Genomic DNA, 72,089 nt, shown 5'->3' with positions numbered 1-72,089 from the left:
CTTTTGCCTTTTTTGTCGTTAGGTAGCAAAGAAGCCCAGAATTCCCAATTTTTCACCCAAAATTAAGGCTTTGTGCACACGCTGTGCCAGGGAGGGGTGTCAGCCCTGTCCAGCAGCAGCATGGGGTGGCCTGGCTCCCCTCTCCAATGTGGAGCAGCCAGGACAGTCACCTCCTTCCATGGTGTCACCAAAGCTCTCACCTTCTGCCCCTCAAATCGATGCTTTTGAGCACCAGCTTGGAATGGCCTCATCCTGTGCCTTGCAAAAGTGTTGAGGGTTCCTGTAAACCCATAACAGGGGCTCTGCTTCTCTAGCTGGGGTTACCCTACAGTAGCAGTTCCAATCTAAATCTTTTCCATCACTGCTCTCCTTTTTTTATTTTGTGTTTTTGAAACCCAGCACTTTATTCTGCTGTTCCAGAAATACCTAAAATAGCTTAGCCAAGAGAGCCCTTTCCAGCCGGGAGGGGAAGGAGTTAACAATGCCCTTTCAAGCAAAACCACAAACAACTGGGGGGAAAGAGAGAAAGGGGGAAAAAAAAAAAAAAAAAAAAAAAGAGAGTTTTTTAACTGAGAAATGGAAAGGATCCAACTTCTAACCGAGAGTAAAAGCACAGAGAGAGTATGAAACACACAAATCATCCTGGGGTTCGGAGTTGATAAAGTTATTAAAAAAGAAAAAAGGAGAAGGGTGTGGGGCGGGGGGGAGAGAGAAAAAAAAATCCCTTTGTTTCTGCCCTATACCTTGAGGCTGTGGGAGCAGAGGGAGAGAGTGCAGAACGAGTCCGACCGGAGCCCAGCGCTGAGCCCCATCCATCCCAGCCGGGCATCCCAGCTCCCCTCTGCTCTGCTCCTGCCAGGACCCGGGGAGGGTTTGCTTGCATAAACCTCGCACTTTTTTTTTTTTTTTTTTTTTTTTTTTTTTTTTTTTTTGAGTTATTATTATTAGCAAGTGGGAGAAAAGAAGAAGTTTTTTAATCCCGGCGGGCTGGAGCCTGGATGCGGCCGGAGCACGGGTGGGGTGTGGATGGAGAGCCCTGCCGGCTATTGGGCCATCGGCTTAGCAACAGCGTGGAAAGGGCCAACCCCAGCGTTTGTACAGCTGGGCCACCTTCCAAGGATGGGTGCCAAACGCTCCGCTCCTCTGCCAAGAAAACAAACAAGGGCACTTTTAAAAACTCCAGAGTTAAAGAGCGATTTTTTTTTTGTGTTGCCTTTTTTTTTTTTTTTTTTTTTTTTTTTTTTTTTTTTTCCTCTCTTCTCTCCTCCACAAACTCTCCTCGCTCACAGTTAATGATCTCTTTCCCTTTGTCGCCGAAGTTGAAGCTGCGGGGAATTGTCACTCGAGCAGGTTTCAGGAGTCGTTTCCCCGTTTCCTGAGTGTGGCAGGCTCCTGTCCCTGCAGGCTGGAGCTGGCGCTGGAGCCACTCACCGAGCCCATTTCTCCTCAGATGCTGCAGGTTCTCTCCTTTCTTCCCTAAACGCCAGAGATCTCTGCTATTTCAATGCTGCAATACCATTGAAACCTGCTTGCCGTTGCCACACATTTATGGAACTTACATAATTTACTGCCTGTGTCACTCTCTTGTCTGCTACCTCTTCATTCATTTCAAGCCTGTTAAAGAAGTGGAATAAGAAGCACAGAGGCTTAAATAAGCAAAAAGTGGCTTGTAGCCACAAATCTTTTTTTTTTTTTTTTTTTTTTTTTTCTTTTTTTTTTCTTTTTTTTTTCTTTTTTTTTCTGCAGAGGAAGAAGAAAGAATTTGGGAATTCTGGTCTCATTTTATTAAAGATATATTTTTACATTATATTTTTAGCGCAGGCTTTTTTTATGTATTAGTCTTCATGATTGCTGAGGTTGGGGTAGAGCCAAACTTTTGCTGAGAAGAAATATGGACTATGCTTTTTTTACCAGCTGAGAAAAGTGCAGGTCCATATTGCATCCCAAAATCCCTTCTTTCCCTGTGAAGGAGAAAAGCAGAGAAGCCAAAGCCCATTTCCAAGAAACACCAGCTCTCCTCAGGTCCCCGTGGCTTAGCGCCTGCCCAGAGAGAGCGCTCGCCTTGGATCCTCATCCTGAGCACTAGAGGAAGAAAATGGAGCTGACTTTTCTGTTGCTGTTGTTGTTGTTGTTGCTATAAGACACTCCGTAGGAGGTGAAGCCAAACATCCCTCTGGGGAAATATTAAACACTTCACAGAGAAAGGCCTAAAGAGGCAAATATTGCAGCCCTTTTCTCACGCCAGACATCCCATTAACTTCAGAGACGCCGCTCGTACGAGCGAGGCTGGTGGGGTCAGGCCTTTGCACACAGTAGCACCTCCAAAGGTTAAAGGATGTCATTTGCAGTCATGATCTTGTTTCACTTCCTACCTCTACCTCTGATTTACTGAGAAACCTCAAATAAATCACTTAACCTCTCTAAGAACGAGTTTACTTAAGTGCAAGAACATTCTGAGCCTCCAACAATGTTTGCGAAGTGCTTTCAGGTCCTTGGAGGAAAGATGTACTTGCAAATTATCAGGGTAGCTGCTTACATGGAAATAAATCTCAATTTCTGTGTCTAAGCATGTGTCCCAGCTGCATCCCAATCTCATGTCTGCATAACAGTGGTTATGCACCATAATCTACTTGGATTTCATAGGGAAAATATGCAGGAAAGCAGCTTGAATGGGCATCTCACTCATTCACAAGCAAGTTCTTGGTTCCAGAGAGCTGGGCTTTGGGCCTGCTGCATGGTGCATTTCATCCTCAAAAACTTGCATCTGATGCATTGAGGAGTGTGTTTCTGCATTCTTAAACTGAACTGCAGTTCAGTGATGTGGTACCCATGGTCCATGCACTATTTGCTTTCTCAAACTGTTCAAACATCTGTTATTGAGGAAAAAAAATGGACTGGGGAAGGTTTTTTCTAAATAGCAAAGGAACATGATGATGGGAACTTGTGTGGTTGTGACTGTGCTCCCTGTCCTAGGCAGAACTAGGAAATATCTGAACAACAACAGGAACCATACGAAAAAATAGATTTTGGGTAAAGGTTCAGTGCCAGAAGAAAAGGGAAGGGGCTTCCTTTTTATCTGTTCTGGTTCTGCTTATCTTTTACTAGAGGCTGTTTTTAGTGATGAGGAAGTAGAAGAAGAAATCCATTTGTTTTTCTCATGACACAGCAAAATACACAACCTAATAACTCAGAATAACATCCCTTCTGCCCTAAAGAAATAATCTCACAAAATTAAACCAAGACTTTATCCAGAGATTGCCCAATTCAACAGTAAATTTCCATTCAACTGAAAAGGCTTCGAATAAAGCCTTCATGTGGGAATCCAGCAAATTGAAGCAGCTTCATAAACGCTTGGCAATAATTCAGGACTACGGTCCCAATTATTTCTCATTCATTACTTAGGTGAGCAAAGAGCTGCACGTTTTGATGGGAATTTGGGACTACAAGCCAGGACAAAATATCGTGGCACACAAGGGCAGCTGGACCGACCTGTAGGCCTTGAGCCTAGAGTCAGCCAATGGACATTGAAGCACCATTTATCACCATGCTTTCCCCAAGAATGGCTTCCCCTCCTGCTCTGCTGGCTCCAGCATGTCCAAAATAACTTCACCACCCTCTACAGCATCTTTTACAGATACCTGAAATTGTATTTTATTTAAAGGGTACACAGTTTGTGCCAGTAATTCCCACAGACCCATAATTGTTTTTATAACACCTGGTTATAGCAGGTAGTATAATTCGCCAAGAAGTTGATATGAATGCATTTCATAACATGCTTTATATAATGCATTATTAGAGGACATTGCTGCATCTGTAATTATGTTTGCAAATGCATTTTATTGAGTTCTGTGTAAAGTATGCAGGACTGAAACCAGCTCTGAGGCTGCAGAAGTACAAATACAATTTGCTTCCTTCTAAGTATTTTTTTTCTGTATAGGCAACACTAGAAAGGGGAAAGAACAAAATTTAACCTCGATTTCCTAGCCCTTAATCTAAAAATCCTTGAACCTGGGACAGTTCAGGCCTTCACTGGAATTCTGTCATTTTTATCAGCTTTAGTTTCTACATGGCAAAAGTGATTATGTGAGTTCTGGCTTCAGGCTGATCAAATCTTGCAGTGTCTTTTCTGCTGCTGAAGCCATTTTGAGAGGACAAATTACATTTGATACTGGCATACATTTACCTGCAGAATCCACACTTCTCCTACAACTGGTGCTAGAAATAGTAAATTTAAATTCAACTGATTTCCCAACCTCCTTTTGGAGAAGTATGAGCCAGAGAGAGCCTGGGTTGATTGTCACATCCCAGATCAACTTTGAGTGACCAGCAGAGCTGCCTTCACTGCTCCTGAAGCCCATTTGGCTCAGTGCAAGCAGTGCAACTTAGCTCCTTCCTACAGATTTCCAAGAAAACCTCTCCTTTAGGCTGTTAATTTGCAGGAGTCAGGCAGTTCAGACAGCAGCAGCCTGTTTTTTTCATATTGCCTTTCCAATAAATGCCCTTTCAGTCTGTGTTGATTATTTCATCTGAAGCAGAAGTCTATCACAAGGTTTTCCATACTCTGGGCAAAAAAATACAGGCAAATTAATCTGTTGTGAGGCAGTTATCTCTTGTGTACTTAAAAAATAATGAACAAGTGAGTTTTGGTGCATTTTTTTCACATGCATGGAAATGTGGTAAAAAGCCCAGACAAGGTAAATTAATTATAGTTCAAGCCTTTTTCCATTTATGGTGAACTTTCTCCTTCCTTCCCAGCCCCCCAAGGAACCACACTGTAAAACACTCTCTCAAAGAGGTTTTATCTCATTCTGCCTTGCCTCCATTTCTCCAGCTCCTCTAGTGAATATTTGTCTTTTCTACCTGCTGCCCAGTTAAATCAGCCTCAGAGGCAGTGACATATGCCAGATCACAGGGGCTGTCACTTTAATTCCCTGTGCTCATATTTTTCTCCTCTAGTGGGGTGCTGGGGGCAGATGTTTGGAGAAGGGACCCCTTTGCTGCCTGGCACACCAAAGTCCTGACGTTGGCTGCTAATTCTGGGAGGCAAATCCTGGCCCTGCTGACAGTGCCCAGAGTTGAACAGGCAGCTTCTCCTGGAAAGTGCAGCTGAGTAAAAGTTCTAGATGTTGGAAATGAAACCTCACACCCTACCACAGAGTGCTGCAGGAGCAATTTCTCCCAGTTTCAACTGAACTATCTTGTCTGGTTCCTGTCTGAAGGCACAGACCTCCATAGGTTGTGCATTTGGGTGCTGCTCTGCTCCCATCCTCAGCCTCTAAAGAGCTGTTTTCCCACCTGGCAGAAGCAAGACTGGGACTCAAAGTGCTGTGGCCTCCACCCTTGCACTGAATGAACTGTGATGAGCTCCAAAGCCCTGGTGACTCCAGGGTACTCCACTGCTCACACCTTGCTCAGGGTGAGCCCTCCTGGGGACAAATGGCTGGGCAGGTCCCTCACAGATCTCTGCAATGGGGGGTCCCTGCCCTGTGGCCACACCAAGCTGTAGATAAACCAACAGCTGCGCACTCTGCACCTTCCCTTCCCCTCAGAGGGAAAGGGAATCATGTCTCCTTCCTCTTTAGCAGAGATCTGTGGTTCAAATCCATCTAAGAAAGGTTGTGAAGAACCTGTGATGACTTTCACCAGAATCTTGATGTTAAACTCCTCACTGGGTCAAAACTGCAGTCCCTACCTGGTTTCTTAGGGGTGTCAGTAATTTTCTACCAGTGTGACTCTGAGAACCTGTTCTTCTGCCATCAACTTTTCTTATGAGCAAAGTGAAACCCTAAAGCTTCTGATGGTTTGCTAAAAACCTCCAGCTGTATAAACCTTCCATCTCTGGTACCATATGGAGCCCTAATCAAAGTCTTCCTCAGGGCAGTAGAAATTTAAGGCTTAACCAGATGAAAGCATGATAGGACAAAATATCCATGATTTATTAATGGGCTATTTGGGGTTTTAAACTGATGTTTATCAGTAAAATACTGGAAGGAGGAAAAATCAAATCATGTTAATGCAGGCTCAATGCAGAAGTAGCCAAATTGTAGTTCCTGCCTGGTGGTAAAGAGTAAAATGGGCCATGGCCTCTCTTTATCCTGATGTCCCCCTTCACCCATATCAGGAGAGACCCTTACACACTTCTGTCCCCAAAAAAACCTACTTTACTTTGATGTCCTCTCAGGAAAGATACAGTTCCCAACACCACACCTTTCTTTTCAAGCTAGAACTTAACACCCTCTCTAAGCAGACAATGATATAACACACATTTCTAAGTGTGAGTATCCAGGGAGTAATAAATTGAAGGTTTGGGTTTTAGTTACATTAATAATGCATATAGAAAAGCTATTTGAAAATGAGAAAGTGATGCATTTTATGCTGTGCAGTTTGTGGGGCAGAAATGGAAAGAAGAAATTCAGTTTTACATTTCCTTTGTAGGTCTGGGTCAAGGTGACTCCCAGCACAAGCTGGAACAACCCCAGTGGCAACCTCCTACACATCTACCTCATGTTGCTCCAGCTCCTCTCCCCAGCTTAGTCACTTCTCCCAGCATATTGTAGGGGAAGACCTGGGAGAGATAAGGCTCAGGACTGCTTGTTCTCCCCCCAGGATGGCCTGGGGCATGACATGGGGGCTCTTTCCACTCTTGTCATCCTGTCTCCTGATGTGAATAAAGGAATTCAGTGGGAAAACTATGCCTAAGGATGTGGCTGTAAATCGTGGAAGAAACGGCTGGAGCAAAGCCTTCAACTTGTTATTACTCAAAAGAAAGCAAGGAAACTGTTTCTACTGACCACACAAACCTGACATAAAAACACTCTGCAAACGTTGGTGTTGCTGCACAAATTTGGTCCAGCTATCCTGGTACATGATAGAAGACCAAGGGCATTTGGATCCTGCAAGGATGGGGAATGCCTGTCCAGCTCTTCTCCCTGCTCTCTCTCATTGTATGAGTGCTTGGTCCACCCAGGGAATGAAGAATCCCAGCACAAGACAGCTGGGAATGCTGCATCTTTCACAAGAAGGGCTGCTCACACACAGGGTTGCTTTTACTGGGGGCTGTCAGGACAGAAAACTGCACTTGGGGATACTTTCCAGGAGATGGGAAAGGGGCATTGCTTAACAAAGCAAGGCTACGGGCTTCCCAGCATACCACTGCACTGGCAATTAAATAAGCCTCTGAGCCACATGTGATTGTGCCTTAAGAAATTAGTGTGATTCAGAATGATTTGGGTAGAGGAAAATATTCCTTTAAAGGATCCTGCCTGGGCTTCTCAGTGCGTGAGGGTGGGAGAGGAGAGTTTCCCAGTCCTTGTGCAAAGGTGAACTCTGCCCAGAAAGAAGAAACTCGAGCCCACTGCAGCCACCTAAGGGCATTCCACCAACCAAAATGGAAAATTAATTAACGAGTGAATCATTTTCTGAGACTTACTCAGTTTTGTACTGCTTTAGCATTGGTCTCTTCTGTCAGTAGAGCAGCTCTTGATCCAACAGGGTGTTTATAGTCACGTTTCCATAGAGCCCTGGTGTGCAGAGCCAGCTGGTGGGAATGACCTGCAAGACCTGTTTATAGACCTCCATTACAGAGCCTCTCATTTTCTTGGATGATTATGGTAGGTGTCAAATAAAGCTAGATTACCTGTTTTATGTCTTAGAATGATAAGCAAGCCAAAGCAAGTCATTTGGCTCATGCAGTTATACAGGTATACCTAGATATACTCATACATACATTATTTCAAGCACTCAAGGCAATCTTACAGCCTTTCTCATTGGGATTTCGAAACCTTTTCGTTTCACCAAAACATCCCTCTTGGTAAGGGGATGCTGGAATTTTGGCTTCTCTAGCTGGGCTGCAGAGCTCAGCTGCAAGAGTTAACAGAGCATGGCAAGGGCACAGCACAGTTTCATAGAGGGAGGAATCTCCTGTCCCAGAAGTCTGGTGTGGAAGGGGTGTCCCAGTCACAGCACAGCTTGGCTCAACAGCAGTGCCTGCAATGGCAACAAGCAGGTGAAGCATGTGCTGACAGAGCTCATTGCTGGGGAAGCTCATAAATGACTCCTGGCACTACACTTGGCAGTGGCCAGTGTTACCAGTCCTACCATTGCACAACATCTGCACTTTACCACAATCACCAAAACAATCAAGGAGCGAAGCAAGCTAACGCTTGTTGGGGAATAAACTCAGCAGTCACTCTAATATCACACATTTTTCCAGCCTGCAGCTCCACCTCCTTCTCTCTCTGCGCCTGGGACGAGTGGGTTCCTGGCTGGTCCCACCTTCCTGGGCGTGGTGGGGAGCAGCCCTGCTTCCCCTGGGCAGAGCTGTGCTCAGGCTCTGGGATGAGCTGACTCAGTGATGCGGGGCTGATTGCGAGCCGCAGTTTCTGCCAGCCCCAGCCAGCCCCAGCCCGTGCATCTCATATGCATTTACCAACACACAGACACAGCCACCAGCCTGGATAAATGGATCCCAGAGCCCAGCCAGCAGCGAGCTAGCTTGGGCTGGAGTCTCACACAGTGCAAATGAGGGGACGTGGGAGGGCTGAGCAGCAATGGCCTTTGAGCTCCCACAGCTTGGGTCAGCTGAATTCTCAGTGCAGCCCCATTCCTCAGCATAATCAAGAGATGCTCAGAGACAGCTCTAATTAAAACAGATTGTCACGCCCTGGGGAGAATGTTACATGAAATGGAGTTTAGTGGGACCTAGGGAAGCTCTAGGAAACCCCCCTTTCTCTTCCACCTATTCCAATATATTAATTTCTGCCCTCAAAGGATCTGCTTCTCAAAGGTATGTCCTAAAAGCCAACAGATTCCAGTTCCTGCAGAGGCCAAAGTAACGCTTGCAAGAGTCTCAACTCCTTGTTTGAGAACAGCTCAACTCCTTTCCCAAAAGGAGCTGTTCTAGCTGACATGCTGCTCCTCTCAAACCATGAGGCAACATCCCCAGAGAAAGAGAGGGTGTCTCTCACACAAACTATTCCAAGGCTGCTGGGCCTGATCCAAAATCAATTGAAGTACATGGAGAGTCCTTTCACTGATTCCAAAAAGATTTGAATTAGACCCAAACGTCAAAGCCAACACCATAAACTCTGCCTGGAAGCCAGTACACAGCCAAGTACCAACCCCTCAGCAGAAGTGTCATGTGCTTACAGTGAGATACCCAAATTACTCAGCAGGATGCTGCCTTCAGCACCAGCTCCTCATTTCCCAGGGGATTTAGCTCCCATTACTGCATTGCAGTGGATAACAGCACCAAGATCCACAGCCACAAGGGAAGGTCACAACCCTCACTTGCCAGGCAGAGATAGGGAAGGAAAAAAGGACAAAAATCAACAAACCAACAAAGTTTCTATACATAGGGAATGGGGGCTCCGAGCTCTGTGCTAAATAGTGGAAAAATCTTTATTCCCCCACAACCAAATGGAGCAAAATGATGACACAATGGCCTCAGTGCTTTAATCAGCAGGACAAGTCAAGCCTTTTATTCCTTTGTATATTCCAGTCAATGGAAAGTTATTGCTTAATTAACCCCCTTGAATGAATACCTGATAATTAATAAACCCATATACTGTACCCCAAGGCTTTGAGTTTAAGAAATCTCTTCTGTTCAAGTATGAAAAAAGAAAACATGCTGAACTAATGGGAAATAATTCTGGTAGAAGGCAAACCAATTAGGATTAGTGAATTCCATTTCATTTAAAGTTCCAAGATAGAGAAGTAATTTATCTAGTAAATTAATAGTGTTAGTGACTTTCCTAATATATTAGCAAGTCTTTCGTATCATATTAGTGAAAACCAAGCTGGCTAATACAATAAAAGACTTATTATAAAGGTATGAAGGTTACTAATGTGATAAGATTTTTGCATCCAATTAGTATTAAAAGAAGGCTGCTCTAAAATGGACTTTTACATTTATTTATATGATTACCCAACCTACTGTAGAAACCACAACTTTTATCTTAACAAATTATTAATCCTCCTCCCAAATTTGGAGCTACTGTGTGTTATGTTCCTCATGCAAAACTGCATGTGTGCCTCTATCTGCAGATCTGCATGGGTAACTGGCTCAGATTATTTGGTCTGGCTGCATTGTGTTTAGCACAACACTACAGTGGTTTTGCATTCTCCTAACCTTGGATCAGCAAGAGACTGGTCTAATCAGATACAGCAGCCTGAAGGCAAAACAATTATACTGAAATTATCATATGGAATCAAGCCAAAGCTCTGTCTTGTCTGCTATCCTGTCTTCATCAGTTGCTAGATCCTCCCACCCTTCTCTGGAGCAAGGTGAAAAATACCTGCTGCAGCGACCTGATGGAGTAACCTACTTGCACAGGCATTTCTTCAGAGCATACCCAGATGATGATTTCCTGAATGAAACAGCAAGGTTTATGTCCTTTATAAAATCCTGAATTATAAACTTTAGTGCAATAATACATTCCTGTGTAACTGCCCAATGGAAGTTATGCAAAGGTGCCAGTGAGTTCAGTGACTCTTCAATGGCATGAGAAGGGAAATGCTTTGGTTAATCCTAAAACATGCTGAGTTTTACACTGTAGTATTAGATACTGTATTAATACAGGGTGGTTTTTTTTTGTTTTGGTTTTTTTTTTTTTTTTTTTTTTTTTTTTTGTTCTGTTAGAGATCTCAGCTGCCTTCCAATGCCTTTGCTGTGGGCTCGCTAGCAGAAGTGCAGATTTGCCTTCAGTGCCAACTGCAGTGAAGGTTGCACATGGAAGCACACAAAAATGGAAAAGACAAGAACCAAAAAGAAGGTTTGCTACATTTATCTGACCCACTGTTGTAAAAATGGGTAAAATTTTGGATCTGAAGACAGTTAATCTTATTTATTCCGTTGTGAAGCATTTGCCTTTGTACATAGCTTTGCAGTTTGCTCATACACAGGAAAGAAAGTTTTCAGGCTGTCATAAAATCCCATCTCACTGAGCTGGCAGTAGAATTGTACAGAATCAGAACCATACACACGGGTACTAAGAAATCAATTGTATTAGAGAATATAATTGGTGCTATTTTTCATCTTTAGAGTTCCTGCAAGAGTGGTTTCCTTAGGTAGATCAAATTAGTAAAGTAGAAACAGCTGCAGTCGATTGTCCATTGTTGAGGTCGAGGTTTGGGTGATAAAGACTGATCACAGTCAGGGGATGTTAATGTGGGAAGATATACTCCTGCACATTCCTCTGAAACCAGAGCTGTGACTGATCTGATTCATTTCGTACCCTTAAATCACTGGAAATTGTCATAGCCTGGATTTCAGACTTATGTCCTATCATTTCACCCCCATAAAAAACCCAGCATCTTACACATCAGCTTGGAATTTTGCCTAACTTTGCAATTCTCACACCTCTGTACCTCCAAGGCAGAGCTAATACAGAGCAAGCACAGGTGTGTGCAGGTGAGCTATATGCCAGGGTTTCTACTGATTCAGGAGTATAAGGAGTGGAAAAGCTTAGGATAAATTCCACCCAAGAGGACATCATGCACTTATTTTTTTCAGCCCTGTCCCATAAATTTAGACCAAGGGAGTTCCCAGTGAAATGTAAGGTCAGTCTTTTAAGAACACCAAAAACTTCATGTTTTGCTGCAATAGTCAGCCTGAGACATCCTTGAGACAATTGTTACAGTTAAATTTAATGCAGAACCTCTACCTCTCAGAGTGTAGGAAGAATAATTATGTAAGTGTAGTAACAGGTATATTTAACTTCATAACTCATTTATTGCCCTTGTGGGAGTGAGAAAGGATCCCACATCATTAAACCAGACTCTAAGCACAGAGGAAGCCAAATTTCTGTGCCTCTTTTAGAAGCACCAGATCATGGCTGCATCTGGATAAAGACCACAGAAAAAAAAATAAAATTGAGTGATTGAAATTATTTCAAGGGTGGAGACAAAAAGGAGGCAGCAGGGATGGAGGAGGAGGAGAGTGAGGAAGAGAGAAAAACAGGAATGGAGAAGTAAGGAGAAGCAGAGAGACAAGTAGGAATGTGGACATAAGGGGACACCTACAAGGAGCAGAGACATAAACAGGGAGATGGTACAAGGGAGGGATGAAGGCTTGGGCCATGGTCACTGAGCTGAGCCCCAGAGCAGACACAGAGGGAACCTGGAACCTGTGGCCACAGGAGACACCAGCAGAAATGCTGGAAGAACAAGTGGAGAAGGAGGAAGATTTCTGTAGTGAAGGAAGAAAAAAATTAATGTGTCAAGCCACCACAAAAAAAGAGACAGCTGAAGAGAGAGGTCATGGGAACAACGAATACCAGGGTGGCTGTGGGGGCCAGGGAAATCAAGATGATTTGATAAGGGAAATCCAGATTCAGAGGTCAAAGGGGAAAAAGTTATTGGTGAAAAGTAGGTCAAGGGAGCACTCTGACTTCATTATTTTACTTTTCAAACCTTTAATTTAACAGTTGCTAATGACAGACAGTGCACAAAATGACAGTTGTATTACCCTCCAACACTGATGTAAAAATAGGCATAATCCTGTTTTTGTGATGATTAATGCAGTGTGAAAAAGATAATTAAACGAGGCCTGGTGTACTTTTGCTTTCCATGCCTCACTGCTACCTTCCGTGGCTCCTGCTCAATCTCCTTGAAAATCTATTAGGCTCTGCTACCAGCATTTTATCACTTTCCCTGTGTTGAGTTAGACATGCCCTCCCTGAGCTTCAGACAGGAAGCAATTCCTGGGAGGAGGCAGAGCAGGAGTAGGAGGCACAGTGTGCCAGCACCCTGCCTGCCACCTCCTACCCCTGGGATTGCCTGGATCCTAGAGAAATTCCAGCACAGAAAGGTTTTACTGGTGATGCTCACTCCTAATTAGACACTTCGTGTAATAATAGCAGCTTTTACCCCTTCATCTGGTTGGAAAAACCTTTGGCAGTTGAGTTCACTCTTCAAACTCCCTGTTTGAAGCCTCATTTCTGAGAAGCATGGGAGGGCAATGGTGTTCTGAAAATATTAAAAATACCCTGTAGAAAATATTTGTAGAAAGGACAGGGTTTTTTTAAAAAAGTTCTGCTTTGGAATTTTATCCCTATATTTTTTCAAATAAAAAAAATGTTAAAAGGAAATGGCACGAAACCCCTGAAAAAAGATTTTCATAGTTATTTTCTTTGCTGATGGCCTAGAAATTTGCTGGATTTGATCCGAAATAAACTGCAGGCAAATGTCATCTTACCCCTGACATTGTCAAAAATGGATTTTCTTGCTTTATGCCACCCTATAGGCAATCAAATACACATTCAAAATACATAATGGTCTGCTAGTTTAAAATTATTGCTTGCTCCTATGGCTGTGGAAAAGCAGTGGAGTCAGCCAGTGTTTCTTTGAGGTGCATCAGCGACAGAGGCAGGACTAGAACTGAAGACACTGCAATACCTCCCTCTTCTCCTTCCAGCTCCCAAAGCAATAAAACCTCTCTATGCTAAATTAGACTATTGATCAGTGGCTACCATTCCTAATGGACATCCTGTCTCTCATGTCTGGGATTAGGATGTTCTTTCTACTGCTGGATAATCTTAGTACTGTACAATTGCTCTTTCTCTGCTAATGACTGAATACAGGAAGAAATGTTTCCCTGTTGAGTTTGGGTTTTGAAAATCTCATTGCACAGGCTCACACGAGATGAGCCAGAAAGGTCAATTTTTGACCTAGTGCTATCTGATCACATTAAATCTAAGTACCAGGTATTTGGGTTACTTTTTGTGAAGGGGTGTTACATCATTAAACTCCTATCTGCAGTGCACTGTATGATCTCCTGATAATTCAAGATATCATGTCACAGTATTCATTAGAAAGAATAAGAAAAAAGGCAACAACAATAGCTACAACAAAAAAAAGCCAAATCTTTCTTCCTGTTCTGATGATGGTCAAATGATAAGGATGAACTGAATGTCACGCACACCAAACTTCTGAAAAAGTTTGAGCAGCCTGAACATCTGCAGTACATGCAGCCCGTGTGGGCAACATTTCAGCTGAGGTAGCCACAACACAATGAATCTCAAGTTCTCTGTGATTGCATGAGAAACAGGACAAAAGACTCCCTTCTCTGTGACCCAAAAACCCACACTTGCTCTCAGACAGCTACAGGAACATTTCCCACATGCTCAGCAGATGCTGTGCTCTGGCCCAGTGCGGGTGATGGACAGGAGAGCCCAGGCAGAAACTGCTCCAGCTCCTGGCCAAGGCTGAGGGCTGCTGGGCAAGGAACACAACAGCAGGGGCAGACAACAGCACTTCTGTCAGGGCTTCTCCAGACAACATCATTTTAACTCAGTCCTTCCAGATCCTTTACCTTTTGGACAGGGAAATCACACATCAATCAACATTTTGTTGTCTCAGCTGTTACCTGAATGTATCCCTACAGCCAAAACTGGGGGCAGTTTTTATCCTCTTCATTGAAATCTCCAAAATTTGCACACAGCTTTTGTGTGGGCATGCACCTATTCTATTTTCACCCATCCTTTTCCCAGTCAAAAACATGACTTAGAAGTAGTTAGCAAGTCAGGCTGCCAGGCTGCATGGCACAGGACAGACAAGGAGAGAGAGGAACCTGTTTCTGCTTTATGTACCCTAAACTCTATCACACTAAATGTCAAGCCCTGCTGGTGAATTGGCAGCCACAAAGCTGGAACAATGGACGTATCTGAGAGAGTTCAAAGCACTTTCCCTGCCTTTTTTAATATCCACAACCAGCATCCAAATGGATGTCAAGGTTTGTTGGGGTTATTTTTATTATTTTTTTTTCTTTAAGTGTGAGCTGTTTTCTATCGCACTGTGGCCTGCAACTCGGTATCCAAGATGTACTATGGCATTATGAGATAGTGACAGCTGCTGAAGAAATGCTGTGTTATAAACATGCAATGATGCAGTGAACTGGCAAACCCATATGGCTGGAAAAATGACGAGGAGCAAGAGGAAAAAAATTATTCCGGAGTTCTTGAACAAAATAGATAGTCAGTAGTTTGCTTCAGCTTGCATGCCCTAATCACAGCTTTTTCTTTAATGGAAAAAAGTTTATATTCACTTATATACACACATAAATATAGCTCTCTATAAATAAATATATATAAGTAGTGTTATCCTCAGGATGATCTACATGTGGCTGGAGAAGCAGAGGTGATATTTTCATATACTGCCATATTTCTGCTTCTTATTTCTTTGAGCTCTTTGGCTGAACAACCAATGTCTTGAATCATCCCAGTAAGAACTCTTTCAGGTACCCCCCACTAAAATCTATGTGCATTTTCCCTCTCTCTGTGTGCAGATGGGTAATCTCTGCACGTATCCACCAGGGAAAGTTCAATCACTCACTTCTGAAGTGTCATCAGTCATGGTGGATTCTCTGTGTGTCAGAATAAATGAGCATGGACAGGATGGACACAGGACATCACTGAGGGAGACCCCAAAACCACATGGAAATGTTTAAACAGCTTATATGTGACCTCATAATTGATGGATCCCAGCAAGCAGACACATCCATTGCTTTTAAAAACGCTGATAAATCCAAGTCTGTGACACATGTTTCTTAGGAAAGCAAGTATTATGGCTTTTTAAAAAACTGAATGAGGAGATGGAAACTTGCAGTCACATCAATCCCCGTTTTCAAACCTGGCTGCTGCAGTTTGCTTCCCATTTCTGAATGAAGTTCATAATGAAGGGGGAAGAGCTTCAGGAGCATCATGAGCTAATGGTGACAAACACAGCCCTTCCTCAGCCCAGCCACTTTTGCTTGGGCCCTAAACACAAGATTAAAAATCCCAATTTTGTTACAGGGATTTGCACTTACAGCCCCAAAGCAGATGGAAACAGGCAAAGCTGAAGCTCGTGAGTCTGCTCTTTTGTATGGCACTTTTCCATCCACCTTTAATCAATGATGTCTGAGAAATGAAGGCTCAATGAGTATTCAGTCCAGCACTGGCAACATTTCCCAATGCTCCATAATAATCCTCAGACTTTTATGGAGAGTTTTCTCCCTGGTGATTTTTTTTTCCTTGTCATTTAGTGCCACTATTTCAGATTTCCTGTTGCTGAACTGCTGGAGTGTCATCAGCGCATCTATATAGAGTATGAGAATATATTTGGAAAGCTTATATCCAAGGGCCATTGGAGATGACTAACATTTTTACACTGCACAAAAGAAGAGAAAATAAATTTAGGAATAGCAAATAGAGCCACTGTGTTATTTCCTTCCCTGTAAATAAATAACTAACACTCCTACTCCAGTCATGGATCTGGGTATCCAGCATCTTTGTGGGGAAGGAACATTTCAGACAGCCATAAATGTTCACCCAAGACATTGACAATGAAGCCTTAAGACAGCACAAATTATAGGGAACATGAAAGAAGGCCTGCTTCCCTTGAAGACACCACCTGTTTAAGCACCTGGGAAAAATTATTCATAGCACTTTACCACTACACAGACAATAAAGATCCTATGAAAATGTCTTTGTTTAAAATCAACATTTATGGCCCCGATTTCATAGAAGGCGATGTAATTCCTAACTGATGCAACAAATGCAAAATGACATCCTTAAAAACATGGGCCCCTCACACCAGGTTCCAGCACAAGGCAAACCATTTCAGCTTTAGAATGTCATACTTTAGGACCTGAGAACCAGAATTTCTTTCCTTCTAATCTTCATTCGGGTTTGCTTCACCTCAGTACATATCTATATAATGAATTTTTCCCTGCACAAAACTGGCCTCCTCAGCTGAATACCTATTAACTGAAAAATGGGAGCAGAATCCATTGGCATTCATCCTAATGCTGTCACTCGGTTCTGTGTTCTTGTCCAAGTCACTAGAGACCTGATCCCATAAGAGCAACCAAAAAAGGGAGGAGTTGGCCCCCTCCCTTTGCTGTGCAGATGGATAATCTCTATATTCAGCAGGAAAAGGGAGGCAGGAGACAAACCTCAATCAGATGAGAACCCAAGTGATGTGTGTACCTATACCCATCCCCAGGAAACACATCCAAGCCTTCGTTCCTCTGCATTGTGCCTGATTTACTTGTCTGCAGAACGGGAGCCAGAGATTTCACGTCATGCCTTGATCACAGCTATAATTTAGAAGCCCTGTGATGCTTCCACAGAAGTTTAAAATATTATGTTTAACAAGTATCCCATAATTTAATTTTGAACAATAAATTTTACAGTTACCTTGCATGGCTTTGATTTGTTTCTGAGCCCTGCTTGAAGATCTCCTGAAACCAATTAACATGTGTTCTCCAGCCATCTCATTTGACTCTTTTGTTGCTGGCACTTTTTGGGAATAACCATTTTACCAAGGTGGATAAAGGGTTTGGGTGTGTTTGTGCCACCACACAGCAGATGTGGCTCAGATCTGTCCAGAAGGTGCAGAGCACACACCAGAGTGAAGGATTCACAGAGCACTGAGCATGAATGGAGTCAAGGAGCTCCCAACCCTTCCCTGAATCACTCTAGCATTCAAGTAGACCTTTTTTCCTTACATTCAGGGAATTACGTTCAGCACTGTGGGGTGAAATATGAGTAAAGATTTCTAGTCCTGACAGCCCTGACTGGGGCACCCGACCTGCACCGTGCGGAGTTCACACTTTCCGTAACACTTCTCCTCGGTCACGTAGGAAGCCTGGTGACTTTTGTCTGCTTTCTAAGCTGAGGAAAATACCAGGAACTGTCCTCTCTCCCCACCCCCCACTTCCTTTAGAGAAACCCCAAGAGATTTTACAGAAATAGGAAATGACTGTTACCTTCTGACTGGGTTTTTGGGTTATAGCCTTCTTTCTCCTCTGCCTCAAAAATTGATTCTTCCTTCCATTTCTCTGTGCCTGAGTCTTTCAACCTTATTTGAATTGAATCTCCTCTTTCTTTTTGAGCCCACTTGTAACTCAAGAGTGCTTCAGTCACCACAGAAGGGATGCCAGCAGCTAAGACAAGTAAAAGAGACAAATAAATGAGTACAGCTAGATGTTGTTATTTTTATTACAAGATAAATCCCCCCTCTCAAATATTGGGTCTTCAAAAGGAGAAAAGCTGGTGAAGGGACAGAGAAAATCTGGCTAGAACAAAACTCTGGCCTTTGAGAACTGGGTGAGTGGGTTTATAGTGGGATGAGGAGTTTGTCCCTGGTTTGCTGGAGCACAAGCATGGACACATCAGGCTCTCAGAGCTCTTGCCACGTTATAAAGGAGGAGCATGTGGCTTCACCAGAGCAGTACTCACAGGGTTAGGCTGCTTATCAAGGAGAAACCTACCATTCTCTTTGGCTGCTGCCATAATTTTAGAATAGAGGAAGGGACTAAAAAAGAGTAATGAAGACATAAGAAGTTGCAGCATTTTGATTTTTTAAAATTACATTTTCACTGAGTAAAAAAAAGTCCTTAAAAATACTATCTAAGAAATCATGCAATGTTTAATATTGCAATGGAAGATTTTCACACTGTTTGGTTGCGGATACAATCTGCCCTGGCAACAGTTGTGGCTGGTTATTTTTCCAAATGGATGAAAACACAGATACAGGCAGGGGTTACTTCTGCAACTGCTGCTGCCTCATTTATCTCTGCAGTCAGGTTGCTACTGGTACAAGTGCTCAGTTTTATACAGGAAACACAATTGCAGGTGCAGAACTCCAAGCTCCTGTTTACACCCACCAGCGGGAGGCTCACCTTCTTAAATGCATCTGTCTATGTGCAAAGCACTGGAGAAATTGCCATAATAATGATACCTTCCCCAGAGCATACATAAATATTACAATGTCCCTTCTGCAGAGAAGAAAGTTAGTGCAGGAGTAAAAATGCATCACTTCAGGTCACAACAATGGAACAAAACAGACAGAGGAATTCAGGAGCTCCTGCTCTTTAAGACAACGTCTGCTTCTCCATTTTTAACTTGCTTAAAAAATAATTAAAAATTGAAAAACTTTATAAAAACCCACAAAAAGTGCTAGTGAATCTATTACATATTTGTTTATTCTGCAGTTGCCAGAAGGTCTTTCGGTCTCCTTGTCATTTTGCACTATATGACCTAAGTAACACTGATATTTATTGCTCATTTTCATTTAGCTCTTTGAAGACCAATCCACTTAATGATCAGAAACCTCACACAATTTAGCAGATAACATCACTGCAGAGACTTGTTGGGAAGCTTTAATAAGTAAAATGAATACTAAGAGGTGGGCTGGGGTGATTGCTGTGTTTTAATCCTCGATGATAAGAATCAGAGTCATACCTGCCCATTCTTGCTCTGTGATTACACAGACAGAGCAGTTCAAGTGGACACAAATTCTAGGGGATGTTGTTGCAGTGCACTTGTAAGACACACATCATGATTATAATGCCTGCCCTTAGTGTCACTTGCATTTACCCCCACCCAGCTTCTCATGCAGGAGGTGATTCCTGTTACCTCTGATCTGCAGATGGGAAAACCACAGAGATCCCAGGCCCAACCAGCTCCAGGCAGCCCCTGGCAGGCAGAGCAGAGTGCTGGGGCAGCTGAGCACTGAACCCTCCCTCCATCCTCCCCCAGCACCAGCTCAGGGATGAGACCACTTTGGAGCTATATATCCCTCAGTCAGTAGATCCAGAAGCTACAGGAAACCCAAACTAGAGTCACATTTCTGGATTTAAAATACTTAAAAGGGAGTATCACAGATTATAAAAGGAAGAATAACAGGGTACTGCCTGTACGCACTGGCAGTGAAACTCAGTAACTTGTTCAAGGTCATACAGGAAATGGGAAGGGGAGCAAAGAGGAGAATCTGGTTCCTCCTGGCCCTCAGTTCATGTCCCAACAGCTGGACGTGGCTCTGTGACACATGGAAACACGCCTTTAGTCCCACAGCAAAATGCTTCAAATTACAAACTTCCTACTGTCCGCCAAGAGTGTTTCATTTGTGGAAACTTAAAAAGCCCCCTGTCTCTATATAATGGCAAACATGGAAAGCTTTTTCTTGCAAAATTGTAAATAAAGTGGGTATTTATACTATTCCTATAATCTTTCTGGTCCTCAGTGACAGGGTGACCCCCGTTGGTGCACGGAAATGGAGCAATTAATGAGTAATGGACCATTTCCTGATATGCAGATGCTGCAGCCCATCTTTTGTTCTCAGATCTTCAGGGACTATCTCTTATCACAGGGCTTTTCCCCTGTGGAGAAACACTTGGAGGTTGCTTTAGGTAACGCAGCAATGGGTAATTTTCAAAGCCAACTTAAATTAAAAAGTCTTTTCAGCAGTTTTGAGTGTGCCATTAGTGAATGACTGCATGGGTAAATGATTTGACTCACTCTCAAAGAGATTTAAGGTTAGAAATTTTATGGGTTTCTGACCTTTTGTCGGGAAGGCAGAGGAACCACCAGCTCCTTGTCATAAGTACCTTGAAGTCTCATTTGAAACCACTGGGTTCCTCTCCATTACCTGCAATCTTTGCAGGAAATTTCACTTTGGGGGCTGAATTGCAATTCATTGCATATCAGAAAAGGCCAAATCCTGGGGTTGTTTGTTTGTTTGTTTCTGGGGATGCTCACCTTTTATACACAAACAGATGGCATTGGAACAACAGGTCTCTGTGCATAAGGCAGGATTTTGTGGATGTGCAGCTCTCCAGCGAGCATAAAACAAAGTAAAACCAGATTGAAAACTTTCATTACCCAGCAATGCAAGTCACAACAGCAGGGTTAAATCTGTTTCTATTTAGACAATATCTGGAACAGAGTTTTATTATACAGCCTGTAAAGCACTGCCTGTGCATGGGTGGAAAGTACATTGTCTCCTGAAATAAAGAACTGGGGCAGGATTGTTTGGAACTTTTTTTTTTTTTCTTATTTTTCTTTAACCATAAATACAAAGTAACCATTTCTCCATAACATTGAACTCTTTGTGGCCTTCCTATAAACAATAAAACTATCCAAAAATAAACATCTACTTAGAATAAATATTAATTCAGAGGCCTTTAAAATATGAAGCAAATAGTCTCTGCAATATCATCTCTTGCCTGATAATGCGAAAGCCACCCTATGGGGTTTAAAAGTGAGGGATTTCAAGGCTTCAGGGTGTCTTATGATGCTCACTCTGAGCAGGCTGAATGCCAGGCTTTGTGAAAGGTTCTGTCTTAAAAGACAGAGTCCTAATCGCTCTCAACTTTTCTAATTCTTCACATTCCTTCCTAGCAAAATAACTGCCTGCCTCATAATGGCAGAAACATTTGGAGACTAAAAGAAACAAACAAAAAAATAATCAATTTTCAAGGTCCACTTGCAGGCGGAGGAACTGTTTATGAAGCACTTACTGTTCAGTTGCAGGAGAAAATCTTGTCTTAATGGCCAAAAGGGAAGCATGGAAATGCTGGGGAGAGTTTTTTCGGAGGATGGGTGTGGGCAGAGAAACTCTCCTGCCCTACAGCTCAGAGGATTGATTTTTGCAGAAAATAGATCCCACCTTGTGCCTTATCCAAGGAAACAGGAGTTTTCAGCTGTGTGGTGCAAGGAGTGGGTGCTACCACCTCTCACACAACACAGACCATGTTTGCTGCCCTCAGAGGGGTCAGTTTAGCTTGTAAAAACATCCCCATTTTCAATGTGGCCAAATCCTGATGGAGTGAGCAGAGGTCACCCAGTGTCTGAGTGCTTTTCCTAGGCCAGTTTTGGTTTCTGAACCAAAAATCTCCTGCTGTGTTTTGGCTCACCATATTTTACACATTTCCCACTGACAGGGAGAAGAAGCTGACATTCCAGTTTCAATCTTTCAACATGAGGCCCGTTCTCAGCTTTTTCTCCATGTTTTTGCACAAAACTTGGCGTGGTTCTTGCAGCAGGAGCTCACTCACATGGCCTTGCACCCCTCCCAGCCCTGCACACCCTGTTCTCCCTGCCACAAAACACTGACCCCACGTGGAAATGCTTCTGATTAAAACCTCACGGATCCACCAGACTCCCCAGACCATGCCTCGGATCATAGCCCGTCACTCTTTGAAATAATCCATCTCCTGCCATGAGGTTAGAGGTTGGGTATTTTGTTAGTCTTATCTCCTCTCAGGTCTGATTTTGATCATATCTTCCATAGCAATATTCCAAAAAATAAAAAAATACAACTGCTTTTATCACCTTAATTTAAAAGTAAGCCCTGCTTTTCAATTCCAGTTAAGTAATTCATTTAGATCTTGCCAGAGATGTTGAAAAGCAAATATGCACAGATGAGAAGCAACCTTTCTAAAAATATGAATGGAAAACATCCAGTCTTTCCTGTTATGTTTATAGTTTTCCCCTTACAGCATAACATTAAAATTACCAGCTCTCATGTGGTATAATTTGGTTACATTCCCTAAAGACACATGAAAGTAGTCCCAAAGGAACTTCTTGCTTCAGTGAGAATAGAAGGTGCTGAGCACATCACTCAAGAACTATTTTTTTGGTTATTAGTGGGTGGGAATATTGGTTTATTGCCTAAATCTCCCCAGATTGTCCTTCCATAGAGTCAAGAAGGAGTCAGCTGGGATGGTCCAGCTCTCATGGCACTGTTACACAGAGGTTTCATGTCTCTAGGCCTTGGGGACTGTCACCTTTGCATGCACAGAGAAGAGGAGCTGGGATGGCAGAACACAGTCATCCCCAGGCCAGTGATGCAGTGAGAGGACTTGCACAAATGTAGAACATCCACAAGTGAACAAAGACCAGAGCTCAGCTCTTCTCTCTGCCACAGCCTCAGGGAAACCACAATGTTCCTCTTACTATTCCCAGCCCAACGAGCAAAAAACTTCCAAAACCTTCAGCAGTGGCCTAACTCTGCTGCCCTGGAGGTTAAAGCCAGAACTAGTCACATTTGCTTGAGGGCTCTGGAGAACCTGATGTGCTGCTGGAGCTGCTGCAGACCTGCTTTGTGCATTTCCCTTCCCATATCCATCTCCATCCCATGGCTCTGTCCCTGCCTGAGGAAGAGCTGGGCTGCACTGTTCTGGAGGCCTGGACTACCCTGCTTGGTTGAGGGCAACAATTCCTGATGCACAACAACAGGAAGAGTCCAGAATAAACACATTAAGTATCTTAAATTTGCAAATAAGTGCACAAGCCATTAGGCACTGATATAGTACAACAGATAAGTTCAGTGGTTAACTTTGAACATACAAATAATACCACTGACTTCACTCCAACAACATTATGTTCTATGCTTAACATTAGGCTTATGCTTAAGTGCCTGGCTGATTAATCCTCTCCCTGTGTACTCCAGCTCAAGTTTGTTTAGGGTCACTTGATGCCATCTTACACAGATAGACAAGAGCACAGACAATAAAGCAATATGCTGGAACCAGTTTTCATACACTGGAAAGCAAACAGGTAAGTGTCCTAGGAATTGTTTTCCCATTAAATATGGCCCTTAATACCTAACACTATATCACCTGGCATCTGAACCTGCAGTTCTCAAGGTATCACAGGTTCTGGATGCCATTTCAGTTCTGCCAGGGTATGGCCATGGTGCTAGTCCTTAATAGACTATGTATTTCTGAAAATTTATTTGCACTCTTGCTACAGTCACTAAACCAGAGCTAAAAGAGTCATTTTGGTTAGATTGGTATTACACATTACACTTTTGTGGTCTTCACACTCTACAAGCAAGTTTTGTCAGCTTTGTAAATTGGTCTGTGATGAGTAGACAGGAGAACTTGCACAAAGAAGAGACTCTTTGATATTGGCTTTAGTTTTCTGCTTAGAAATAGCTCCTCTACAATTGCATAGATTTCAAATGTGACATGGGAGGGGAGAAGTGTGAGCAGATTGTTCTTTACAGATTCATTCTCCATTGAGGAGTCAAGGAGTTGAGTCTCAGTGCAATGATGTGGGTTTCAGTGGTTTGCACGGGTTGACAAAGAAGAACCTATTCCTAGAGATCCTTTCCTATCTAACCTACACCACTTTCCCAGTAATTTGCTTTAAGGCCACTTCACATTTGTGACTGTAACAAGAAGTGGTTTCTAACCTGAACCCACTGTTCAAACCACCACCACTGGGGAATTTCCACAAGTATCACCCAGGATGGTTTTTGACTTGCATTGCCCATGCAAAGGAGAATCTTACCTACAGCCAGGTATAAACTCCTTATTTCTGGCCTAATAAACAACTGCCCCATGTAAAGGAATAAATTCCAGCTCTGTCATTCACCCTGCTGCTGTGGGTGAACTGAAATAGATGAGCTGCAAATCTTTTCCCCTTGTGAAGTGAAGAAACTGGGACCTGTGCAGCAACTCTCCTCTTGCTGTGTGGAAACCCTTATCCAGAGCTCAGCACAAAGGCTCAACCAAATCCTTGTAGCTGTTCCTGAAGAGTCAGAAAATTATTATAAAATTGGATTATAAAATCCAATAATTAGCTGCAGAAGCTAATTGCTAATATTATGTTTTTAAAAAAGCAAAATCTTTTAATGATCTGTATAGCACAGTGTTTTAAATGTATATTCAAATAAGGCATGTATCTTATTGAACACATCCCATACTGGACCTTTCAGATTATGCATAAATAATTAGATTTTTGTCTGTTTAGAAAAATTATCACTAAGGAAAGCTTTAAAAATATTTTCTTGTGAAATACAGTGCTATTCCTTTAAATAAAGGGCTTTGGCAGTTCTGTGAGGCAGTTAGCTTAGCATCATTAATACAGAATACAGTCTATCAGCATTTAGTGAACTCTCAATGACCCTGGTGGAAAATAACTCCTTTAGCTTATACTTATGAAAAATATTATTAAAAAATGCTGTTGAAATGTAAGCATCATTTACAGTCAGTGTTAAACTGGAGTGCTGTTGCCAGCTCCATCAAGCATTTCACCAAAGATGGGGAGCACTCCTTTTCTTAAGGATGTAGAGGAACTCTGAGAGACGGAAATGGGAGCTTCCCAAAACATCTCACTTGTCTCCTGCCATGTGCACTCATGCATTTCTCTTCTCTTTGCTATTTCACCTTTCAGCAGAAATCTCTTAAAATTGGCCTATGTGATAAGTTTTTTTACTTCACCTGTTTTGCACCAGAACCAGGAACGTGTGCTATGGACATGAGCATGTCCTGATGTGCCAGGACACAGCCTTGAGAGGTCAGGGCCCCTCCCTTGGAGCAGGGCATCTTGGTCAGGAAGGATCTGGGGCAGGAAGTCCAGGGCTGTGTCTGCTCTTCCTGCTTTGTGGAGGAGGAAATTTTAATACTTCTATGCCAACAAAAGACAGTAAATGATTTCTCTTTGTCATTCAGATGGAGCTCTTTGGACTGCTGGACTCACATCTGCACTACCATCCACAGGATTATGTCTGCATGTAATATCCACTGAGCAGCACACAAGGCTGTATGAGAATCTAAGCCCTTTGAAGAAGCAGCTTGAGGTAGTTTTTGACATGGTGTGTAGCTATCCAGCACTACATGTGCCCAGCCAAGATCCGCGTGTTGGGATATTTGTTACCTCAGGCTCCCTGTAAAGTGGACATGCACACACAAGGGACAAATGTACTTCCCCAGGGTATCCTGGGAGTGCCTGTCTCTCCCAACTGGATGTATAAGAGGATTTAAATGTCTAACTTAGGCTCCTAACTAAGGCATTTCATTTAATCCAGGCCTTAGTTCAGGCTTTGGCAGTTGTGAACTGAACTGAAGAAGCTCTTGCAAGCTCCTTTTTGTGCAACATTCAGGAAACACATCTGGAAACAGGAGCTGAGCCCTCAGCCCACAGCATCAGCACTCTTGTGGACCAGGCACACAAGGATTGTCTGAACTCTTCAAGGCAGAAAAAGGGGTTTTCCACGTCTGGAAGAAGTCCACCACTGGAAGCTGAATCTGGCCAGACCAGTTAGCAACATTTTCGAGATAAATAAAGTAGTGCATTTCTTGGGCCACTGGCTGATTATAATAGCTATGAAATTACCCAAGTTAGTTCACCACGTCAATAAAATTCATAGGAAAATACCACCAGAATCTTGGCTAGCATATGGATAACTGTATGAAAGCAACCCAAGCCAATGTGACAACCATTTAAGAGGACTAACCTCTGTCATACGGTTTTCATTTTATGTGTATGCTATACAAACACAACCACCACAAATATGCATTACAGGCTGCCTGGGACTCACTGCTGAGGTGAATTAGCACTGTAGTCTGACCTGTTGAAAAGCTTAACCTTTGACCTGCCAGGCAATGTTGGTTGCAATTTGCAAGCCATTCTTGTGTTGAGTGGCTGAAAACATACTTATTTACTTGTGTAAAGCCATAAATGAGATGGGTTGGGTGAGCTCAGCCTACTTCCCACTCCACAGACCATGTCACAAAACACTACCACATGTTCAGCAAGTTATTCAGCATGAGGACTGTGCTACTACATCGTGACCCAAATTCACTCCTCAGATAAAGAGTTTTTTCAAATCTGGAGTGAAGAGAATTCAAAGTGACTTCCTTTCTAAGTAACTTCTTACTATGCTTCCAGGAAAAAAGAAATTCAAATTGTGTGAAAAGAAGTCATTTACCCCATGAAAAATCTGTGTAATCTCATATCTTGGGAACTAAATCCTCTGCACAACCACACTGCTGTAGCTGTCATCAGCACCACGTTCCCTCTTGCTACCCACTGGAGACTCTCAGCTCTGTAGGGTGAGGCAATAATCTGCTCACTTTTCCATCTCATCTGCAAGGGTTGCCAGTGCTGCTGTTTAGGATTAACTATAGAGACAACTGGGAGGTGGACAGAAACGTCATTTCCTGCTGGTTTTGCAAGGTTTATCACTTATCAGTTTTGTGAAAGGTGCATCGTTTGGGGATGTGAAGCTCTCCCATGCTAGACCTGCTCTCTCCTATCAAATGAAGCCAAATCAGTAGATAACCCAGGTTTAGCAAACTGGATGTTTTGTAATGGAGATAGCTGGATAATAACCATTTCTAGATCAAAGTCAGTGCCTAGGCGTTGCTCTTGGCTGTTGGCTTTTCTGTCTGACTGTATAACCACAGGAAGGCTTGAGTTGCAAAATTCATATTAGGATGCAAACTCCTTAATTTGGGAAGTGTTTAGTTGCAGAGACCTGGAATGGTTCATGGAGAAGTGAGGCAGGAATCAGGATGCTCAGAGACAAGTCTGCATAGGACTTATGGCCAGCCTGACCACATGTTGCATTTCTGGTCCATCTTCAATCCCAGTGCCCAAGAAATTGCATCTCTGAGGAGTTTTCTGAGCAGCCTAAAATCACTTTTGGGGGTTTATTCCCCCTCCATTCCCTGTATGAACAGCTACAAGTTTGCACAAACAATAATGCATACACATTACAATATGCTTTTATTAAAGCAGATATTCTGATTTTTTGCTTTCCCTTTAGATCTTGTCTGATTCTTCCCTGTTGTTTCATATCCTACAATAACAAAAGAAAAAAAAAAAAAGGACTTACATGATACATTTACAATGCTTTAATAAAGACATAGATAAAAAGCATTATTTTTCTCTTACTTTAGGAGTTTTATATTACCCATAAAAATCTCAAAAGCCCCAGTTGAGCCAGGGAAGGTTGGGGAGGGATGTAAGGGAACAGCAGACTATGTATACTGCCGGTCTTCACTGCTGTCATATACAAACCATGGGCAGCTGCAGCCCTACAAGTTTTAGGTTAAAATGGAACACAAATCCTGGACTATATCAAAGAATGTAAAAAGATGACACAGCAAGCAGAGAGAGTAGAGGATGGAGCAGAACGTGGATGTACAGGCTTGGCTTGCTACAGCTGTAAGCAAATTGAAACATCCACAGCCCACGCTGGTACTGAAATGCTGCTGTCATTTTTCTTTTTTCTGAATTATGGTAAACAATAATAGTAGTAGCAATAATAATAATAATGATGACACTAATAAAAATAGCCCCACCATTCCAGGCTGTGTAACAACCTCCTTTCTGGATACTGTTGATAAGTGCAAGACTTGCTTTTAGAATAAAATTTAATGAAAAGTGTTGGGTCTAAAACTGCACTTTGCTGGAAAACTAATCTTGGATGGAACCCATGTCACATTCTTCTTTCATATTTCAAAGTTAGTTTCCGTGGTGCATATCAGTATTTGAAACAATACTGCTGTTAATGATAGGGCCAGACTCGTTCATTATGAATAAGGAAGCAGATTTCCTTCGAAGAGAGGAACCAGTATTCCCCACTGGTTGAGTGCTGGCTATGATAGCTCTGCAGTCAGAGCCTGGCAATAATTACACCTTGGGTTTTGTGGTCATTTTGGATTGGTGTGAACATGATAAATGACACGTTTTAATTTGAACTATTGCTCAGCAGGCCTGTTCAGGTAGGCAATAATTCACTTGAGCAGGCAATAAACCTGAACAGGTAATAGCCCACACTTTGAAGTATGCCAGCAAACTCTTTAGCAACAAAATAAATATGTACATGAGCTTCCGCCATAAATTGTCTTTGGTGAGGCAGACCTAGGAAGAGTTTCAGAGCTGGCTTTTCAGGTACTCAGGAGCAGCAGGATGAATCAGTGGGCAGATCCTACTGCTGCATTAATTCTTTGAAGCTGGACTAACGAACTGGTCCAACATCCACTGAAGGCAGCAGGAGCCCTCTGTTCAGTGGAGGGTGACTAAGCTGGGAGGGCACTTTGGTCCTTTTACTAACGTAGGTAAATTGCCTTCCCATGAACCACAGACTCACAAATGAGCTTCTTCCTATGCAGCAGATCAAACTGCTAAAAGGCAGCATCCATGTGCAGAGTAGCTTTGCTACTGCTTGGAAGAGATAGAAGGAAATCCAAGAAACTCTGATTCTCAATTCTCAGGAAATCTAATGGCAAAACTTTCTTTGCCCATCAGTTTTGTTAGCTGCATTCCTTTAACCACTTTTGAACAAGGAGGTTTGTCAGACACTGAATTACTTTTATATTATGAATATAATATTTTAACCTTTGGGCAAACATGCATTGCTTTATTTACCCAAACCAGCATGTTTTGTGCAAATTCCTCCAGACTTGCTGGTAATGTTTCCATCACTGTGTGATTCTGTTGTAAAGAAAAGCAGAGATGCCTTAGTTATCTTTTCTTTTTTGGCTGTCAGTTGGTCTTATTTTTATTATAGGTCCAAATCAGTGTTATCATTGATTACCCAATGCATGTTAACTTGTGATAGGAGGGCAAAAATAATTCAGAGTAATATGACTCAAGTCAACTTGTTTAAGGTTGTTGTATGTGAAATTCTTGTGCTTTCTCCTTTACAATAAACAAGGGAAAGAGTTCAAAGTCAGAAGGAAAAACAGCAACAGATTGAATGGAAAGAGGCAGTTTATCATCAACTGATGACGGCTGTGAGTCCAGATTGTTCAGCTGCCCAACCATGCTTTCCCAGCAGACACCCAGGGCAGAGCTAATCTGAGAAACTTCAGTCCCTGAGACAGTCCCTAGTGCAGGATGATACCCCACCTGTTCACACAAATATCTCTGTCAAATCATACTGGAGGACAGGGCAGAATGTGCCACCAGTCCCTGGCTGCTGAAGGAGCCTTCCTGTGGCGATTCACTATGCAGGACAAATCTTTGTTTCCTCAGTGAAGACCATTTACCTTCAAAAAAACACAGAAAATTAATTTCTGGGCTGGGCATTGAATCCAGATTTGCATTCTTTCCTCACCTGAAGTTGCCTAGCTCTGTCATTCTGGTTTGATCCATCCCAGGAATAAGATGCAGCAACTTCCTTCAGATGCAAACCTGGATCTGAAAGCCTTCCTTTCCCCTTCCCACACCATCTGGGAGATGGGATTTTCCATCTTTTGTTAAAATAGTTACTTACAAAAGGAGGAAAGGGCTGAGGGTAGTTCACCACGTTTATTTCACTTGGTATGTGTTTGCCCTTGCTTTAACACAGGCTGTTTTCATGCCAAATTACAGTTCTATTTGTTCCCTCACCCCCATTTTTTTGTGCAGCTTATGTAGAACATCTGGTTTTAAAAGTGTCGCAATTTCTAAACATATTCTAATGCTCTTGGGATCAGAATATCAACAACTGTCTATTGCGGTAAACCGCATGTCTGGAAAACATTCCTGCAAACTGAGTTCTTAAATAAACATAAAGCATCTATAACACATAATGCAAAGCAACATTCACTCGTAAACTCAATATTTAGACCAGATGAGGTGCAAAATATGTTTTCTCTGGACCGAGACATGGTGATTTACAATAACATTGAGGGGCTTTTCATTGTATACAAGAGAGGGTAGAGGTGTGGTGCGCAGATCGGAGCCTTTCCTTAAGTGCTCACTCTGCAGTGAGGTCCCATCTCGTGAGATTTTCTGCCTCAGTTGCAGTTGGGAGACCAGGACTACATCGAAAAATTTTTGTTCTTATTAGAAAGTGGAAATTTAAAAAGAAACTACAAATTGCTGACGGATTAGACAAGCCTGTATCTGATAAGCCTGGCCATCTTGCGCAATATCTGCATCCATGCTAATTATCTGCATACATGTGTCTGAAATCCAGAGGCAAGTCAGAGATAGTGTAAAGATTAAATAAACTGAATAATACCGTGAAGAGAAAATTGAAGTAAATTGGTCTGAGGGGGAAGCTTTTGTTATGTTCAATCATTATTATTATTATTTATAGGGTGTGGAAAGTAGAACCATAAGCAACATTATAGAAATATGCAGCCTTAAAAAAAAAAAAAAAGTTTCTCTTTGAAAATCCCCTCCACATTGATTTCAGAGGCATTTGCTCTATTCTTAATAGCACCAAAGCAAATAATCACTTCAAATCACTTTTTAGGAGTATTGGTGGCTGATGAAGTTGGTTGACAGGAAATGGAAAAACTGAAAACTCATTAAATTGTTGCTAAATGCTATGAATATACTTCGATTATTCATCCAGACTACTATTTCTTAAAAACATTACCTTCTTCCTCCAAAATAGAGCACCAAATGCTTTCTTCCAATTAATTCTTTAAAAATTTCCACTCTAAATTTAATGCAAAGGTACTTTACAAGGAGAAAAGATGAATATATAGGCTTAGGCTGATGTAATTACCTTTGAAGGTTAGCAAGAAGTCTAGTGGATCCACCTCCTGCAGCATCTCGAAGTTAAGGTTTATCAAAGGAAATTTGAAAAATTAAGTCAAACCTTATCATTTCACTCCCTAATATTAAAAGGGTTGGATTTTTTTTTTTTTTATGATTAACATCTGGAGTTATGTAAGGTAAGATAAGGGTGTTAGAACATCTCACTTCCTGGTATGAAGATCATCTCCTCTCTTCAACTGTATGGAAATGAAGGCCTCCACCCAAATATCCCATTAAGCAACAGAAGACCCAATTTTGGCCCAAAACCTACACATATCAGGATGGAAACACCTCCCTTGCATGCTCACCACTGGAAACAAGCAGCTGGACTGAAGTGATTAGTGCAGAACAGATCCTGCTCTCTTTGAAGTCTGAAGACCTTTTCTAAGGTTGGTGGATTTTTAGGTCTCTCACAAAGAGAAATGTTTAGGTTCTATTCCTCTGCCCCTGCCTGCTGTAAGAAATTCAAAGTTTTGCATTGCCATGGGCTGACCTGGTGTAGCTGAAGCTCTAACAAATGGCCCCCAAAAAGCAGAGCCATTTTCAGCTTGCTGGTAGCGAGCAGAATTTTAACAAATCAGAGTGAAAAGAGCCGAGCATTCAGGTGAACGTGTATCAAGGCTGAAACAACCGTGCTGTAATAATGCAAAGTAGATTTGTGCCAGCCTGCATGGACTCCTCAGTCATGGCACTCCCCAGGGATTCACCAGTGGAGCGTGCTTTGGGACATCCAAGTGGCTCAGCCTCTTGCATCTGCGAGTGACGCCGGAGGAGCCACGTGCTGAGCATCGACAATTACCTGGCTGCTGTCATTCCCACACAACAACTGCTTTTTGCCAAGTCTAATCACTCTACTATGCACCTCACCTTCTTGAATGAGAGGTCCTCATTCAAGCATGTAGTTTATTCCAAAACACATGCTGCATTCATTAGAGCTGAATATTAACGAACACCTTGAATTCTTGGAGCGTTATTGGTATCAGGTCTCTTGGCTGCTGCTAGGACAGGATGCCCTTATGGGAAGCTTGATGCCCAGCCAGGACTCAGATTACAAAGCATACACGTCTTTTTCTTTCAATATATTGAAGAAGTCACTCAACTTTACAGATCATCCAAGTACTTCCTAAACACATGTGTTTTTCCAAAATGTTAGAGCAGGGCTTGCAACAACTCTGGAAAACTCTGGTTTTCCTTTTCAGAAACTGGAAAACAGAGATTAATCCATTGAAAGTTTTAAAGCTGTTAGTTATTTATTAATTTTTTTTCTCACACTGTTAGCAATTGTGATAGAATCCCACAAGAAAATATAAAGAATAGGATCTCATGAGGACGTGAGATTTACATTTAGAGCTCAGATTTTTCTGTGCCCTCCTGCTTATGGCAAGTTTTAGGTAATGACTAATGTCCTGAAACCAACTCAGAACTAGTAGCATTTTCCAGGAATCTGAACCATACGTTTGCATGACCTCCACCACATGAATACTTGAAAACTTTTCAAATTGTTGTGCCTTGAAGTATAACTTTCCTGTGGAGCGCAAATTTTTTTTTCTAATTTACAAAGGCTGTCAAACAGTCACAAGGGGTAAACAAAGTCACAGAGGAAGTCTGAGGTTGTGTGGATCACCCAAGTACCAGTTCTGCATCCTGCCTCTGAAATTGCCCTTGCTTTACACATAAAATTATGCTCTGCATGTAATGTGTAGAGCAAGGAGACATTCTCATTATATAAACACATTTCTTAAAGCTGCATCTATAATATCACATTTCTTCAAAGTACTATGTTTTTAGCATCCTCTGTCAAGTAAGATGGAAATAAATATTTGTGTTACTACTTCTTAGGTATAATATTTATTATTTATTCTAAAGGGTCATGGGCATAGACTTCTCATACAACGTGGGACCAGTGTTCTCCCCAAATTCTCTTCCATCCTGTTGTAACTCATTCCCCTGATCTCAAGGACTATCTTGTAGACTGTGCAAAGATACCCAACAGGCCCACCAGTGCTGCCTCTGGGCCAGCTGTGAACCTCTGAAATATGGTGGAGAGCACCCAAAGGAGACAGCCTGGTGTGTCCCTAGAGCAAGGACACAGCACTTTTGAGGAGTTCAAATGTTTGCAGTCATGTAAATTGGCAGGGAAAAGTCTCTTATCCGATTTCCCAGTGTCACTTCAGAGTTTGCAGTGGTGCAAAGGGAGCCATTCCACAAACTACAACATTTAAAATCTGGCTAGGGTCAGTCCAGCTCTGCTATTTAGCTGAAATATGCCTTGAGATATAAGTGAGCGGAGGAGATGCTTCTCTAAAGAAACCAGCCCATGGATTTTGGATAGGATTAGGCACAAATATCCTCCTGCTTTTATAAATATTGACAAAAGGAAACAGGAAGATAGGTCTGTCCATAAAGAGGAGGTCTATTAACCATAATGCTGCTCTATTCAAGTGATAGTTTTATCTTTGTATTAAAACAAAAAGGGTAAGGCTAGATATTACTTTTTTATACTGATAGTTCCAACCCTCATAAAATATTAGTATCTGTATCAGCTATAAAAATTAACAGCTCCAGATCCTTCAGTGTTGTGGTCCTCAATTTTATTTTATCACCAGCTTTCCAGTTGCCTGTGTGTGTACGTGTGGGTGTGCACACACATCCCTTCCCTTTAAGCTGTTGCTGAATAGGCTGATAATTGCTCAGCAAGGCTGTATGGTTGGGCTTGCAAGTGGCACTCCTGATTCCTTTACATCAGAGGTCACTATTGTACAGTGAGATCCTGATAGGAGATAGTGATAACATGATGCAGGGAAAAAAAAAAAAAAAAAAAAAAAAAAAAAGCCCAACAAAAAACCTAGAAGAAAATTCCGGTGTTGTCAGCAGGGATTGTTCTCCAGTTAAATAACTTTCTAGGTACAAAACTCAAAAATTCTGTCAGGCATCTCGGTCCAAAACTGCCCTTTAAAAGCATTTAGGAGCCAATGTAAACACTAAACTCAGTATGATGTTTGTATTCACTTACCCAATCTAACTTTTATTAACAATTAATCCATCAAATTTTGATGCCTATGAAATCCTCTGAGTCACGAGCCCCTCTGGAAGCCTGTATCTCGAAAACAAAAATTGCAATTACCAGCATTATTTTTTTTGATGCAGAATCAAATTGAAATGGGGTTTTGCAAACTGGAGAATTATCTGCATTTCTACTGTCTAAAGGCATCAGATTCCCTTAAAGCTCATATATGGGGTAAATACATAGAAACTACAGGAGGCAGCCAGTACATATGGAACGGATAAAGACCACATAGTTTATTGAACCTTGTGGCCTGCTGATGTAACAAAATAAGCTTTGCAATGAGCAGTCAGATCTTAAAATCAGGCCGCTCCTTTGCTCGTGTGTAATGGATGATAGCTCTCAGAGGGCCAGATTTGGATCCCCATATTTATCAGGAGTCTTACTTCAGGCTCTGGCCCTCAGTACACTGAATGAGGGATTTAGAAACGTTCATTCGTAATATTTTCTCTTCTCTGAGCAAAGTGCGTTGAGAGGCAGCTGGAAGGTTTCGTGTTCCAGCAGCTGAGGGGAAAGAGATCCTGAGACCAGGTACATGAAACCTTTCCAGCACTGATGAGTCCTCCTCTTCCAAAGAGATAAACAGTTCTTTGTCAGGGCAAAAGCAATTTGGACTGAACTGTCTCATCATTGCAATAACCCCTTGCTGAAATTTTAAACCAGCAAGAGGAGCCAAAAAAGCAAACACTGTGTGCCATTGCCTTTTCTTGCCAGCAGCAAGGCCTCCACCACTCCTGAGAGATACCAAATTTTCTGTTTCTTTTTTTTTTTTAATGTTTATTTTTCTTTCCTTAAACTCATCCTTCCCAGCATCCAAAGTCTTGCCATTCTAGGATCATTAGCAGTGGAACCAGCCCATGAGAGTCTGGTGTAGGCATAAGGGAGGAAATACTCTCACACCTTAAATCTGGTGCTGATGGAAATATCCCAAATGCTGATATAGACGCCAGCACAGTAAGGGCTTGAGGAAAAGTCTAAAGGTATCTCAAGAAGCTGTAGAGTTGCCCCTGTGTGTTTGGGGACTCTCAGCCTCTGCAGATGGAGAGAATTCAGTATCTGAGGGTACAGTCCCAATGCTTGTGCCCCAGGAAGCCTCCTATGTATCTGTATAGAGATGCACCTTACTAAAAACTGTGGTTGTGGCAGTGAGTTTGGGCTCATAAACTGCTTGTCTGCTGGCAGAACATCTACTAAAACACAAGCTTTTTTGCTAGGGGAGACCATTCTTGACTGCAGACTATGGAGTTGTGAGAAGACTGGGTGGCTATTTACTCTTCTGCATTTCCAGCAGCTCTCTCTGAATGTTTTCCTTTCTTTGCCTAATCCAACACTTGTGTTGGGAATTATCTCCAAGCCCCAGTTCCTGGGAAATCTTAGGCTGAGAGGAACCTCTAGATAAATATGATTTCATTACAGCATCTCAGAGGTGTATCCCATATTCTCCCCCAAGGAGACACCCACTTCATCCCAGACACTCCAAAAGTGCAGGTGGATCTCATTCTTGCTATGCAAATCCTTTCACTAATGTGCATTCATTAAATATCCATCTTGTCTTCAGTGAAAACCAGCCTTATTCCCAACCTGCTCCTGCTCTCACAGTGCACTTCTGGCTCACCAGACCACAGTCAAACATCCATACTACCCACTGAAACAATATGACCAAACCACAGGACAAATTAAAACATAGATACACATGAATCCATTAATAATAGAGCAGATATCTACAAAGAGCACCTTTTAATGTCTTATTTTCAAAAAAATGCAGGGAATGATAAATACATTCCAAGACTCTGCACAAACTGAAATCTCTGGAGAGCTTACAAGCACTACAAGTGACGTGGATGGCTCTTGTGCAGATAACAGGAGGAGAGCAGGGACAGCTGCTCACAGGCTGTGGGCTGAGGTAAGCCCTGCTGAATGAAAGGGAATCCCAGCCCTGGCAGCCAAGGAAAAATAATGACTCAAACCAGCCCTAGTGCAGCTCAGAGTCAGGCAGGTCAGTGTTGAGCCCAGATGAGAAAGAAAAGGAGTCATGGTCACCAGTGGCATAAGCAGATAAAAAGATCCAACAGCAGCAGGGAGATGTGCTCCCACTGAGCAAACAGGGGAAGGTCACACAGCTCACAGCCCTCCTGCAGCTCCCACCAAAGCTGCCTCTGTGCCCTAGACCAGCACAAAAAGCACTGAAGCCCCGTTGAAAAGGTTATTGCCTGGTGATATTCTCCAAATTACCTCCAAAGTGTCCCTTCTGTCCTGATACACTGAGAAAATAATTTGATCTTTCACCTACAAAGACAAAAGAGAAGCAAACATTCACAGCACAATAATGTGTTGATTCACAAATAATAGAAACTAGAAACTTGAGCTCATTTTCCACCTCCTTAATATTTTCTGCATCGTGTGGGTAGCAGTCAAGAGCCAATTGTTCCTAAGGTCACTGTATCTGTTTTGGTGTAAGAGAAAAGACATTAACACTTCAGGATCAACTATTATATATATATTTTATCCAATAGCATATGACATATGGAAATGTCTCCCCAGGAACTGTTGAGATACACAAACAGAACAATCATAAAGCTTTCATAAGAGCTTGTGGTCTAACCACGGGGAGCACTGGTTCAGTCCTGATTACCTTTCATCTTCCAAAGGTTAATACCCTTCATTCCATTTTGCTCATTATGCTGTGGACCTCTGACAAAAGCCTGAAAGCAAAGGTCCTTTGTGATTCTTGCTCCTAGAAAGTAATTTTCCACGGGCAGATCTCAGCATAGTTCTTCACATGAGAGAAATGAAGATTTATCCTCAAGGAAGAGTTCTGTAAGAGAATACTCAACACTTGAAGTCATACAATTATATATTTTAGTTTAAAAATATCTAAATCTCCATACAATAGTTCTTACACTTTAAAATGAGGTTATATATTCACCATAGAGCCCTGTGGTGACACACTCCCCATTAAGCCCTCGTTCTATATCCTGTTCTCTATTTCCATGATTCTCTCAAATTTGCATTTCAGTGATGCACTTTGGGATTCTCTAGATGAAGCACGCTACTGTAATGTTAAAATAGTTTCATAGTCTTTATTGAATACATTTTTACCATTAAAGGACTGGAATTATATGAGAAGTTTTCAGCCTAACACATAAGAAAACAATTATTTAGATAAAGGTGATCTACACAGCTTATTTATTTCTTGTTCTTCAACCTATTACATGACATCATTTTAATATAAAAGAACTTTGTAATTATGATGCCTTTACTGATAAATCTTTGTTGTACACCACTGGATCTTCCTTATCTGAGCCCAGAGATCTTTTTACAGATTTTATACTCACACCTTAATGAAGTCCCACAAAAAGCCTTTCAACCTTCCCAACCCTTTGCTTTGTTTTGCTTTGGTGTGCTCAGGACAGCATTTTCTGTAGTTTCCACACTTTAAGCTTTAATCTCTGCCTAGAGGGCAGCAAAACAGCATCTCCCAAGGACTCTCATACCTAAATTTCCTTCCTTTCTTCAACGAAGGGCCACAACCCCTTCTGCAGAATTCCTAACGCTGTGCTGGAAGGTACAGCCCAAACTGAGCCAATCTTGGCCAGTGTGGCTTGGCAGGGGCCTGGCGTGGCCAGCCCTGTCTGTCTCCCCACTGCCCCAACAAACCAAGCTGGGACCTGCCAGCAAAGAGCCTCCAGCAGCCACCCCTGAAGGGTTTTGTCAAACCTGCTGCCAGCGACCCAGCAGCTATGAGGTAGTGTCTCAGCTGCTGGGCTCCAGATTGCAGGACTGCCTCAATTATTTAATGATGGGGGAGACATTACTGCTGAGGCTGGGACTTGCAGCTCTCATTTCTGGGGCTGGGTGAGGGCTGTGAGGAAATGCTGGAAGCAGGACAAGGGCACAACTGCTCAGTTGCAAAACTGGGATGTCTGGAAGGTTTTCTCCCAGTGAGGTGTGAGGCTGAGCTGCAGTTCCACAGAACAAAACTCACCTGGCTCGTGGAATGAGAGCACAAGCAGGCAAGCAATGCCTGGCTGTTCTTTGCATTTTAACAAAAAAAACCCCCAACATAAATTCAAAACCAGACAACATCCAGAAGTGTCTCTCCAAGTCTCTCAAATCTCTGAGGAAAGACATGTGCCTGCTGGGGCTTACCCCTACAATACTCCCCCCCAACAAAAAGATTTGAATTCCACAAGAAAATGCACTTGAAGCAGCAGTGAAGTATTTCCTAGATTAGAGCAGATAACACTGAAGCTGGAAGCATTGGAGTCAATGGGAACAGGAATGTCCTCAGCAAAGAAAAACATTTGAATAACTGAGCAGCAAGGCTAATAAATCTGGGTTCTCCTGGCTTTGTGTGTCTTGACTGGCCCCTCTGATTCCTCATGAAGGCTCCTGCTGCAGATTCAACCCTTGGGAAAGGCATGACTGGAATATTTCTCCTCTACCTTGCTGCCTATACTCACAAACCAGTTTAGGCACATCTTTTCCCTTTTTTTGTCTTCTGTTAAAATTGACCAAAAGGATTAAAAGTTATCCAGGGAAGATAAAAATGGACAGAAACAGATTAAGATAATAGTCTCTCCCCTCTAGAAAATGAGAAAATGTGCCAGCAATAAAAGTAATTACAATTCAAGTTAGCTATTTGTAGATATGAGGGCAGAACTCATGCAGGAGTGTCATCCCCTCAGTATTTGGAATTACTTAATCTTGCTGAGAGACAGCAACAAAAATAATAATAATAAAGGCTTGCAGCTAGGGTCAGTCCCTAGCAGAGACTTGCAAATGTTTTCAAGTGTTTCCAAGGGATAATAAACCCTGCTCACAGCCAGAACAGATCAACTACTTTCTATATGGCATTGCCTCTGTCTTGTTTCTTGTGCCCAGGTCTGGCTTTGGTGAGCCACAAACCATTTTGCTTTTCTTTGTGGATGCCTGAACCCTCTCAAAAAGGACTAAAAAACTATTAAGAACCTCAACCAAAATTCATTTGAATGTGAAATTTCTCTGACCTGGTTTTTCTGTGTTCTCTGCTGTAAGTTCACAATACTCAGAATTCTCAGCACACTCATACCCACACTCACAGGTTGCTCTGAATCAAACAACTTTCCCTCTTCTCTCTGGTGAAAATGGAGAGGCAAAGCAAGATGGCTTGTATAAAGCATTTTATATGCAAGAGAGATTAGAACATTAGTGGCGTAATAGAGTAAATAAGATGGCAATTGACCTGAGACTTGTGGGGTTTACCCCAATTTTTTGTTTATAGTTGAAGGTCGTAAGCTATACAAACCTCTATTGATCAGAGTCCTCTTTGTTTAAACAGAACCTACTGTATTTATTTGTGCTGTTCCTCTAAAGTCAAACAAAAGGGGACAGTTTTAAGTAAATCTCTGCATGACACTGCTGCCATGTGGTTCATTCACTCAGTATACAGATGTTTTCAATCTGTACAGTTTGTCTTTCATATCCATATGAGATGAAGCAGGCTTGATTTAGGCTGGGAATGATGCCAAGGAGAGAAGATACATCATTAACCCTTAATAAACGACTCATGAAGCATCCCTGGTTTATTCATTAAAAGGACCCTGTGAAGGATTACCATGACACCTTATGAGTGGTAAGAACCCTTTATTTGTCCGTGATGTTATGTGACATGCATTAACATTGAAAAAAATAAAGATGCTTGGTGTGGGAGATCCTCCCCTTTCATTCCCTCGCCCACTAATGTACAGGCTAAAAATAAGCATCTACTTAAACTCAGCATTCAGATAACAAACACTGTCAAGAATTAGAAGGACAGAATTAATCTGGGCTTTGCACTGACATTGTTGCACTGTGAAATCAGGACCTTGGGCATCACGCAGGTCTTTGCAGAATTGGTTCTCACTTTACCACAGGAATGTATCTAATACACAGTATAGGCATTTATTTGGTATATACAGCATATAAAATGATGCCTCTTTTTATACTTGTGTGGAACTGAGACTGAGCAGACTGAGAGACTCTTCCAAGGTCACAGGAGAAGGATGTAGCAGAGCCAGGAATTGAACCAAGCTACCCCAAAATGCAGCCCAGGGAGTTCCAAAACCAGCCCTTCTATGCTGTTTCCACTCTGCTTTCCTCAACATCCTTTTCTCCTAACAATTACAGCTCTTGACAAATAGTAGATGTGTGTTTTGAACAGCACTGGGCTCGCACTGGATACAGGAATATTAGAAGCAGCTACTGGCTTGGAAGCAACTGGGGAAAAAAAGGACATTTCTTTTTCTTCAGACAGTTTACAGGGTTTGCACGCTGAGTCTATTCTCACTGTATTATTCTGCAAACAATCAGTTGCATCACTACAAAGGAGAAACTGCTGATCTACTGCAACTAATAGACACTTTCATTCAATCAGTTTCATCCTTTACTAAAACATGCAAAACCCAGTAGTGAGTTTAAACCCACTGTGCCAATAGTAACATCACTTGATTTTAGCAGGGAGCACTGTGGCTTGGCAAATAATATTTTAAAAAAAAACTAATCCAAATTAATTTGTTTTTTTCCTTCTACTCCAGCTCAGTTTGGAGGCAGAAATTCACCACACTGCTTAGCTTAAAGAATTCAGAGTTGAAGGCCACTTCTCAGACTGAAAAGCGTGGGCTGAAAAGCCTACTCCCTGATATACAGCCATGTCCCTATAGATTTTATGGCCAGTCCTGTGCAGATAGCAGGAGAAAAAGTCTATGAAGCTGGAAGATATTCTGCCCCATTTCAGGTTCTGTTTGAAGAAGGGTCTATACATAGTCACATGTATGTTCAATTATTCATTTTCCAGGAGGTGTTTGAGTCAGGGAGAGCAGTCTCAGCACATACCATAAAGACACTCCTGCTCCCTCTTCTCAAGATCTGCACTACAGGTCAAACAAGCTACACTCAGTCATGGGACATTAAGTCCCTGGATCTTGAACTCCAGCTGACTGCCTCACCCAAGATTTTGGGCTAAACAAGCATCTCCCCAGCCTGGATGTTAAGTGAAGAAGTCAGAGGGTCAGGCTTCTCTTAACCCCTCTGCCAAGAGAGCCCCTCTCAGGACAGCTTCACACAGCCCAGACCCTCCCCAGACACTGCTCAGCAAGAAATCAGTCAAACACAGTTTTTTTCCACCTCCTTCCCTACGACACAAACCTACCTCCCCCCTGTGCTAATCCCAGAGCAGAAGACACAGCCCTTTTCTATCTGACTGTGGGGAATAGCTGAGCTCACAGCTGGCCCAGCCCAGTCCCCACAGTGTGCTCACAGCTGGAGCCTGCCCAGCCTGCTTTAACCCCTCCACCACAGCCACAGGTGGGCTCCTTGGTGGGCACAGAGAGGAAATTGGGAATTGCCCACACTGGGAAATCACTGTCTGGCTGACACTGGGCTGGTTGAACCCTCTGTCTAACTCCAGGAGCCCAGCACAGGGTGTGGGTTTGTGCAGCCCCATGTTCTCTGCCCGATGTGTCCCCAGCTCTGCTCAGGCTCGTGGCCTCTCTGGGGCATGAGAAGCCTTGAGTTTGAAGCTGGGTGGGAGCCTTGGCCCCTTGGAAAGCCAAAAGCCCAAAGAGCATAGAATCATAGAATTGTTTGGGTTGGAAGGGAGCTTAACGTTCATTTAGTTCCACCACCTGCCTGCAGGGACACCTCCTGCTACACCAGGATGCTCAGGGCCCCATCCAATCTGGCTTTAAACACTTCCAGGGATGGGACATCCACAACTGATCAAGATCAAAAGTTTCACAGGACAGTGATGTATGAGAGGTGGAAATAACCCAAACTGAAGGCAGACAGATGAAAACAGGTCTGCAAGGAAGGGCTCTGAGCATTGGGCTGTGATATAAAACAGGGCAGTTCCCATCCTCACATTGGTGAAAGGTCTTGAAAGCCTTGGACTCTGCTCTCTCTGTTCCTTGGAGGGATGGTTCTGGGTGTCCCTACTAGGAAGGGGCCAGCATCTGGCTATCAAGTGTTCTCCATGAGAAAATATCTGACAAAACAAGGGGAACCACAAATGAAGTGAAATATTAATTATTTTTTCCAGTTTGTAAACCAAGTTAAAAGAATGATCATCCCAGAGCCCAAGCCCTCCTAGCCCCAGTCTGTTCCCCAGCTCCCACCACCCCAGCTCTGCAGCCCAGAGTCATATAGAACACATCTTTTTGGAGATATAAACTCCTCTTAAAAAAAAAAATAGGAAAAGTGGACTGTTTATTTCATAATATTTTAACAGAAATCTCCTTCAGTGGGACTATTTTAAAATCAATTACTTATTAAATATGGGGCAAGGACGGGGAAGAGAGGGAGCCATGGTTACTGGCCTCTCTTTAGGTTTTAAACCAAACCAGAGACAACAGTCAAACTTGGGACAATCCTGGGTAAACCACAAGAGATGGCAGCACTTCTCATCATCCTAAAAGAACAACACTTTTCCAAGTTTTTTCAATCAAAAATGCTAGTAAGGCCACCCTGGAATTTGCTACCATTTTTTCCTTACCCAAAGCTGTTTTTCAACAGAAGTATTGAGTTTACATATTAATACACCACTAAAAACAGGATGAAGAGATTGGAATGTTGAAGTTACTGATTTGTTTGGGATTTTCTAAGAAGAAATAAAATAATTTTGTTCCACCAGTTTTCTTTATTTTTTCTCTCTTTTCCTTTTTCCCATTAAGTGACTGTTTCAAATTAATAGAAAGAGGATGCAGCATTTCTTGGGTTTTATTTTATGGGTTTTCCCAGCATATGGAATCTTTTTAAACATGAGAAGCTGCGGGTAATATGTTATTATATGCATATTTTAAGTTAACCATTCTTTATATCTCTCTCAAAAGAAAAGATTTATCATGTTTATGTCTGAGAAATATGTTTATTTGGAAGATTTGCTCCAACTCTACTTATTTCCTATACAGGGATGTCAACTGAAAAACCATACTAGCATTTTTTATAATTAAAATTAGGGTGGAGTAGAACATAATCATTGCTTGTTTCTTTTCTAGATCATGGAAGCTTTCTGTAAATCAGACTTGACAGGTTTAAAATGTTATTTTCTGAACTTTGTTCCTTTGCCAGTAAGTCCATTTTTAGGGTGGTGACCAAAACTCTGACCTGTAGTGCCAGTGAGTCCATTGGCACATCTGAGAGATCATGGGAACCCACATTTCCAAAAGTGGCATTAAAATGAAATGCAGCTCTTTGGAGAAGAAGTGAAGAGGGAAAGAAACAAGGGGAAGATGTCTACACTCCAAACTGGCTGAAGGGGATTGCCATAGAGAGGTCCAGGTCTCCCAGGAGCTGCTGGAGAGCAAAGTCATGGGAGAGCTGAAAAAAAGTAAAAACCAGTCAAAATCCAAAACCTACAGTATGAAAACATTAAGAAAATGTGTACGTGACCCCGTTCACCTCTCCTTTACACAGAGGTCATAACAGGAGATATTGCTGGGCTGCCAAGGGCATTAACAAACCTTCCTAAAATCTTCACTAGTGACACTTCACCTATATCCATTGCCAGCCAGAGGTAGTATCCATAAACCTGTGGAACCATTTTCTGAATCTCAAATTTGAGCTGATACTGGTTGCAGTTGAAATCTAAGTACACAGTTTACTTTCCTCCTGCCCCACAACCAGAGTACCAGGATAGGAAATGTCATAACTCCCAAAATGGATGTCTCCAAACACAACTAAAAACTTACATTAAACTGACAGAAACTAAAGAGAAAAGTAGTTTTACATAAGAATTGCCTACTGTAAAGAAAATTTCATTTTTTTGGCTCAGGAAAGACATTTTAATTACATGGGGAAAATGATATGGAATTGTTACTAAGCGCTAACTGAGGAGGCAGGTTTTTGGATTCAAATTGGCGTGACTTTAGGATTTTGTCAGGGTATGTGTTTAGCGTTCTGTGTGTCAGAACTGGCAAGTCATGCTGAATGTAACATTTATCTCCTCTCTGTGCTGCAATTCTGTGTTGATCTGAGATTTCTCCAGAGGGTGACATCAAGCTAGTGAGGCAGCCTCTGATACCTGCTCACACAGACTGCCCCTTCCCAAATTGCTCAGGGAAAATCACAGAATCATAGAATATCTTGAGTTGGAATGGACCCACAAAGATCTTCAATTTCTGTCCCTGCATAGGACAGCCCCATAATCACACCATGTGACTGAGAATGTTGTCCAAATGCTTTGAAGACGTAATTCAATTCTAAATTGCTGTAGGGAACGGAGTGATCACATTCCCCAAAGAAAGAAGTGACACTGAGGGAAAAAAAGAAGGAGGTTATACAAACTCCTGAGGTCAACGGCGGGTGGCAGGGCCAGGAAGGCTGATGTCTGTGGGGGGTAAGGGCAGAGAAGGAGCCTCTGGCATGGAGGTGTCTAAATTCAGCACCTTCTGAGCATCCAGGTGGCCTGTGGCAGCTGTGACAAGATAACTGACTCTGAGCTAAACCTAGACTTGCTTTTCAGACCTTGCTAGGGAGCACTTGCCCAGGAGATAAATGGAAGTGGGTCTAACTAGTGCAACCCCCAACACGCCCTCCCCACCCAGATGTCCTCGGGACCTGGGCTCCATGGATGAGGACTTCCACATTTTGCTGTTCAGCAGTGAAGCAGTGGGCACCACCACACCAGGCTGCAACATCAGGTTCAGGCAATGTAGACATACCCATCTCCTGTTTGATGTGCCCAGCTCAGCCAGCCAAGGACAGGGGAGAGTTGAATGGCCCTCCTGCGACTTCTTCCTGAGCAGAATGTGTGAGGAGGTGGAAACCACCATGGAAGAGTCAGACCAACCCTATCAGACAGGGCTGTGACTGGCCAGACTGCCCTTAATCAAGAGCCTGTAAGGAAGATCAGAGACAACAGTTTCTTTTTGTGCCTCACTTCGTATCCACTTGAAGAGTCTTTGTTGCTCAACAGTCTGTACATCCATTTATTTATTTTTTTCCCACAGCTGTCAAGCCACATTGATTTTCAGTCCTTTTAACCTGGGCAGGATCAGCAAACCTAGTCCCTCAGGTGAAAAGCCAGGCCCGCGAGGAAACGACTCAAGTTGGCCGAATTATCTAAATCTTCTAAGACACAAAGAATTTGTTTGCTTTGCTTACGAGAGCTGAGGGAGGGATGGCACAGAAGGCTAAATCCTCAACATCCCCCAGGTACATCCTCCACGCTCTGCTATTGATGCAGGCAGGAACGTTTCCAGGGCTTACGATGCAGTTGGCAGTGCCTTTTCAGAAAAAGACCTCTACAGAGCAAACTCGTGCCTGAATTACATCTCAGCCCTAGGGAAGATGGTTTCTTCAGTTCCCCTTCAAGGTCAGTCGTGGGGTAACATATGTTATTCGTCTCTCAGCCTTGCTAACAGAAAATCTGACTGAGCGACATGTGGAAACTGGGAAATGAAAATAAACAGAATGAATAAACACATTTAAAGGGCTTGGGGGGAGATAGAATCCTGACCTGCGTGTAACATCCTTACCAACGGGACAATGCTAAACGAAATTTGGGATTTGCATCTTGATGGGTATGGTAAATTTGAACTCTACATGACTCCAGCACATCTGCTAAGCAAATAGAGACTTTTATTGCAGATGTATGGCGCAGAGTCGGTGTAAGCTCTGGGAACCTGCAAGCTCATTGCATTCGTGCATAGCATTTTGGAGGTGTTTAGTTCTTTCACTCAGACATTGTTTTTAATAACTAATATGGATCAAGGTCTTTAAGAGAAATTAGTATGTTTAAATGCTGTTCCAGCCCTTTTTCAGGGGATGAACTTGTAAAGGCTCTGCGTTCCCATCTCTGCCTCTCCTTATGCTCTAGCCACACTTTTGTCCTTGCCCAGAGCAGGCCAGGCAGAGCTGTGGAGCCCACCCTGAGCCATGAGGAGGGGAGATGCAGCCCTGACAGCCCACTGGGAGCCTTTCTGCCTCCTTGGTGATTCCTCTCCAGGATGGCCTGGGCACAAGTTTCAGTGCAGCCTCAGTTATTCCTGCTGGGGATCTGCACTTCGTCAGCACAGCCTGGGGACATGTCAGCAAAACCCAGATGTTGCCTCAGGTACCCAGCACCTTAAAATGGTTCATGTTATCTGTGTTGTGTGCTACCATCTGGGCAGTTGTAGCTCAAAGGGTTGTATATCCTGGGCACTCAGGACATCCCTGCATGCAGCAGCTGAAACCAGACCCCATGGCAGCATTGCAGCCCTGCTCACACAGCTCTCATCTGTACAGTCATGTTTGCCATTCCAGCCCTGGTAAAGAGTTCCCTCACTGGCTCACCAATGCTTCAGCACACCCACTTCTTTCCTAAGATTTGGCTAAAGATCAGAGCAGTTTGGTTATAACAGCACTTGGCAGTAAAAGTCTACCAAGAAACCTGGCCTGAGCAGCTGAAAGAAGAGCAGCGAAGCGAATACGAGAGATGATTAAAAGAGACTCCGTAAGGAAATTTCTGGGCATCCCTTGCAACCACCGTACCCTCAGATTTCTATTTTTGCCTCATTTCTCTGTGCAACACTTTTGTTTTCATTCTTCCTTCCCCTTTTTCTTACAATTAACGAGGGAGAGGGATGAAGTGTGAAGTCAGGTTACGGATATCTGCCCAGGCCTGTGTGTCCGCGTGCAGGCACGTGGGCACAGGAGCACTGCCAAAGAGAAGAGTTGGAGCCAGGCTACTGAAAAGAAGTAAAAGTGAAGATACTGAGGTACAGGGAAGTGGGTGAAAAAGCAGAAAAATTATCAGATCAGTTTCTCTTAGCCAGCTGGCATAGCTGCTACACTAGTGAAAACTTAGAGGTTTTCAGTGCAGTGTGTTTCTGAGGAATTACAACTAAACTGAAGTACAGAACATCCCACAGATATTTACCATTTTAGTATTTAGTATTTTAGCATTTTCAATGGGAGCACTGATGCTGGAACTGCAGAGTTTTTGAGCTGTAAGCAAAACCTAAAGCCTTTGCTTTGGTAATTCATGTAACAGTATGAGACAGGCCTGGGCTTCCCTGGAGGTGGAGGATACTAATGTCAAATCTAGGACAAGAAGCTCTTCTTCGGGGAGTCCTGAGGACTGATCACTGCTACAGGCTTCCTGATGGACAAGATCTTTTTTTCTGAAGATCCCATGGCTACGGATGTGCTCCCTGAAAAGCAGGTTTTGCAGTGCATCTTGCATCATAGGGCCAGGTCCTGGACCTACATCAAAGCCTTCACCTTATGAGTCCCAGCAGACATCAAGATGTGCTGCCTGCTCTGATCTGTGCAGCAGCAGCTCTGCCCACGCAGAGTAGGGCAGGGTACCACACCTCACACCACCCCAGTGATGCCAGTGGCATCCCAGGAAATAGCCCTGGTTCCAGGTAGAAGGCTCAGCCATCAGTCCAAGCTGGAAAGCAAATCAGGCAGATTTTCTACCAAATTATTTCTGTGCTTTGTAGGACTGGTCTGCTGCAGCATATTCACGTGGAATTCATTAGCACATCTCTTCTGCTAATCCTCACTGGGTTTAACACAACAGTATACATTGATTTTTCCTGGCCTCTAAGGAGAGCTGTGTCAAGTCAGAAGCATGTGCTTTGGGAGAGGCTGAACCCAGAAAGCTTGGCCCTTGAGACATTAGAGAAATCAAGGCTTTGAATGCTCACTTGGAGGTTCAGGTGGAGTGAACAACTGTTATGACCCAAAGGAAAAATCCTGCCTCTTGAGACCCTTCACCTTTGCCACATCCTAGTTTAAACACCAAGATCTACCACTATTATCCCAAGGAGACTGTTAGACAGATCCAATACTTGGACCCTAACCACAAAACAATAAAGAATTTGAAGGCACCCTCTCACACATATGCACCAAAAAAATGGCTTTAGAGTTCACCAAACAGGACATCCACCCACTCCACCATCCCATGCATCCTCAAGAACTGGGAGGCGGCTCTGCAAGTTTGCTGCTGACAGTCTCAGCAGTTGAAGGAGAAAAAGTCTATCCTTCTTCTGCCAGCTGTGAAACTGAGCCCCATCCAAACAACTTGGCTCCAAGGCAGCCACCTAATGATTCCCAGGCTTAGCTGAACATCTTTATCCCTCTAAACACCATATGATTTGAGACAGATTCAGTGGTTTTTCTGGACTACCACCACAAATAAACATGAGACACTCCATGCAGATGAAGGTGGGGGCCATCTGCTGCACCCTCAGAGGAGCCCAGGCCATCAGAGCAATCACAAACACACAGACATCACTTCTTTAAAGCGCTGGCATCGCCGCACCAGTCACACGGTTCAACCACACCAGTGCTGCCAAAACACTCCATGATATCCCATCAGGAGCCTCCCTGTGGACTCCTGTCCTCACCCTGGATCCCCAGTGCTGCTCACACACATAATAAAACCCTGCTGCTGTGGAAAACCGTGGGGTGGCAATGGTGGGTGCAGCCCAGAGGGGCAGGGCAGCCTTGGAGCAGGATGCAGGAGAGGGGAAGAGATGACAATCATACCTTATAGAAGTTTAGGGAAGAAAAGGAAGGACATGAGCAATAGGAAGCAAACTTACCTCACCTCTCAGAGCTTGCTCAGACTTGCAGGTAGATCTGTGTAATTTATTTCGCCATCCCTTTTAGATGTTGAGCACCCAGTTGCAGCCAGCCCTGAGTGATGGCCAAGAGTGGATGTTAAAAATGTGGATGTGCAAGTGTGGATACGTGGAACACTTAAACTTTCTGGAAAACTTTATTAATATTACAACCTAGAACTCTGTTCTGCCCTAGTAATCTGGAGATTTCATTCTATACTTAGAGATAAATCTCCAAAGCCCTCGTGCCTTGTACTTCCAGGTACCATAATTGAAAGTGGTGGAGAATCTGTCCACTTTTTATTGTCTGTAATATATAATTTATTATCCAAAACATTGCTTCAGCCATAAAATTTTCACTACAGCCTATTTTATAATAAATCATTTGTGTAGTAAAGTAAGTAAACACACTTCCCAATTTGCAAATCTACCCTACATGCCTCTGGTTTCTGTGAATATATTCATTATTCAGAATGATCAGGTGCATAATGTGGGATCCAATTCTTTGGCCCACTTTTCTTACAGGATAGTTGAAATAAAAATAATTATGATGTCAAATTATGGCACAGGTTATGTTTCTGGTCCATAACTGTATTTTCAAACTCAAGTTCTTGAAGTTGGGCATCTAAGACTGTATTTAAGCATAAAAAAATTAGTTTGAGAAAAGTGTTATCTATCTACTTTCCTGTCATTTTCAGGAAATACAAAGCAATTAGGAGAAAGATTTCTAAGAATAATATTTTTAAATTTCCATGCATTTCAGCAGCTCTTCAAATAACAGATGATTATTGTTTTTACTGTTGTCATGAGGTTTTGGTAATCTCATAAAATATCCATGTCAACTTATTTCTCATTGCCAGAATTTGCATCTTCGATCTGGGCTAAAGAAATCATTAAGGCAATAACCACATGCTCAGCCTGCATGTTTTGATGGCTCTGGCCCTTGCAGCCCAGCTTCACACTGTTGGTGTGCTGCTAGATAACCCAGCTCCTAAAAGCTGACTCCCTCTTTATCTTTATGTGACGCTGGCCTGCAAAGTTCAAGGTAAGGCCATTGTGTCTTGAGTCTATTTTTATTGTACAAAACACTAGATGGAACTTAATTATTTTTTCCATCTGCCAACCATTTTGACTAATTGAACCCTTTGGAGCCAGGAGTCAAGGTTTCCCAATGTAAACCAGACCCTGGAACTCGGCACTAGCAGAAATGTTGAAAACTCATGAAGGAATTTTTGGTTCTGAGGTTTGGTTCTGTTTTCCAGAGTCTGACCAGGATTCAGAAGAAACCCAAACCCTCTCCTGCATATACATTTTTTAGGTTCTTTCAGTGTCTCAAATTTTCCAGGCACTAAAGATTCCCATTACCAAAACAGAAAAAAAAAGTAAAAAATTGAAGGATATAACTTAAAGCCACAGTCATATGGAAAGTCCCAGCAAAGGCTCAGAGTTCCATTATTTTGGCAAAAGCAGAGCATGCTTGGGCAGCATTAAAAATGAAGCAGAACTTAATGCTAGAGGGTTTTTGAAGAGTGTTCTGTACTGGAAACCAGATTTTTGACACTTCTGCAGTGTATTTTAACATGATTTTCACTAGATTTTTTCCCCTTACAGGGGTAACTACTGTGGCCCATAAATTCAATTCCATATTCTATTTGTTTGATGACCCATAACTGCATTTCCAACTATAATAACATTTCACCTCTGATTTTTTTGCTCAGAATGCGAAAATTTTGGGATTAGCCACTCTTCCAGCAGTGGGAGATCACCAGGACTGACAGGTTAGAGGTTCTATTTTCCAGCAGTAACTTGTAATAAAACCCTGGTGAGATCAGGTGGTGAAGCCTACATGGGTGGCTTGTGCCTTTTGGCTTCAGCTTTGTTCCTGCCTTTAGCTCCTTTCAGAACATGGCATAATCAAGGTGGCATTTCCATGCTGATGACTCCAGTTTCATTCATCTCAGGCTCTTTTTGCTGCTGCTGTTTCTTTCCCCAGCAGTTCCTCATCTTGCCACCAGCATTAATGATGGTGCTTCATCCTTTTCATGTCTTTGCAATGTGGCCATTAGGAAGCAGAAGTTTCAATGCCTTCTACCATCATGTCTGCTCCCTTTGACAGAAAACTCCTTTTACAGCATAGCTGTGATATTTTGGAAGTGCTCTGCAGAAATCAGGGATCTGTCTGAAATTCTACACTGGAGGCAAATGAAAATTTCTAATAGATCTGGGTCTTAGTTCCGCTAATTTCAAGGGTTCGTTTCGCTGTTCTGGCAGTCAGGATCCATTAGTGGAACAGAAGGAGAAGCATGTATAATGCATGTACAGCAACCACATTCTAATCTCAAATTTCTTTTTTTTTTTTCTTTTAAGTTCTTATTTTTTAAAATAAATATATAATGAGTTACTGACAGTACTTAACAATATCTTATACTAGACACTGTAATACCAAATAAATACTTAATTTCTGCTTTCCTGCAACTTCACAAGGATTACATCATGTCAGATTACTTTAAGTCTGCTTTAACCCAGTTTGAAAACACTAGTTATTCAAAGATCCTTACAATTCTTAATTTCATTCCTTGAAATACCTTTTCTTTGGGTTCCTTTATACGGTTTTTCAAGCCTGTGAAGGCCACAGAGTTGTTAAGTCAGAACAAGCCTGCAAGGGAGGAAGCTGGCAAAGCAGAAATGCTGTTTCAGCTGACTACAGAGCTCCTTCCCTTCCTCTCCCACTGGCCAGCATCACCTCAGTCTGCTGGGCAGGGAGATCATAGAATGGTTTGGGTTGGAAGGGACCTTAGAGATCATCCAGTCCCATCCCCCTGCCAGGGACAGGGTGTCACCCCCCAGCTCAGGTTGCTCAGGGATCCCACCCGTACCTAATTCAACCTTGGGAGAGTTTGATGTGGCAGCAAACACACAAATGGTTTTGTGATGTATAAAAGCATCTAAGAAGAACATGAATTCATTTCTTACCATGAGATAGCATGTGGTTTTGATCTATTGGCCTGCTTGTAGATCAGGACCACTGAGTTAGAAGGGAGGTGTGCACTACCTTCCTCCACCCAGAGAAGTCATTAACATATGCTCCCTACTATGAATTAAATTAGTTTAGATTCTCCTGACGGTGCAAATAAACTCATGAAGCTCTGCTCTATAGGGCTGCAAACTAACCCATTTGAAAAGAATTTTGCAGCTTTTGTTTATCATTCCATATGATAAACAGCTACCTCCCCAAATTATCAGGAAAATAAATTTTTAACCATTCAGCAAATAACAAAAATTGTGTTTTAATGATAAATAAAAAGTCACAAAGCTCAGCATGTTTTGCTGAGAACCACTAATGAGGGAAGACGGTGAGACCTGTAAATTTACCTTCCCTTTTGTTAACACTCTTTTCCATCTGCAATCTATATACTTATATAAGTATAGGTTCCTTACATAAAATTTAGACAGTAACACCTAGATTTTGATACATATTGTCTTTCAATTGCTGCCTGATCTGGTGTTGAAATCTGCTAAAAAGCTGAAATGACTGAGTTCCTAATCCCACTGTGTTTCTCTGCAAATCAGCACCATAATGATGACATTAATTATTGTTGCCTTTGACTTTCCTTCCTTCGTAAATATCAGCTTTAAAACCAACTATTAAAATAGCCTTCCTGTGGTAGGAAGCACCTTATCTTGTACTTTCGTGTCCCTGTAACATCTGCCTATGGTATTCTGAACTTTGCTGCTGCTCCCAATTAAAAGCAAAACAAAAAACCCCAAATAAACTTGATAATACTTTGTCGAAAAAGGACTTAAACAATATCCTGCTTGTTGGATGAAACCCAATACGATGTGTTCCTTTAGTGTAGGAAATAGGATGCAGTCTTGGGACACAATAAAGCCCACAAAGTGCCCTTCCCTTATCTCTGCCTTCTGATCCCATCCCTGCTCTCCACGGGCTTTCCAAAGCTCACAGCTCTTGTTTTCTGTGTGGTTATCCAAAGAGAAGATATTGCTATCTCCTCAATTTCCAAAAATTTCTGGCAATCTGTAAGGTCTTATTTAGCAGTGTGCATTTGGAAATACTCTCTCATCCTCTTACACTCTTAAAATGTATTTTAAATGGCTTATTCATAACAATCTTCAGCGTCTTCTGTACAAAAGCTTTAAAACTGACTATGCTTTTGGTTGCATCTGTCAATGAGATTTGGGAATTGCTTATCTTGGGTATGTGTTTCAGGTCTCTATAGCAGATCTGTCCGAATTCAGCTGTTCCTCTGGTTTAACAGAATGAACTGATTTACACAACCCTGTCCCAGGCACCAAAACCCAAACCATCAAGAGAATGGGATTTATGCAAGCTAGTATCCAAACTGTAGCTAGTCTAAAAATACACGTGTGAGAGAAAAGCACAAGACAGTGATTCCTTTGGGCTTGAATTTAGCCAAAATTATATTGATTGTGAATGCAGAGTTCATTTTGCCTGAACCAGCAGTGCAGGTACTGACAGCAGGCTCCCTGTGAACCCTCCCACACCAGCCTGGGGGAGATGTGAGCCCTGTTAGACTCCTGCTGCCTGAATATGGGACACTGAGCACCAAACTGCCAGAAAATAGAAGATGATGACCAGACCCAATGCAGAGACAAACAAGACACCACCACAAAGTCTCTGGAAGCAAGACAGCAGGCAGGGGAAACTGCTTCACTCCCATTGTCATGTTTGACTGTGGCCAGTTGGCTGTTCACAACATTTTGTACAGTCAAAAATGCAATCAAAAGAGACCATGAGCGCAGGCAGGGTCAGTGCTGCTGACTGAGAATCTGCTGAGCAGGTCACAGGATCTCCATTGGCCCCAGACACAGCAGTGGGTGTTTTCCCAGAGAAGCTCCTGCTGGAGAAGACACTGCAGAGTTTGATGGCGGGATGAACGTTTTTCATCTCAAAATGGGTGTTGGCTGTTGCCGAAAGGGTGTCTCAGTCTCTTCCCAAGAAAGCCATTGCCAGTACTTCTCTGCAACTTGGCATGATCCTCTGTCTCTTTTCCAGAGAAAACTGCTGTCCTGTCTCCACCCTTCCATGTGATAGGGGAGGCTTAGCAACCACATGTAGACCTCAGTGACAGACGTGAGGTGAAGAGCTCTGTCCAGTATCTAAATAAGGGAAAATATAAAGATCTTTTGTCAAGCTACTGCAGACTGCATACTGAAACGCCTAAATGCAATCTTAAAAAACTTTTAAAAGAGGAAGCAGAAAGCATCTCTGAGATGTTTCATAGTTTAGATAAAGAATGGTTCATTTGAACATGATTTATAAAAAAATCCCTTAAAGGTTTATCTGAAAACTCATGGGGTTAATTACTGCTTGAAAGCATTGGTTCAGATGTCCATTCTTCAATGGGGAAATGATCAGACCCCATTGAAGGGCAATCAGGAGTCTCATTCAGAAAGGATTATCAGGAACAGAGTAATTTCTGTCTGAATTTCAGACTTCTGCACACTGACCTCAGAAAAATCCTGGCAAGTGTTTCTACAATTACTATATTCACAAAAATCTTCAAAAGGACTTTTTTTGAATTCCTCAATTATTTGCAAATAGATGACATTTAGCTGCATATCACTAAAATTCATAATCCTCTTAAAAACATGTGGTCTTGATTTGGCACTATTTGTTTCCATTTGATGCAATTCTATGACTCTGTATCAGATAATTGCATATTTCATTTGCCTTGCATATTGAACTGAGGTCTGAATGCTGCTTTCCCAGCCCAATTACTCCATACTAATGAACAGCAAGCCAGAATACAGGGCTGAAAAACCAAAATCAAGAAGAACAATAATCAATGAACACTTTATATATATATTTTCCAGAACATACAATGGTCAGTGCCGAGATGAAATTTTGTTTGTTTATACAATTGTTCCACTTGGAACTCCCCATCTGGAGCCAACTTCAGAAAATGTTTCATCCAAGTATTGAGTGGTACCTTCATCGCTTATTATATCTTTCATTTTACACCCACAATTAATATTACTCACAAATGAAAACCCTCAGTTGCCTGTCTGCATCATTTATCCACTTGATTGATACCTGATGCAACTATTTTGGAGCACAAAAAGAGCGTCTGCATATTTGGAGGCTACTTTAGCTGTCTAATTAGGCTTTTAACTGGGTGATGCAGAAATCATCTTCCAGCGTGCTCCATCTCCAAATTCTTTCCTAATATATAATAATCAAGCTTGGAGCACCTAAACAAGTGAGAAGCTACCAGTTTTATGTTCTGCTAGGAAAGGAATATTGAAAATAATTTTAATTAAAGGAAAATGTAATGGGATGATGAGCTCATTGGCACAATAAATGCACACCTGCTTCAATATCAAAATTAGGATAGATACCAAAAAGTCTCCACATTTCAGTTAGCATGTTAAGACATATTTTCAAAGCATCCAAGAGAACTGCGTCTCTCAGACCAAATGAAGTAGATTCCTTCAGATAATTCTTGAAGCACTCCTACATCTACCTGGAAAAGTGCATCTTTACTCCTTTCTCCAAAAGGAACAGTGTGTAACGATGTTCAAGACATGGGGAAAAAACAATAAAAATCTCAACATACTCATGTTTTTCTCAGCAAACAACCAGTCCTACAATACGTGCTTCAAATTGCAGATGAGCCTCTGCACTTCACGGAACGAGGAGGGATTTCAGGATGTTTTTACACCCTGTCTGAATGGGGGAAAGAGGAAACTATTCAGGGCTTGGTACCACTCATGCTCCACTTGCACAAATGGGAATTAGCCAGCAGGGAGTTACTGAAAATCCTCCCTGCTGTGAGGGGTGACCACGTTATGGAGATGTTTCCGCGAGGGCTCACGCGTGGAGCGCTCGGTCCACGTAAACAGGAAACCAGGTCTGCTCTATCATGAGGGAAAACTCCTCTGGGCCAGTCATCCCTTCCATGCCAAAACAAAATTTCCAAGCTGGGACATCCAAGAGGCATCAGCTGTCATGGCCTGACTTTAAAATCAGGAAAACTCATTCCACTACAGTCATCGTCACCAGGAGATGGTTAAATGATGGAATTGAGACTAAGTGTATTTTTTTCCACAGATGACAATCTTAGGGGAGGTACAGGAAATGAAGGTAGGTATATTATAGTAGTACAATCTATGATAATATCCATCCTTCCTCTGGGGGGGTTTCCCACAATACTTTATCCTGAGGGCCTACTTCTTCTTATTTACAGCATATACCTAGAGTAGAAATTCAGAGTACAACCTTGCAGTGCATTAGAGGGCTTCTAAAATGCTAATCATGATAAGAAAAATCAAGAGCATCTTCATTTTTAAATAACACCAGGTTTTCTGCAAAATTATGATTGGTTACATTCTGATTTTCTAGGTTTGTTGCAAATAGAAGTGAATCGGACAACACTCGCCATCATAATTGCTTTCTGCGTGAAGAGGTCTTTTTCAGCTTGGGCTGGCTGCTGCTGTTTTAATCAGAAGGTTGTCTATTTGTATGTTAATAGTTTCATCCTGGTTTATTAGGCTTGTTGATGAAAAAGCAAAAATCAGATGCTTTACTATTTTCAAGCTCCACTATTAATCTGTGATATTTTTTCTTTTGGTGCTAACACAGAACCATTTCAGCATCCTCTGCCTTAAATCCTCTTAATGAAAGCATGAAGAATGACAAAATACTTCCTTTCATAAAGCAGAAGGCTGTGCCAATTCACTTTCAACATGCTCATTCAGTGGAACTGAGGTAAATATGTTGCTCCACAGGTGCTTCTCCTTGCAATAACATACTCCCTAGTAATCCATTAAATTCATCTCATGCTCTGTTTAGTGCCTGCTCTGTGAACTGCCTAGCTGGTTAAGGTCATTGTGATAATAGCACCAGGTTAAACAGCTCGGGTGTGTTGAACTCTGACATCCATCCACTTTGCCCACAATACAGATAAGAAACCACGGGCAGCTTTGGAGGTGTAATATCTACCCAGACCAACATGATCTTTTACCCTCTCTGTCTCCTTACAAGCCAAAAAACCTTAGATTGGAAAAATATATTGAATCTCAGGAGTCCTTAAAATAATATAGTGCACTTAGAAACAACAGATCAGTGACTGGAAGCATTTCTGTTTGTTTGCACTTAGTTAAGGAGCCCAAATCGTGGGCAGGAGGAGCATGAGTGTCCTGGGGGGTGGTAGAGGGTGGGTTGGTGGTACCTGTGCTCAGGTGATCCAAAACAGCCCCAATGCTCTCCTGGTGCCTGGGGAGGAAACTGAGAGCCATCACTGCTTTGTTCACAGCATCTTCCCTTTGCAGGTTTAAAAAACAAGCTGGATATAACTCCTGGATGATAACCTCCTTCATTATGGAGTTCCTGTTAAAGGCAGACAAATAATTGCCAGTTAGTAAGTCGCTATTAAATTCAGCCCAAATTCAGCCCCAGCAATCCTTACAAAAGCCTGACGGGTTTTATTTTATTATTTCCTTTGCAGGGTATTGGGAAGTGTAATCACTGGTAACTAATCAAACTTCTTTCAAACACCCACAAATATATAAAGAGAATGAAATGATTAATTATTGGGCTAAGCCATTTTAAATGAGACCTCATCTAAATGAGCAGATTTATTTCCAGAGCAAGCTGGGTGTAAATTTAGCTGGTTTTCAAAGCTCTGAATGTAAAGTATGCCTGGATTTGAGGATGAAGTGGGTTATGGGTGGCTGTAGAATCTCTCTCAGACATGCAGCAATGCACAGCAGTGAAAAACAGACTATAATTTTGCAAAATATTGTTTGAAACGAAGTGTTACTGAGGTTAAAAAGTGCTAGCATTGAGTACTGTTAATTACAAGCAAGAGTAGATGAGGGCATTAAATGGAAAGAATTTATAAAATTTCTTTTAATAAAATTAAAATGAGCATTTTTTTCCCTCACATAACTCTTTCACTCAAGGAGAAGAATTAAAATATTTTATCAAACTTCCTTACCTCTCTATTCTATTCCTGAGATTTCCAATCAGTTGTTTACCTTCTCATTTTGTTCCTTTCCTTCCTAGTTTGTTCCTTTTATTTCTACCTATTTTGTTTCTGGAGGGAGTTTTAAGGAGTAAAAAACCCACAAACATCTTTGATTTTCCTCTGGGTCTCTTAAAAAGTCCCTGGAATTTGAAAAACTTTGCCACAGGAACTTTAACTCAGCACCATTACCCCAGTCCACTACAGTTATGACAATCATAATCTCTACCAATGTCTTTTCTTAGCAATGTCATTGGCTTATCACTAAGTATTTATTTAAACAGGAATATTGTGGGAATAAAACACTTTTATCCATCCAAACATAAACTCACAGAATTGCAATACATCCCTCCAGAGACATGCAGCTTCACCCATATTTAGAAATAAATAATTAGAAATGAAGTAGCAATAATGTATACAATGAATATTCTTGCTCTCAGGCACAAAATTCATTTGTGCAGTTCAGTTTAATGCACAATGGTGTACGCATTTTTTACATACTAAATATATCTAAAAATGTAAGAATCAGCCCCAGCAAAGCCCTGCTTGAAAGAATAACACAAAACTTAGCTGATTAAGTGGCTTCAGTCCCCAACATGGGTCACACACACTGGGCACATCCAGGCATTGCATCCCTGCTTTGCTGGTGGAGGAAAACAGCCAACACTCAAACCTTTGCAGAAATCTACCTTTAAATTCAAACAAATATTTATGGAGAGCATCTTCCCTGAGTTGGGAATATCTAATCCCAACTAATTAGAGCTGCTGCAGCAGTGGGGAGGATGCACGAGGAGCTGGGGTGTGCCGGCGCGTGTCCAGCCCCGCCAGCGCTCCTCCCATGGCTCTACAGCCCAGTTTATTTTTTGTGGCACACATTTAACAGCCCAGTATTTCAGACTCATCCCCAAGGTAATCGACAAAACAGGTTCCTAAAGCCATTTAACAATTTTAATGATGGCAGCCGAAAGATACATTTAAGAAAAATAACGTTCTCAGCCAAACATTTTTTCGTCCAGTGACAGGGTTCCCAAATTTGCTGTTCCATTTCTGTAAAAACTCTCGCTGAGGCTGTAGGTCACAAAAGAAGAATGAAGCCCTGGAAAAAAGATACAATGACTACTTAATACTGTGTGGGATTATAAGCAGTGGCCTGTGGCAATTCCTTATGTCTCTCTGGGTAGTGATGCTTTTCCAGCACCATTTTTTGTCATCACACAATTCCATTGTGAAATACTCTTTTCATGAAGGAGGAAGAAAGTGCCGGCTACACCCTGCAGTGTTTTGGGGAAGACTAAGAAGCATGGTTTGCAGGGAGTATGTGTGAAATATGACTTTTCATTATGTGTAATTATTTTTTTAACCAGTAATGTCCATGTTGAAATGAGTTTCTTATTTTTGGAATGCATGGGGAGTGGCTGGGGAGGGGAGTCGTGTTTTTTTCCCTGTTAATAAACTCAAGTCATTCTTATGCTAAAGCAATTTCTCAACAAAACAAATTTCTCTCCATCTGGGTAATGGCACACCCAAATGTGATTACATTACAAGAGATTTTAAATTAAATTTCAAGGTAGGAGAGTTATTAATCCAATGCATTTGTCTTTATTATCATTGGATCTAAAACAATAAAAGACTTGAACTCACTTTTTAAATGGCAGTACAATACTGACTTCTTATAGCAATGTGGGTTTGAGCTGAAATCCTCAGAAATTTATGTGTTTTGGGTCAGGCCCCAAAACTCTTTAAAAAGGTGGAGCAGGAATGGCTATATCCACCCCTAGAAAGACAGAAGAGTTACCAAAGGGTTTTGTTTAGTTTGGATTTCTTCTGAACTCAAACAGCAGTATCACACACCTCTCCAGGAGATTTCCTAAGCCACAGAGCTGACAGGGCAGTGAAGAGGCAGAAGGTACAGAAGTGCCACAGTCAGAATTACACATATTTCAGATTTATAGCAAATCAAGACACCACCTTGAAAAATCAGTCTGTATTTTTAAAAAACTACTAAATGTTGCCCACTCTAATATTCCAAAAAGAAGTGTTTACATGCACATGCAAAGGAATTGGATGCCCAAATGACTTGTGTTCATCTGCCTTCTTGTGTTCACAGGGATTCAGATTACATTTTGGATGCAAAACCAATTTTGTTTAAGCCCATAGCCAACAAAATGCAGTAAATAAATACAGAATGTATGAATCTCTCTTGAGTACTGTTTTTCAATCAATCACATATGAAATTGCAACTATCTCTGCTTATAAAACGAATGTGATCAGAATTTGTCATCGCAGCATTATTTGTCCATTTTTTTTTCCTGGGGAACCTGACAGCTATCAGCTGATTACATTTGATCCAGCAAAGGGACATGGATTATACCAGCTCTTCAGAACAACAGAAAAAAAAAACCCAAAAAAAAAAAAAAAAAAAAAAAAAAAAAAAAAAAAAAAAAAAAAGAAAAAAACAAAAAAACACAAACAAACAACAACAAAAAAAACAACAACAACATAACCCCACAGGAAGTAGCACACTGAGTAATGTTATTACAAGAGGTTACTGTATGATTCTCTAAAAAACCATAACTTTACAAAACACCCATTCCACAAATTTCAGCCCTTGGAGGAGGAACATGTCTTATGTTCAGTTCACTCCACTCCCATGGATTTTGGGTGTTGGGCTCCCAAAATCCCAAGGCAGTGGGTGGCAGTGATGGGCAGGACATGATGCCCTGTGCCAGAGCCAGCCCAGGAGCTGAAGCCTTTCCAAAACAATCCTGAGGCACAGGCAATGCCAGGAACACTGGTGGGTGAGAGTTTTGTGGGACATCAGAGCAATGCTTTTTTGTTATTTTGGGGGGACTTCTCCTTTTCCACACGGAGTGGGGACCAGGGATGTTCCATGCAATATTTCTGGGTTTTGGTTGCTTCAGAAATCTACTACTTCAGTGCAACAGCATGAAAGTAAGTGCACACTTGTGACAGCAGGTAGCACATAAAAGCATGTTTTTCTAGTTAATACAAGTGTCCCACTTAACAGCATACTCTTCCTGAGGACCTCACTGCAGCACAGAAGCAGGCAGCACATTTCAGTGTGGGCATTCATTGCCACGCAGAAACAACTTAATCTTCACAGCATTCCCTCAGTAACTGCCTGTGCATGAGATTTCCAAATGCTCAGACATAATTCTCTCACTGGAGAGTACAGGCTGATTATGACAAACTCCATCAATTTTATTAGCCACACAGATGTTATAGATATATGTGGAAACCAACCATAATTCTTCCTGTGATGTGCATACTGGCACTGCTGCAGACTGTGTCTTTCCCCTTCACAACCCCAGAGCTTACAGGCTTCCTGCCACTCAGCCTCCATGTGGGCCCCGAGCTAAGATGCTCTTAAAAAGAGAAATATTAAAAGGATTAAAAATGACACTATTGTGCCAGTGGGTGACTGCAACCACAGAGTCCTGGCTGCTGCTGAAAACTGAGGGGAAATGCAGGGATGAGTTTGCTGCCCTGTGATCTGGGTGTGTGTGGGGTTTCTCCTCTGAGGTGTTCCTAACCAGCAGGTTTGTGGGATTAATTGCAGTGGTCCCCCAGTGAGTATCTCTGATGCCAAATACCATAGGGCTGCATCTCTGAAGCTGGCAGGGGGCACAGCTGAGCTGCACAACCATAACTGCTACTCTGTGGTCCTTCCTCATTCTTGCCATGGGGTCACGATGCCCACTGTGTCTGTCTGTGCAAGGCTGGGGCAAAATGTGCTCTTGAAGAGCTGTGAGAAATATTTTCATCAAGATCATTCAAGCAGAGCCTTCCTTGGCTCCTAGCACTGCATCTCAAGGGCTCAGCAAGCAGAGGAAAAGTGATAGGAACAGTTTAAAGAGAAAGATGAAGCCTAGAAGGGGCCGATGGCTTAACTCCCTATCACAGCGCACCTCTAGAAAGCCAGGGAAAGGAGCTGAAATGCAGATTTTTCCTGGAGAGGCAGGTCCAGGAGTGAGGAGACCCTTAAACCCTCTGCACCTCAGCCTTCCCATCTGCAGCAGGTCCTCGGGTTCAGCAACTTAGAGAGTGCACGGGGCCGTGCGTGCGGGGTGAAAGCAATTAGCAGCTGCGACGCACAGAGAAACCGCTGGCGGAGAGAACCGCAGAGATGCAAAGTTATTACGGGCACACAGTTACCATAGTGATTGGTGTCTCAGAAATGCTAATAATAGTAAAAATAAATAATACAGGCCAGGCAGGAAGAGCCCCTAGAGATGAGTGTGAGCTGCTCCCCTCCAGAGGGACTGTGTGTGCTGCTTTCTCAGCGCTGCCGGCCCCGCGCTGGCCGTGGCTCAGCTCCCTCCCGGGGTAACACGCTGTGCTGCTGGGTCAGCCAAGTGAAAGCGGAACTTTTAAGTGCTTTATTATTTTCAGGAGTCGTCAGAGAAAACAAAACCCCCACAACTGCAAATAATTCAATACGCCAGTAATATTTTGACTCGTTCATGTCTTGCGAGGTTTCGCTATGGCCCTGTTAAGTACTTTATTGCTGTCCCTCCAGCGATGTTAATTAAGTTCACCATAGGCTCACAAACCCTTTTTCTCCCTTCTCTCTTTCTTCCCCACTTTTTTTTTCTTTGTTTTAAATCAAGCAAGCAGTTTTCCCAAGTATAATGCCTAGCAATAGGAGCTGTGGTACACTGGAAGGCACCCAGGAAACAGAAAGACTAAGGATGAGGCATGTTTCAGTATGATGGTTGATGTTTCTCACAAATTAGTTTGCCAGCAATATTAGCCAAGGGATTGTGAAAGTCTAAAGGAAGTGTTAAAGATCCATGCCAAATAGACAAATAAATAGCATCCATCCTCATCTTTGGACCAGCATCATGCTAGAATTTGTCTTACCCAGATCCAAAGGGAAGTTCCAAGCTGAACATCTTAGGTAGGTGTTTCACTGCTTACCTGGGTAATTTTGTATTTATGTTAAATTCAAAAATCAAAATATTTTTGTCAACAGGAGAATCAAATGAGTACAGGCTTTGAACAAACAGTAGGCCAGAGGAAGGAAATGGACCTGCTCTCTGAAGTGTCTTTCACTGAGTTGTCTATCTTGTCTAAATCAGAAAAGAAAATGCTACTTTGCATCCCTCAGGATGTGTTGTCCAGCCACTTTAGTCAAGCAGTGTTTTACAAAGCTTTTGCAATACAACCAATTCTCTGTTTTTGATTGAGAGAAATAATTTTTCTCAGTGTACTGAATTCCACTAAGCTGGAAGTGCATTTTTTATGCTTCTTAAAGTAGAAGAGTAGGAGTGTTGGTCAGTGCCAATCAGAATATGAATAAAAATTCTTCAGCAAGCTTTGGCCAAGAAGTAAGTCTTTTTCCCAGGTTTTGCTCGCTGAAGGTCAATCCATGTTCCCATCTCTCATTTCAGACTCCAGCTACATATGCAGGTGATAAATTATGTTAATACATTTCCTAAAATACCCAGGAACACTAAATCCACTGCTGAGAACTGCACCTATGGAATCACCACTGACACTGGGCAGCTACAAGTCACCTCTGCTCTTTCTGATGCCTTTTCTTACAGTCTGTGCAAGGATGGTCAGGGGCAGCAATTTCTGCATCTGGCTGGGTTACAAGGACACACTCATTCTGGGTCACTGCATGCCAAACCAGTGAAGGGAAGAAAAATAATTTTGTGCCTTTCCTTCCACTCAGACAATACTCTGGCACATTCTGGCCCAGTGCAGTGTCCTTTCTGTCCACCAGGCAAATCATCCAAACCACCTCAATTAATCTCTTCCCAGCTTAACACCAGCTAGATGGACTATCTGATGGAAAAAGATGCTGAAGAAGGATTGTTTTAGCTCTTGGAACAGTCTAATACAATGGAAAGTACCAGTGAACTCTCCATCTACCAACTTTATCCTGATTTGGCATAAGCCTTTCAACAAAACCGGCCAATTTTGTGATGAAGTAACACAAAGAGGGATGAGTCACCAGTGGCACTCGCATGGCAGGGCTGAGAGGGGGGACAAAAATGGGGGTGGAGGTGGTTGTTTAGGGAGATGAGGCACTCCATTTTTGCCATGACTCACACATATGAATCCATCAGCAATAAGATGCAGAGACGTCATGAGGAAAGATGTCGCAGGAAAAGAAGTTTCCGCCCTTTCCAAGCGTGGACACGTTAGAAGCAGAAATGAGTAAAAAACGTGACAGTGGAAAAGGAAGTGAAGGGGAAAAGCGAAGACTGTGTAACGCCTCCAGTTTCCACAAGTGTTGAATCTTGATGTTCAGTTAGTTTCTCAGATACTGAGGAACAGAGACGGTTCCTTTGAGTCGTAAATGAATCAGAAGATTGTAGGGAAGCCAGCACAAGGAAGATGACGTTGCAGACAGAAAGCTTTCAATTTAGTGTAATAAGCAAAGCACTGAATAAGCAGGAAGACACTGAGCTTTATTTGAGCAACAGTTTACTCATATCAAGATGACTTTTGAAGATGTTGATACTTGATTGGTGATAACCATCTCCCAACCTCTGAGTGCTTCTCCATAGGTATGATTGTGCAAACCAGATCTCCTGCTCATCTGCCTGGCCTTGTTCTGAGGAACAGAGGAATGGACCAAACAACAATGTTGGAGGATGAAATGGAGTAGCTGGAACAAGTCTACTACTGGCCAGAAGGGACTCAAATCTGGACAATCTCCACAATATTTTTAGGGACAAAAGGTTTCCTCCCTTAGACTGCCCACAGGACCATCCCAGCTCATGGCTGCATTAGATAGACCTTTTTCCCTACATATCTGACTGAAAAAGAGTTTAGATGTAGAGCATTTCTTCCAAGACAAATGTCAAGAACCTCTTCAAGATGATCAGATGCATTATGTGCCCTTCTCCTCAGCCTGCCCAACACATATGCCACATAAACTAAGCAATGATGTAGCTTTTTCCTCCCACAGTCAGCTTCCATACACAGTATTTGGGATTTTTCCAGTAAAATCAAACAGTCTGGCCTAGTGCCATATCCAATTATGTCACAAAGAATTAGTCCTTTTCTGTCCCTTCTGTTTGTGGCCTGGCTGTTTTAGGAATATAAAACCTATCTATGCTTACACAACACTACTGTAGTATTTCCCTACAGGAGCAAGAGAGGAGTAGAGAGCCAGGCTGCCAATTACATCTGCCCCAGCCGTGGAAATGGTGTCCTCTTCCCAGGCCACTGCATCCTGTTGCAAGCAGAACATAATCCCACCCTTGAGGCTGCAAAATCAGCATCCATGGGAATCTATGGGATGTCAGAAATTTGCTCTCCTTACTCCAGAACAGGATTTCCAAGGCACAGCTCCTCATGGGCACAAGACACATAAGAATAAATCTCACATTGGCTTCAGGATGACACAGATATGTTCCCCTAAAACACAAGCCCACTTATTTCCACCTGTTCATATCTCTGAAGAGATTGTTACTTTTTCCTAAATAACTGTGGCTGATCACGAGTTAACTGATAAAGACATTAACTATTGAGTTTTATAGACTGACATAAAGTAATTCAAAACTTCCTTAACCACCTCACAGTCCAATTTCTTCGCTTCTCTATTTACAGTCCATAATCACTGACTTTGTTCAAGAATTGCCTTAGGTTCCAGTATGCCCATTCCTGCTGCATTTCCAGCACTGTGAAAGAACTCTATTATGAACTAACGTGAAATAATACTTGGAAACAAAATTGCCACCACAGCTATTGGCTCAGTTTAAGAAAAACATAATTAAACAGCCCATACTGAGATATTAGTAGAATTCCTACTAATTAATGCACATTTTGGTTATGTATCATTTCATATTCACAAAAATATGGTGTATGCTACCAAGAAAGAGGATTATTCTTTCCTTCTGCTACAAAAAGAAGCTGTTTCCTGTTCCTTTCGGTTATTTTAAAGCTGATTGTTGAATAGGTATACTTCACTTTTTTAACACAACAGCAAAACTTCCAGTACTGAGATATTTCCTCAGTTCAGCACATATTTTTTTGTTGAGCAATGTTAAAAATACAAAATGCTTCAGAGAGATGATTTGGTAGCACTTGTTCCCTTCTCATCCATAGGAGAAAACTGCAATCATCACTTGTAATAATTCACACTAAGGTGGACCCTGGCTTCATTTAAAGTGATGCTTTTCCTATCTGGAAGTGCTGGGATTTAAGCATGTGACTGCCATTAACATTAATGAGAGTTATATGTTTAAAACCTCTGCACATTGTGATGGGAATATGTTCCATGGAATCCAATTAATCTGAAGAACACTGCATACATTTGGGAACATTCATGTTGTACAATTTCACTGGCATATGGATTTGTCCTCAGTAAAGCTGGCTAGTATCTGGTAACAAAGACATTAACAATCTATTGTACATTTACATAAAGCAGGACTAGACTATATGTTTTCCCAGCTCAGTGTAGGCAGCGACAAAGAAGCTTTTGAGGGTAAACAAATACAGAATTGAGAAAATAAGGAAGATCATGGCATTTTAAGAATGTGAATATTTGGAGAATGCTGGGGAATGAACACAGAGGAGGCTGTTTGCTTATAGGTTGGATGTATTTTCAAAAGGAATCAAGCAAACACAAAAAAAAAATAATTAAAAAAATGGAGGGAGGAAAAATAGAATATTCAAATTCCATCTGTTTCCCACACGCTGAAGATAATAACGTGAATGGAAGTGATTTTGTTTTAGAGGTCAGAGCAGAGGCTGATATAGCAACCTTTCAAGATCCTGAAAAACATCATTTGATTAAAATAACTGGCCCTGTTGTTCTTGTGATCCTAAGGAGGTTTTTTTCCATGAGGAAGACAACAACAAAACAGGGAACAGTAAGTTTTAGTGCTTCAGGGACAAAGCACTAGAGACACACTGCTGCTGGAAAGTGTAACACAACATTAAAGCACATGATAAGTAAGCAGAAATCAGCAGAAGTTAATGGGAAACCACAATGACAATGTGTCTGTGCAGCTCAGTGCAATATTTCTCTCCCTTTTCCCTCCCTTATTCTAACAGGATGAGGAAATTAACAGGACACAGGAAAGCAATATCTTAGTAAAGAAAGAAAGGAACAACCAGAGATAAGGAAATAATGGTTCATGCCACTAAACAAGCTATTCAATTTTAAGAACATTTGTCTGTAAAAGTTTGACAAGATCTCACTTGCCCAGACCTTGATGATCCTCAGACCTTCTTCAGAAAGGTTTCCTTTCTCTAAATGGAGAAATATGTGACCAGAATTGCCTGAAATATATCATTATTTTTGAAGCATCAATTTTTTAACATGTTTTAAGGCCTGGTACTTAGAGAAGAACGTTTAGGTCTTTCAGACAAAACAAGAGCCTTGAAACCATCTCAAATCTGCCTGAGAACGTGTGGGTGCAATGGATCCAAACCCACCTCTCTGTGCACCCTGTACAGCTCTGTATTTATGTCACCTTCTACAGATGAGTCCAGAGTGTTTCACACCTAGAAAAGCTGCAAAGTTTTGTGTTGGCCTCTGTAATCCATCAAATAATCAACACACAGCCCAAGGAGGAGGAGATTAAAACACTCTGCAGCCCTGCCTTTGGGGTGTCAGAGAAGGCACTAGTGTTGCAGGGTGCAGCTGAGCTGACAGACTCAAAAATTACCTTAAGTCTTCTAAATACTGGAAAAAATAAAAATTCAACAAGACAAAGAATTACATTTCAGGATTTTCTCGAAAGTGCTTTAAAAATCTCTTGCTGAGCTAGGAGGGGTTATTTTGATTAATTTCTGGCAATCTCCAGCTCTTGCTGCTAAATTTGAGAGTTGAGAAAGTCCCAGAACTTGCACACATTCCATCCCGCTTGGACACAAGGTTTAATATTGCCTATTGTGACTGGAAGAGGAGGAAGATAAGCTCTTGAGCTCCTTTCCACAGTGAACCACAGTACTGAGAGGGAAGTATTGCCACTGAGAGGGCTGGTGCACACCCCAACAGTAGCACCACAGCTTTGCCATTCCTCATGGGAAACATGTGAAACATGGAAATGGCCTTGGAAATGCCCTTCGGCTGCCCCAGGAGAGCCAGCACAGGGCTGAGCATCCCCTCACAGAGAGAAAGTGCCCTGGCACAGGGAATATGCAACCAGAACTGCACAACAGGCAGGAGCTTTTCAGTGTCATCTGTAGGGCATTTGGGAACCAAAGACCTCTCTCCACCCTCAATAAGTAAAAGTTTCTGTGAAATGTAGAGTCTTCTTTATTTCAGATTACTGTCAGGTCTCTGCATCTTTTTCTGTTTGTACCTTCATCATGCAGTTTTTTTCCCCCAGCAGAGTCATGACCACCAAGTGTTAAAATCAACAAAGACCATTTGCAATTCATCATTTCACCTGGTATTACATGCTCCTTTTATAGAAAACAAATACATCTTTCTAAAAAAAAAAAAAAAAAAAAAAAAAAAAAAAAAAAAAAAAAAAAGAAAGAAAGAAAGAAAGAAAGGAAAAAAAAAAAAAAAAGAAGACAGAAAGAACAGGACTTAGACTGCTTTTATAGACCTGATGTTGATAAATGATAAAAATGTTGTTGTTTGTAATGTGTTAATGGTTAATGATGATGTTATTGAGCACGGAGACTAAACCCCTATCAGATGTGGTTTTGGAGAAGATACCTGAACTATGGAAAGATTTTCAAAGGTATTTTCTTGTTAAGAAATAGTCAGCCCCTTGTATAGGCCTCCCTCTAAGCAACCTCAAAACACATTAAGGTTTTCACCCTCTGTGTTGTGATTTCAGAACTGCTGTTTATCTATTTTAAAGATCCCTGCAATGAAAAAGGAACTATAATTAATGAGAGGATTAGGCAGTGCTGTATACACACACAAGTTTATCTGTCCATAGACACAGACACATTTTAACTTTAAGATGTGGTTGAAACTTAAAGGACTGATTGCAAAATATTGGCAAAGACCATTTATTTTAACAAAATATCCAGTGGTTTGCCTTACATCCAATTCCACAATGACCTCACTGACGTTATCATTTTCCAAAAGGCCAACAGAGGGAGGTTTTTTAGGGTAAAAAGAAGAGCTAAGCCTCAGAATAGAGATGATCCAATGCTTGTGCAAAAGAAAGTCACTCCAGGCAATGCATAACCTTACCTGACCCAGTTACTACCTCTCCTCTCCAGTTTCAATCCCCATTCATCAAATCCAACATTCCCCCAAACACACAGGTTGCCCAGTTCTATTCCATGGCACCCAAAACACCCTGCCAAGGTCCCTGTCAGGGCTGGTGCCAGCCTGCTGCACCACACGCTGATTTCCTGCTCTGGTCCACTCCTGCCCAGAAGGAAGGACTGATCCTGCCAAGGAAATGCAGAGCCACACCTTGGGGAAGAGGTAGGTGTTAACAGGGACTACAAAAACACAGCAACTTCAAAAGCAAAACTTTCAATATTTAGTCAGAACCCAAACAAACCATCCTACATTTACCTTTGGAACTCATTGGGTAGCAAAAGGGAAGAAAATAGTGTATGAATGGTGTTAACACCCCGTTTATCAGGCAGCAGTGTAGACACTGTATACATTTTATGTGTCTTTCTATATATGTGCCTAAAGGCCTGAGGAAAAAAAAAATCAGATTACAGTTTCACTAAATATTTTCTTTTGCAGAGAAAGATCCAATTTCTGTATTCAGTTTACACGCCAGTCCCTGGCACAAGAGATCTGCAAGTAGAATTGTACATGTGTGTTTAAAACGAAGCACATATATAGGCCTACTTGTGACCACAATGGTTAATGTCTTACAAGATCAAAGAATATATGGTGGACACTCAGATGGACTTCACCCCATGGAGAGGTTAATTCATAATATCCTGATTCAAAATTCATAATATTCTAATTCAAGTTTCTACCTCTTTCAAACTATCTGATATTAAAAATGCCTGTTAATGGTCTGGTGCAGAACAGAAAGACCTATATCGTTCTCCCAAAATATGCCAGTGCCTATTCAAGCCAAGTAAGAACAAAAAAATTCCTGCTTTAAGGATGGTAACTTTCTAATAAATCCAGTGCAGAATGCTACAGACAGCATTTTAGAGCACACTGACATAGTACTAGCTACAGAATTATGGACAACCCTAGGTCCCTGCCAGGTTGAAGTTTAATACCAGAAATAGAATAAATTGATTCAAGAAGTCATCTTGAACACCACTGTTCAGCCTGAGTGCAGTTCAGTCTCTGATGATTAAATGTTACTTCTTTATAAGCTTCATTCTGGCCAAAACTATCTTACATTAATATTTTCACAAACTACATCCCAAAATAAACATTATATATATGATACAAATACCAAAGTCATTTCAGTTCACTTATTGTGGTCATGACCACTTTGGCAAGATTATGGTGAGGGAGGAGAAATTCAATAAATCAGATATTTTCATGATTTAGCATTTGCAAAGGTCAGAAACCAGCACACAATATCTCTCCACTCTGAATTACACATCAGTTAATAGAAAGTGCAAAATTTTCCAAGAATCCAGCCAAAACCTGGCATCTGAAAGAGAAACTTCATCAATGTGTTTTATTCTTTGGGCTCCTCCCTCCGACCATTAAGTCCTGAAGAAATAAAATGCAATAATGGACACAAGGACTAGTTCTTAAATTAAGGAACTGACAGCAGGGGAAGGATGAATGGCAATAAACTTCTTCCTTTAATCACGTTATGTTTTCATTAGCCAACATTGCACCAGAACATAAACTAAGGAAATTTGGTAACAGAAGGGGAAGTTGAGCTTTGGGCTTCAGATGAGCTTGGAGCATCTGCAAAATTGGAGTGTCTCTGGGATTTTTGCCTTAGCCACTATTTAAGAAAAGTTGTGGATTCTGCAAATTCACAGCCAAATTTCAAAGCCAGAAAGCACATCTACAAAGTTGTGGCAATGTGCACTCAATGTGATTTTCTTCCAAGACAGTAAGTCTACTCAGTTTTAAGTTTACCTGGATGGTTTGCTCCTCTTTGCACCATTTTATTTTCTTCTGATGTATTCCAGCATATCTGGCTTTTCACAGACACAAAAAATGTTCATCACAGGAGGAATATTTGGGAATATGATGGGGGAAAGGCTAACATTTTGTATTCTGTTCTGTGATTTGCTGTCTCACCTCCTTTCTCTGGGGGTACACAACTTGTCCTCATCTAAACATTGTGCCACTGCCCATTCATTGATTTATCAACATCTCACCTGATGGAACAGAGCACAGCTCACACAGAGCTGCGTGTCTCCCCATAACAAGAAAACACCCATTTCACAATTTTTTCTCCAGTGATGCTCTGGGGATGTTCCTTAGGCTGATGCAGTTGGGTAAAGCCACTTTCTGCACAGACCTCTGCAGCCCAAGGCCAAGAGCAGCTTTGCAGCACTTAGCAAGGCAATCTGACATGAGAGATTGATAAGGAAAGAGCAAGTCAACAGTCAGGAACTGGTAGGGCTGCCCCAACACATGCCCCTCCTGCCCCTATCATGGCATTAAACCCATCAAACGTTCCTGGTAGAAAAGCAAACAAGACCAGCATAAGACCAAGATACATAAAAAGGCCCAAAGCAACATTAAATCATCTGAAGATATTCCCATTAAAGAGAATTATTGTCCCCATTAAGAATCAAAGCTACTTAGAATCATTGACTCTAGACCCAGTTCCCTGGTTTTCGGTTAAGCAGATTTTTCCATGTGGGTTTCTTGTGATTAAACACTGTATCTTGCAAATCCTTGCTCATACCTTCCATCTCACCTCAAGTAAAAAGTCCTAATGGATAAGGAGTGTTGGTTTATTAATCTGATCTACGTTTGCCTAATTCTGCTGATTTCAGCTTGATTTGCAAGGCAAGAGGAGATGAAGCCAAGGGACCTTCTCACAGAAACCCAAGTCTACAAGAGAAGAATTACAGCTGTGCCTACACCCAGACACAAACAGGAGCACATTAGCAACTGTCCAGACTCCAAATCACCAGAGCTCCAGTCAGCTCCAGTCTGGAGGGCACAGAGCCATGTTAGCATAAGGCTGTGAAGATGCTGATAAATCTACCTTGGGAGACAATTTTTTTTACTTCAGACACATTCACACTCTAATGTGTCTAAATAGCAAAGCTGGCTCGTGCCCCCATGGCTTGGAGCTACCCTGTGACAGCACCAGGCTCTGCAGACATTCTGTAAGGTGAGTACATCCTATATTGACAGCATTCAGTGGATCCTACATAATAAAATGTGTATTCTACTGGTCTCTAATTGACTGGCCTGCTGACAGCCTGAAAATGCCCAGAGACGAAGAAATGGGAAGAGACAAATTGCTTTAAGAGTAATTATATTAATAAATTTGTAATGCAGTGTTGTCTATCATGTAGAAATTCTGTTTGTGTC

This window comes from Zosterops lateralis (genome assembly GCF_965231275.1).
Source record: "Zosterops lateralis genome assembly, chromosome: 12".
Taxonomy (NCBI): domain Eukaryota; kingdom Metazoa; phylum Chordata; class Aves; order Passeriformes; family Zosteropidae; genus Zosterops; species Zosterops lateralis.
The sequence above is the reverse complement of the archived record's forward strand: the minus strand, read 5'-3'. Positions refer to the sequence as shown.